At 37.5% G+C, this 72089-nt stretch overlaps 1 pseudogene; it reads right to left on the minus strand.

Annotated features, from left to right (window-relative positions):
• Positions 1–547: 547 nt before the first annotated feature.
• Positions 548–6840, minus strand: LOC123394893 (annotated as a pseudogene).
• Between the last annotated feature and the right edge of the window lie 65249 nt (positions 6841–72089).

Consider the following 72089-nt stretch of genomic DNA (forward strand, 5'->3'; position numbering starts at 1 on the left):
CCCACCTCGTACACCTCCTGTGGCTCGGAGCAAGAGGCCTTCTTCTGCTGGGTGGGGCCAGGGCGTGGGGGAAGGGTGTAGAGCGCAAGCTCGGTGCAGACCCTCTCGGCGGTGGGGGGCGGGGTCGGCCTCACCTGGGTCACGTGGTGCAGCTCACGCAGTACGCGCTGCTGCGAGGCAGAAGCCGATGGGCACCTGGAGCTGGCGCGTGAAGAGAACGTGAAGAGAAGGTGGTCCCGGGGTCCCGGGGTGCCTGGGCCTGTGCGCCCTTAATGCTGTCCTGGTCAGCGCGACCGAGCGCTCGTCAGTGCGGGTGACTTGGCGCGCGGGCCTGTGGTCTCGTCACAGGGCCTCCTCCTTCCTTCACCGAAGAGCTGACGGTGGCCCCCGCGGGGCAGCCGGTGAGTGTCTGGTCTCAGGATGGGAGTGGGGCAAGGGTGGGGGACCAGGCCCACGGCCAGCACCCCTCCTCGGCTGTTGAGCACATGGTTGCCAGGAAACTTCTTCCGGCCTTGGCTCCCGTTTTTGAAGTGTTGCTCTCCATTGTTTAGGGCTTCAGTGGGTTCAGAGAACCACGGCTCCTGTGATCAGGAACAGCTTTCCTTCCAGAATTCTCAGTATGGGTGTGGACTGCGTGGGTGGGCGGGCATCCAGGTAGCCCTCCTGCGCTCCCCCTCCTGGCTCTGGGCTGCCTTGCCCTCTTCGACTTCTAGGAATGTTCTGGAAAGAGGAAAAGGATGACTTGGCCTTGCCAAAGTTGCTTCACAGGTTCTGGGCCTAGGCCTTCTTTCTCTAGCCTTTGCAGGTCTTTGGGGAAATCGACCTCCCGAGGCTCTGGATGCCTGGAAGTTCTCTCATCTTCACCCACCCACCTGAGGGGGTGGGAGGCTGTGGTAATTAGAGTATGAGTTTGTGCTGTCGTTGCTCTTTCTCTCACTGGGATATGAGTCGCCTTGGAGAGGGGTGGGATGTCTCTTTAGAGAGGTATTCTGTTAGTTTTCAGGTACTGAAGAGAAATGGCCCTGTAACGGGTACATTTGGCTGAGGTTTCAGGCTTCTCTGCTGAGGACATTGAGTCATGTTCTAGGGGCTCATCGAAGTCAAACCCAGGTCTGCTGGATCCATTTCGGTTTCCATTCCCATCAAGAGTAGCCATCTGGGACGCCTGGGTGGCTCAGTTGGTTGGACGACTGCCTTCGGCTCAGGTCCTGATCTCGGAGTCCCGGGATCGAGTCTCACATCAGGCTCCCAGCTCCATGGGGAGTCTGCTTCACTCTCTGACCTTCTCCTCGCTCATGCTCTCTCTCACTGTCTCTCTCTCAAATAAATAAATAAAATCTTTAAAAAAAAAAAAAAAAGAGTAGCCATCTTGTCCTAAGCTCCCTGAGGGGCTGTATCCAGTTTATATCAGTTTCTTTGGCCAGTGCAAAGTAGAGCGTGCTCTTAGTACCCATGGAAGGCTGGGGCACCTGGGCAAAATGTGGCTTCAGGGAGGGTACCAGGTAGGTGCCAGTCAAGCTCAGAGTTGCAGAGGCTGCAAGCTGACACTGTGAGCTGGGACAGGGATGCGCCCCCTTCAAGAGGCAAATTGTCAGTGACAGTCTCCAAGGAACTGGGGAACTGCTGGCTCCACGACAGGGGTGGCTCTCCCTTGCCCAGAGGAACAGTATGCCATTTATCCTAAGCCCAACCATTTGCTGATGCTCAGACCTCCCCGCGTTGGAGAAGCAGGGCTGAAGAGTTCACTTCACAGTCCACTGAGATTCCCTTTAGGGGTTCATGCTGTCTTGACATAGCACGTGTCTGGTGTTGTATCCCCTGTAGGAGGCAGCCTTGAACAGAAGTGATACTGAACACTCCTGGCTAGAGATGTGGGGTGGGGGAAGTGGGGAGTGGGGGGATGGGGATGGATGCTTAAAGATGCTGGATAGAACTGGGAGAAGGAGCTATAAAGGGAAGTCTCACTTGTTACAGAGGTGCCTGAGCTGGTCAGTGCTGCTGGTGGACTTGTCAGGGGAAAGAAGATGGCGGGTGGGTGTCCCACCCTATTCCAGGCTCCCCATACTCTCCTGGGAACTGCATTGTCCGTGTCCTACCTCACATTATCACAGTCATAGTTGCAGAGGAGCTGAAATGGTAGCTTTGGGGCCAAGGAGTGCAATGGTGCCCTGAGATGTTTAACATCATGCTGGCATCAGGTTGGTTCTCCCCAGATTTGATTAGAGTGTCGAGTGTGAGGTCAGCCTGCAGGTTCACAGCACTTTTGCTTCAGCAAAAGCTTTGCTCCTCCTGATCATGCTGCTTTCCTGAGCTGGGGTCAGAAATGAGGTGCTTTGGGCTAAAGTAGTCAAAGGTGACAGTGTCTGCAGGCTCAGATCTGCACATGCAGCTCATCACCTCTGGCGTGGCCATGGCCATCCTCAGAGCTGCATGGGGCTCCAGGCCAACTGAGTTCAAACCTTGCTGCTGCTCGGGGGCTTAGCCACACTCAACCATACTGTAGGCCATGCTGTGCCTATAGCAGTTATGATGCGCAGGTCGTGGGGGCAAGGCTTCAGGGGGATGAATCCAGATACAGTCAAATATTAATTATTTGAAATCATTTTTGCAGGTAGATTAGTTTTCTACTAATGAATTTCAAGGATTATAAAGGGGGCATTACAAAATTTGTTATAAAAAGAGGTGTTGAATCATATAGGTTCAAAAACCACTGTTATAAATGTCTACATCTCACCTAAAAAGGTTTGATAGTCTCTAGAATTTAGAATTATAGTGATGGTTTGTGAAGTGTTAATAAGGTATTTAGAATATAGCCATTTAAGGAAAATGTCAGATATCTAGAGGATGTGAGAGGAACTTTACTGAACATATGTTATGCAGCAAGTATTATGCTTATTTATTGACCTTTTTATATCATTTTGAAAAATGGTTATAGTAAACTGTTTAGGTAGATATTTCTCCATTTAAAACTGAGGAAACTCAGAGCATTACAATAAACTGTTTAGATAGATGTTATTTCTCAATTTAAAACTAAGGCATAATAGCTGTCTCCAAACCTGAGAGGGCTAATGTTCAAAAAGAGTAGGTTTTACCTGGGCCATTCCAGAGGCTATAAAGCTTGGAATAGTGAAGAGAAATTAAATAGCAGTAGATTTTGGCTCAGTTTCAAGAACTTTATCAAAACTAGTTCTCCCTCAAGAGAATAGACAGCCTCAGGAGGTACTGACTGGAAAGGGTGTCAGCAAATAGTAAAATTTTGATTATCTTGGGTCACAATTGAAGAAAGATTTTCTTCATTTGTATCAAGAGGTTAACACAGTTTTGTTTTGTTTTAAAAGATTTATTTATTAGAGAGAGAGGCAGGTAGGGACAGAGGGAGAGAGAGAATCTCAGGCAGAGCCCTCAGGTGAGCACAGAGCCCCACATAGGGCTGCTCCCAGGACCCATGAGAACATGACCTGAGCTGAAATCAGTAGTTGGATGCTTAACCAGCTGAGCTATTCAGGCTCCCCCAGATGTTAACTCAGTTTTAACTCAGATTCAGTGACTCTTCTGAATTATTTTGTTCAGCCTTCTACATGGAAGTCCCTTCTGTAACACCCTGACATGTAATCATAAAGCCAGTAGGAGCCTATTATCTTCTGTGTATTCTTGTCTGCTGTTAATTCATAAAAATTTCCAATATTTTATTTATCCTTGATTCCAACCGTAAATTCTTTTTTGGAGCAATGAGGCAGGGAAACATGTTTCCCCAAGAAGTTCATGCCATCAGAAGACAGCATAAAGGATCAGGAGGATTTTTCTTATATTGATATTTTATTTCTATTCATTGGATCTTTAAGTGTATGAAGATGGTGGTCATGTTTTCAGGTTGTCTTTGATGATGAGCTAGTGTTCATTTCATCTCACTTACTATTAGTTGGCCAACCCTTTCTTGAAGATATTTTAGTTTTTAAAAAATTCCTTTTATGGTATGGGCACCAAAACAAACATAAGTATGTATACCATCTTCATGCAAACTTTAAGGAGCTTTTTAGCTCTGATTAGCATCTTGGCTCCTCTTTCAAAAAATCTAGTAAATAAAGGGGTTAAAACTCTAAAGTATAAGAAAAAATCAGTTATAGCAAATCAAGTGTATGTTACATACTGAGGTATAATAAAAAAATCTTCTAATGATTACTTTCATGATGGATTATTATCCAACACAGCTACAAAGGTCTTGGGCAGATGAAGATGATCTTTTTCTCCAAATGGATCAGAACATGAATTTTAAAGGTTCGGGGCTTTTCAACTCCAGGACGGTCACGGGAGTCACACCTTGTAGCTATAGTGGTTATAAAAGAAAGCAAATAAAAGAAAGAAATTTTTGACAAAAGAGTCAGTGGTGGATTGCCACTGAGTTGCCCTGGACTCTGGTCTGTAGATTTGACCTCAGTGTTTTCAGACTTTTTATATTTCACTGCCTTGAACCTTGTTGACATTTGCTTGTTTACCGTGCTTCTTGCCTGCTTCTACATGATAAAGTAAAAAGGAACATAAGTGCCTTTTCAGTTAAATATAGATATAAACTATATAAGGGGCATTTGTGGGAGGATAAGTAGTACAAGTCACTCATTTGGAAAAAAGAATTTTATAATTGTAGGCCAAATATTTAGGTTAAAAAATTACCAGTGTCTTGAGTTTCTAACTTGTTACTGGCACTCTAAAAATCAGTGGAACTTGTCATAATGTTCAGAGATAATGGCTACTCTCTGACAGCAATAGAAAGCAATTATATTTGTATAGCAGTAAATTTTTTAGACTTTAAAGGAATTATTTCAGTATGAATATATTAAAGCCTTAGAGGAGAAGACAATTTGAGATCCCATATAAAGCTGTGATTATTTATTCTCATCATTCTATGGCCAGAAGAATTAAATGGTTTTCCAAGCTCTACACCTCTTTAGTTCATATAGATTGACCTAAAAGTGACAACTTTAAATAACCTGCCTGATTCTCTTTCCACAATTCCATATAATTATGAGATGTTGGAACAGGATTCATATATGTTAATCTGTGCTTTATATACCTAGCAAGATACAACTCAAAGACCGTGTTATGGGTGTGTTGAATGGGATGGATAACAAATGCTTTCCCCTAACCTAAATTTCCCAGTGGGCATCCCTTAACATGAATCTATTCCTTGTCCTTCTACTCCCTGAGTATGGTTACTCTTACAGAAAAAGTATTAAAATGTCAATTGAGAGAAAAATGAGGTCTTTGGAAGAGTTCTTCCCATTGTTATTAGAGCATGGAATTATTAGTAATTTAGCTAATTGGACACAATGAATGCTGAAAAGATATGTGTACCTCTTTTGAAGGGTGAAAGATATTTTTTCTGATAGGCTGATGAGGTCAAGTTTCAGACAGTGCACAAAGTGGGAAAATTTCAAAATTACCGATAGTTAGAAACCATACTGCCTTAGAAAATAAGATATTTTATCCTGCTAGGTATGTATGAGTGACCTGAAGGGGATATAAGGCCCATGGCAAGGCAAAAAAATAAGTATCCCAAAGGCTTCCCTGGGAAATTGAGTTGTGGGTTTGAAGCCATGAAATGGGAGTGCAGCTGATTTAGGCTGTGAAGTATTTACTTAATCCGCAATGTTGCCCAGAGAAGACCTTGGAGTTTCAAAGCCGAATCTATCAAAGAAACCAACACAAAACAGGTAGACTAAACAGCCTCGCACCACCTTGCTTGTATCCATAAATATCAGAGCAAACTTTATCTGAGCCTCGGCCTCCAGCCTACTTGCAAATGATGTCATTATGCAGACCTAGCTTTGGCATGAAGACATAATTAGTATTCAGTCTGACAGAAAACCATTTCATTTAATTTCACTGGCTGAGATCCAACCGGCAGTATATATATGACAGCATACGAAACAGGCACTTTGGGTAAAAGCAAGCTTGGCATTAGTACGCTGAACAGTGACCTGGAATGGGAACAGGGACAGAGCAAGGTTGGAAGGAGCAAAGGAACAGAGGGAGTTGTCATTCCAGTTCAGAAACCCACTGAGTTCATGTTTTCGATGCAAAGAATGAGGGTTATTTAATAAAGATTCATATGCCCTGTTAGTCATCTGTCTATGAACAGATTTATGAACATAGTCATGATTAACTTTTAACCTGAAAAAATTACAGAAATCCTCATAGGGATTTACCTGGAATGAGAATCTGATCCCACATGTTAAATGTCTTTTGCAATAGGAGGATGTATGCTGTCTCTTTAACATACTAGTTCTTTCTCTGTGACCTCTAGCATTTTGACTTATGTGGGAACTGTCTGCGAAAAGTATTTAGCACAGAGATTACAATTAACCAATGATGACATTTAATGCTCCAGATGCATCCCCATGCTTCTCTTTCCTGTTCTGTGTCCTGGGACAGTGACATGTATAGACTCTATCCTTAGTCTTCTCTGTCCTATGGCTTCTATTTGGATTTTATCAGTAGGGGGCACCAACAAGAGATTTGGAGATTGAGAAGAAATTCCTGCAGGTTCCCTGTGGGTAGACTCTGCCCTCTACTGAAGGCTATAATTCCTTTAAGGTGGCCCTCTTCTCAGAGTACTCTCTCTGAGTTCTGTTAATTACTCCTGTCCCTGGTCTTTTTTAAGACTAAGAGTTCTCAATAACCTGTTCTCAATAACCCTGGGGTACTGCATCATTGTATTTTTTCCCCCCTAAACCTTGCCCATGGCTTTGAAAATGGCCTTCATTAAACTCACCTCAAATTGTCTAATTTTGGCTTTTCATCTGTTTCCTGATGACTATTACTGACAGTTACAGGTTCCGACATGCCTGGACAAAAGTCAGAATCATCCAGAGAACGAAAAGGAGAATGTAACCATAGAAGTCTAGGAGACTGTTGCTTCACAGGAATGGAAAGTAGTAGAATTAATTGGTGGGATTTTGAATGGAAAGGAGTCTCTGATGTCTGAGATCACTGTTCATTGTCCTGAAAATCATGGGCAAGGATGTTTCTATAAATTTATCACTAGTAGAAGATGTGCTTTGATTTTTGCTACAAATGTAAGGACAGATTAACGTCAATTTATAGCCTTTTTTATTTATATCTGTAGTTATGGAATTGATGGTCATGAATGAAAATAACAGTTTTTACTTGATCAATGTGAGAATCAAGCTTTCCAAAATAACCTTACTTACATCCTTCTCAGGCCCCACATCCCAGCATTACCATCCATGCCAACACCTTTATGCAGGGTGAATAGTGATTAGTAAATGGGAGTGGCCTTCTGGCTCACTTTTTTGATTTTTTACCCACTCTCATTACTTTACTCTTTATTTCCTCATTTGTAAATAAGTTTTATTTATTGATTGAATAAACTTTTAATTGACTCATGCTTTTTCTTTCTTACTTTAGTTCTTTCATCCTCTTTCTCATAAATATTTTTGATACGAAGTAAAAGAGAGGAGGTGAACAGGGGAGAGAAGAGCAGGCATATATGAATAGAAGGGGGGGCAGTTTATTGTGAGAGGATTGAACAAAGTGAAGCAGGTGCTGAAGGGTGCAGTAAAACGTTTTACTCCTGTATTATCCTTGCTGAGAATGCTTGCCTCTCACCCTGGGTTCAGTTTAGGTAAATAGTAGAGTAAGTTTTTGTTATGGTAACAACAAACAACCAAAGTATACTGCAAATCAAGAGAAAACTTTGGCATTTTCACTTAATAACAGTGGCCACAAGACGGCGGAGAAAATGCATGTTTATATGACCAAAACCTAGCAGAATTCACAACATATTATTTCTTTGAATCAGCAAATATTTTTTGAGTGCTTAGTATGTGTTAGGTACTGTCATATATGCTGGGTACCTTACTGTGGGTGAGGTGAATGCATATCCCTTTTCTTGTGGATCTTACATTCTAGTTGGGGTAGACAGCCAGTAAAATATGAATTAAACTTTTAACATGCTAACTAGTGATTGTTGGAAGAGGTCATCAAGAAAATGTGACCACCAGTGGGCCGTCAGAGGCTCCACATCCCTTCCCATGTCTTTACATGTGTGTCCACCCACTGTGGGGACCATTTTCAAGGACACATGTAGCCTTGAGAGAACAAGTGTTGTGGAGACCATCTGGACTGAGTACCTGATTAGACCTTGTTAAGGCTTCTTTGTAAACTTTTGAGATTCCAATGAGTGGGTGCTGAGATCTGCCTATCTAGTACTCAAGACAAGCCTTGAATATAAGTTATTTTCTTACTCAACCTGCCACTTCCCAGTCTAGGGTGGTTTGCTGCTTTCTTCAGTCTCTCTATGCCCTCTGTGATGGGGACCAGTTTTCAAACCAAAAGTAAGTGCCCAAGAGAAAAATGAAGCAGGGAAGGGATATAGGAAGTACTAGAGACAAGTGTTGCAGTTTTAAACAGGGCAGTCAATGAAGGTCTTATTGAGAAGATGGTATTAAACAAAGACCGGAAGTAGTCGAAGATGCCCATCCATATATGGATATCTGAGGAAGGCATAGAATTGGTAGTAGCTAGTGCAGAATCCTTGAGGCAGAAGCATGTTTGGAATATTGAAAAAAGAGAACAAGAATGTTAATACGGTTAAAGTAGAGGAAGTCAAAGAGGTAGAGGAAAGAGAGAGACAGCTTGTTTAGGTCAGGGGACAGCAAATAAAGAACCAGACAGCAAATATTTTAGGCTTTGCAGGATAAGATCCCTTCACATATGCTCCTCTTTCTGTTTTTCCTCTATTCTCCTCCTCCTTTGCCTTTTTCTTCTTCCTCTTCCACTTATGCTCTTGCTTCTTCTGCTTTCCCCTGAAGAATGTAAAAATCATTCTGTGCTGGGGTCCACGGTCTGGATTTGACTTGCAGACAGGAATTTGACAATCCCTGATATAAATGACTTTAAGGGGGTGGGTGGGTGGGTGGGTGGGTGGAAATCACTTACATTTTATGAGGGTCAGTTTTCCTGCCCTCTAGAAAATAGACCGTAGAGGACAAAGGTAGAACCAGGGAGACTGTCAGCAAATCTTGCCAACAATCCAGCCATAGACGATGATGATGGGACGGACTCTGGGATTGCTGAGGATGTGGTACGTTTGAGTCCACATATCTTTGGAAAGAACTGCTGACAGGATTTAATGGTGGGTTGGATGTGGGTATGGGGGAGAATGTGGATGTGGGTATGAGAGAAGACATGGATGGCTCTAATTTTTTTTTTTTTCCTGAATAGTTAGAACAAGGAGTTACAGTTTACTGAAATGTCAAGTGGGAGGAATCTTGAAAAATGACCCTTGAATTTACCAAAAAGATTAACTTTGAAACTTTTCGTGGTGCTTTGGAAACTCTTCATTCTGTTAGGCTTTTGAGAGGCAAGAGAACTAAAGAATGGAGATACTGAATAGGGACAACATTTGATAAATTTCTTCTTTTAAAAGTATCATATAGAAATGAGATAGTAAACGAAAGGTGATTAGTGGTTAAGTAAGGGGTTTTTTTAAATTATTTTTTGAAGACAGTAGAAATCGCAGTAGGTTTGTGTCCTTCTGGGGTGTTGCTCTAATGAAGGGAAATTGATGATACAGGAGGGGAAGAGGAGAACCCTTGAAGGATGTCTTTGAATAGGTGAGAGAGGATGAGAGCAGGTGGAATGTGAGCCCTCACCTGGGGTTTTAGATGCTGCAACTATTTAACAGGGAGGAAAGCAAGGCACAGATATAGGTGAATGAATAGATGTGGGAAATTGTACTAATCCTCCTTGGTTTCTTCTTCTGTTCTCCTGCTGAAAGAAAAGCACGGTCATCAGCTGAACATAATAAATATTGAGGAGGTGGGGCTAGGGGTTTTAGAAGAGGTTAACTTACAAAACAGTTGTGTGTGAGGAAATGTGGAAGGGTTGCCATGAATGGTCCACGTGAGGTTCATGGATACCTGTTGTAAGTGAGACTAGCCAGCAAGTTTGTATTTTTCTCCAGCCATATTTCACGTGCAGAATAGCAAAAGCACTGGATTTAACAAAGTGAATTGAGGTCAAGAGGGTCAAAAGATTTCAGATAGATGAAAGGGGTCATTTTAATTTGGATCATGATATTTCAACTGGTTAGAGAGGGAAGTAAAACATTGAAGAAAATGAAGGGCAGTGAAAAAAAAGGCAGGATGAATAGATTATAGGTACTGGTGGGGTTGAAAAATTGTGGGAGTTGTGGCACTAGATGGAAGGAGCTAGAAAGATAAGAGATATTGGGTGGAGAGTAGGATACTTGAAAATGAGGTATGAGGAGGTTGTAGTTTTGGGTAATGAAAAAGTATGGGATATGAGCATGAATTGTGGCTCTGGTAGAGTGGGAAATAAACTCCTTTTAGAGAATTAAGGAATTAAGAGTCTGGGTCTTAGAATAATCATCTGTGTGAAAATTTAAACCACTAAGAATCATCTGGTATATATTTGCAGAAAGTGACAGTCGGCTGGAAACTAAAATCTTCAAGGAATAAGCATGAGTGACAGTTTGGTGACATTAAATGGTTATAACAAGGAGTGATGGTGGTTGTATAGCTTGACTACAGGAGATTCAAAGTTTGTTTTGTTTTGCTTTTGTTTTAGAGAAGAAAGAAAGACTATGTTCTGTAAGCAGCAAGGAGTACACAGTCCCAGTGATAGGGAGAGAGTGAAAGACAAAACAGATATTGGTAGCGTTGTCAGGAAAAGTCAGGTTTCAGTAGAGAAGAATATTAGAAGAGAAATGGAGAAAAAGAATATAGGGAATTTTGCTGATGGCTGGCTATGAATTTCAGAGGGAAGCATGGCTGGATTTCAGGGTTGGGTAGAAATGAGAACTGAGGCGTAAAGAATGTCTAGGGAATTTTTTTTTTAAGATTTTATTTATTTATTTGACAGACAGAGATTACAAGTAGGCAGAAAGGCAGGCAGAGAGAGAAGAGGAAGCAGGCTCTCGAGGAGCAGAGAGCCTGATGCGGGGCTCGATCCCAGGACCCTGGGATCATGACCTGAGCTGAAGGCAGAGGCTTTTAACCCACTGAGCCACCCAGGTGCACATCTAGGGAATTAGAGTTGGATGTTGAGGGGTACCTGGGAGTTGTGGGATTCATTTGGTGACTGAAGCAAACAGGTACAAAGCGCACAGTGATCACGGTGGTGTTAGTCTCAAGGCAGTCAGGACTGGGTTATTGGAATGGAGAGGTAGGCATCTTGTCAGAAGCATGAAGACACTGGGCTCCTGTCAGAGGAGTGTGGGGTGGGGTGGAGAGTAGGGGGTGGTGGGCTAGTGTAGATTAGTATGTGTGGGTATATTAAATGACAGTCTAATGAATAAAAGTTATTATTATGGTGCTTATTAAAAATAATTAATTGCCCTCATCCCCATTCTCATCCTCAACTATGAGATATCAACTATTTACTCTCTGCTATGGATTATAATTGGAACTTACATAACCTTTTTATTATTAGCGTCTCACAAACAAATATCCTAGAAAGTAGATACTGTGAGATCAGTTTGTAAGTTTTTAAACTTTAGACAACTGAGACCCAAAGAGTTGAAGTAACTTGTCTGAGGTCTCACAGTGAGTGGCGAAGTAGAGTTCACACCTGGGCCATGTAGCTCCTAAACCACTCTTTTCCTGGTAATACTGTTTTTCCATTAGTACTAATGGAAATACATACCTACTGTTTCTTTTTAATGATCTCACTTGGATTTTTCTCTTCTGTGGCACAGAAATCTGTACATGGGGAGAAGTACAGGCTTATCTATTGATGGATGATTTTCTGAGGTTATATTCTTTAGAGAAAACTAAGTATTAATTGAAAACCTATCTGTTTTATTAGTGATGTCAAATGTAATGATTTCCTTTTGGCTTGGTGTAGTCTGACAGAAGAATATTCCAATTTTAGGCTAATTGATTTTTGCCATAATGCAAACAAATAGAAATTTCCATGATCTTTGCTTAAAATAGAATGTGATTATCCTTGCTCTTATATGCCCTGCCCACTATAATCTTTAAGCCTTCCCTTTCATTTAAATGTCCTCCTGAGTGATTCACTTTTGGACTTCCATGATTAATTCTGGGCTCATTTAATATGTTAGTTGAATTTGATTATCCAAGGGACTGGTGACCTAGAAAGTACAGCATCTGACACCAATAAAAATTGTTTCTCATCACAGTTTAGTAGATAGCTAACCTCCATTGTCTTGGGCCAGAGTGAATATCTGCTTTAAAAACTAGCTTTAACATTCCTTTCCCTCTTTACATGCTTAGAATGGAAGAGTAGCTGCTCAAACTGAGTCGCAAAAAGCTTTTCTGTCAGTATGTGAAAGATTCACAAGTTTAACACAATATTTTTAAAACCTGTATTCTATTTGGATACAATTCTTTTGTTAATCTCTGTTCCTCCTTGCTGATCTTTCCAAATCCTTTTCTCATATTTATGCTAATTCTTCCCTCTTGAGCACCTTACATAAATTAAGTAAATTTTTAAATTAAGAGAAGTAAAAAAATATTGTGCAGATTATCTTTTCTGCTTATCTGACTCAGACATCTGCATGGTGGTAATAGTCTTCTGAAACTAACAAAATCGACTCCAACAAGCCAAACATGAAGTGGGGACAAACATTGATCAAAAACGAAACATTCAAATGACTCTTTTCTGAAGGAGGAATAACTACCTCCTCTAAGGCTATAGCAGAAGAATCTTTTTTGTTTGGGGGTGTGATATTGTGATTTTTAATAAGAAATATGTATGTGGTCTTTGACCACATTCCTGGCCAGTGCTCCTCAAAGGCTTGGAATTTCCTCTGTTAAGAATGATAGGGTGTCTTTTGTTAAGTTAATGAGATGACTTTCAGAAAGCTCAGTGGTAACCAAGGGATGAAGACTGGTTTCCGGGGAACCAACCACATGATTAGAGGACCAGAACTTGGAATTTATTTCCTACACCAACCTCTAGAGGTATGTAGGGATGACAGGGAAGCTGGAAGTTTAATCAGTTGCCAATGGCCAATGGTTTTATCAGTCATGCCTCTAAATGAAGTCCTCATAAAAACTCAAAAGGATTGAGTTTGGAGAGCTTCCCAAGTTGGTGATAATGTGGAAAAGCAGTGAAGAGCCACTTCCAGAAAGCATGGAAGCTCCAAGACCTTTCTCCATACCTTGCTTTATACATCTTTTCTATCTGGAAATTCCTGAGATATATCCTTTATAATAAACCAGTGATCTAGTAAGTAAAACATTTTTCTAAACTCTGTGAGCTGCTTTAGCAGAGTAATTAAACCCTGGGAACCTTTAATTTATAATCAGTGGTTATACCTGGTCAACCTGGATTTGTGACAGCCATCTGAAGTCCAAGGAAGGGATAGTGGAACTTCCTGCCTATAGCCAGGTGGTCAGAAGCACAGGTGTTTTCATTCATTCAACTCATTCATATATTTATCCTATCAACAATAATTGGGTAGCCACTGTGTGTGTCAGACACTATGCTAAGTCTGGAAATATAAAAAAGAATAATTCATGGATCCTATTTTTATTTTCTTACTTATTTGTTTACTCACTGATTTAACAAATATTTACCAAATCAAACTATTTGTCAGGCATTTAGGAATATAACATACATGAGTGAATAAAATAGGAATCCCTGCCCCTACAAAGCTTTTATTTTAGAAGAGGGCCAGTGTTAAACAGGGGTTGCCATATGCAATTTTAGGAATGGTAAAGAATATTAAAGGCAGTAGTCCTGAGAGAGTTGAAATAGATACAACTCAGAAAATGAGTTGATATGTGGAATTGTAGGTAAGTTATATTAATTAGATACAAGAATTCAGTATGTCTGGTTTATTTAATCTTTGCCTCTAATAATATCTTCTCCCTATTTTTGTGTGCTGCTATTTTAATAAAAATATGAGTGTTGTAGTCAGAGTTTGGGGATTCTTTCCTGGCTTCCTATGGAAGAGATACCCTTCTCACCTGCTCTGGGCCTTTATCCATCCTTTTGTGGCATAAACCCAATTTGAGGAGTGCCTGCTATATAGAAAGCACTCACTCAGTGTTAAAGAATAAAAGAAAAAAAAATCTCAGTTCAAAAGAGATGATTAGTCACTTTAAGTATTATCAGTTGGTGGCTAATATAGTAGTATATTTGTAGTAGGAATTTTTCCATAAACATGGCTCTCCTTAATTTCTAACCATAGCTACCTATTTGCAAATAATACCTTTGGATATGAAGAGTAGGGTGAATAAAGGTGAATAGTTCAGAACTAAACATATTCCTCTTAGAAAACCAACTCAGAATAGAATTCCCTGCTGCCGCCTGGGTCAGAGAGGCCACACCATATACAATGTTCTAGAACTATATTTGTTGCTTTGGGCCTGCTAATCATATATCCAACTTTGTCCAATGAGCTAAGGTATTTGTTTTCTTACATTTCAATTTACACTTCGTATCTGTCTTTTAAAAACAATTGTTATTACAATTTTTCTAAAAGTACAAAGAACTCTAATAATAGACCAATGGAATACAAAAAAAATATCCCAACTACTTGCCCAGAAGGAGGGTTGGTCCAAGTTAACATTCTGCATGACAAGAGATAACGAATGCCTGCTGTACTAAGAAGTAGAGTTTACACTAAATCTGACCCAACCTTAAAAAGCCTGTGAGAGAGATGGCTTTGTCAGGACCTCAAGAATGCCAAGTATCTGTAAATAGATATGACCAAGGGTAGATTTTCATAAGTATATCATCCAAATGGTTTTTGTCAACTACTACCTGGACATGATGAAAACAAACATCTACCATAAATGTTAAAAAAAGGTTTTAAAGCTAAGAAAGTTCTTGGTATAATGTGCAAAGCTGCCACCTCAGACAAATAGTTGTCCTCCACCTCAGTTATTTCACTGTGTATACACTCTCAGACAAATATTTACTCTTCCGGATCATGAAGATGAAGGACATAGATTGGAATCGTTAAGATCTGTTTTCTCTCACTGTTATGAACACCTTGTCCCTTCTCTTATTTTTTCTTTCAAGTCTGCAACACATTTTGTGCTTGAATTATTCTGTCCAGTAGGCTTCTGTAACTTGTAACTTAGTTTTGTGTTCTCTCACCAGGCTTTTCAGGGAAGACCTAAAAAGAGTCTTAAGAGGTTGAAGACCAGGGGCACCTGGGTGACTCTAGCTCAGGTCATGATTCCTGGGTCCTGGGATCAGACCCCTTTGGGACTGCTTCACCCTTCTTCCTCTGCCTTTCCCTGACTCATGTTCTCTTTCTCCCTCTCATTTCCTTAAACAAAGAAATATATAGAATCTTTTTTTAAAAAGAAGAGGGTTAACACCATGACACTGAGATGGTGAGATATTACATATCAAACCAAAAGCCATATGCCCAATTCTTGCTCTCTTGTCATTCCCGGACCCTGGAGTTTGCCCTGACATGGAGGAGGTTAGATCTTAGAGGTCCAACAGTACCAAGTCTAGGGCCAGAGAAGAGCAAGTGTCAAATATGGAGTAAATGTGGATCCCTAAACCCCTGCACCACCTTTGTTCTTGGTGGTTGCTGATTTACCATCCATTTTATGTGTGCAGTACTTCATTTATTCATCTAGATGAATGCTAGTTTGAATGCTAGTTCTGTACTCAGTTCTGTTTTTGTGCTAGGACTACAGGGATGAGCAAGATACCCATAATCTTGAAGAATGTTCAACATAGTGAGAACAACAGATACTTCGTCATGCCTTATAGGAAGGGGGCTTACATGCAAATGTGTTGGGGAATTATGTCCTCTGGCCAGCAGTGTGAAAGAACAGAGCGAAGATACATGAGGAGCCATGTTTGCCTAGGAGGTTATATTCCTTCCACATGTGTTCCATGGTGTAGAACATTTCCAGTACAATCCTTTTACTTATTTTTTACCCCGTAGGGCTGTTTCTAAGGTTTGTGTTCCTATATATGTTTTAATTTCAGCCCAGGCTTATATAGTTTCACTCCTCATTCTATTTTCAAACCTCCCCCAATCATGACCTTTAAGCAAAGGGGCATCAGATCTTGAAGGCCCTTCTTTACTGCCATATCCACCAAGGATGTTGTATGTATTAATTATTCCCCTTAGAAACTAACATAGCCCTTTGTTCCCCTTTTATGGCAAATTTTCTTATTCTAGATTGTAAAATAGTTGTTTGTGTGCTGCTCTTGATTTGTTAGTTTTGAGAGCATAACACAGTACTCTTCTTTTTTTTTTTTTTTTTAAAGATTTTATTTATTTACCTGACACAGAGAGATCACAAGTAGGCAGAGAGAGAGGAGGAAGCAGGCTCCCCGCCGAGCAGAGAGCCCAATGCGGGACTTGATCCCAGGACCCCGAGATCATGACCTGAGCCGAAGGCAGCGGCTTAACCCACTGAGCCACCCAGGCGCCCCACAGTACTCTTCTTTAACATTAATTAAAAATCCCATGAACAGAACAACCCTCTGAAGCTGCTTCCCTCTGCTCATCCACACCACATATGCTCTTCCACTTCTGGAAGAAAGGCTAAAACCAGACCAACCTTCAGAACCAGTCTTTGTAAACCACAGAACAGCATTATCTGTGCACTCAATATAGTTGTCAGGTGTCAAACTAGGACTCCTTCTGAAGCTTAGTTGGCCTGTAGGTGGAATTTTTGAATCTCCCAAGTCTTGCAGGGTCACAAGATGGAATAATGAAAGCGACCTAAGAAAGACAGAGAAGAATACACTTGTTAGAGCTAGGGGAAATGTCTTCACTGGGATTCCTGAGGGGTAATGTACTGTAACATGTGTGGTTCATTCACAGGCCAAGATGTGGCTGAAGATTAGGCTTTTCCTGTGCAACTGCAGTAGTGCCTCAGACATTTGGTGGTACCCTTGGGTGGCTATGGAAGCTTTTGCTCCTCCTCCATAATATCCATAACACTTGTCCTTCCTGCATCCATACTTCCTGCATATGGACAATGGACATTTTCTCCATCTTATGTTATATGGTATTCAAAGTGAAAGACAAGTCCTCTAGCGGAAGTCTCTATCTCAGTAAGATTCCTTACCCCAATATTAGCCCCAGTAAGTAGAATTGCTGAGCCCACCATTGGCCTCAGAAATTCAGCCAAAGAGCTATGTATGCATTTGTCAGTATTACCTTTGGCCTGAGTCTAGACAGTGGTAAAGTGTCTATCAAGCTGTTTGGTCTAAGAATCAACCCTAGATTAGTTCTGTGGCCTTACAAAACCTTTAGATTCATCTTTGTCTTAGGAGTATAACCTTTGGCTAATCACTTAATTTCTGAAATGGGATCTATAATATTACTATCTCCTTTGTAGGGGTATTGTGTTAAAGAATGCATGTAAAGTGCTTTGTGCAGTGACTAGCACATACTAAATTGTCATGTGTGTAGGCTATGATAATGATGACCATTATGATGCCATGAACCTATTTGTTGTCAGGCAGATATTACCGGTAACCTCATTTACACTAAATCTGTCTCCTGCCCCTCTTGACAGTATACCAGAATATGTCCCATATTCCTCAAACTAAAATACACCTATTATGCCTAGGCAGTGCCAGGGCTTTTCTGAACTAACTAAAGGTAAGTTACTTGTTTTATAAGGGATGACAACTCTTACCAGTGGCTTTAGGTTGGCCCTAAAACCATCCAGGTTTGACTGTCAAATCTACATGAGAAGCAGGAACATTATTACCATGTTCCAGCCAGTCCTGAGGAAACTGGAAAGTTAATTCCATTTGAGTAATATATATACATATTCCACCCCTCTTTTTGAGACCTTTAAAAATTTAATTATTGCGTTTGAGGTTTGATATCTGGAGAGGGTGTTTATAGTATGAAATTATTCTCTTACTAGCTGAAGGCTTTGGTATCACTCTTATTGAGCAAGGGCGCATAGCTTTGTTTATGGTAACACATGGAAGGTGATTAAGTCAGTGACAGGTGGGGTGAAGAGAAGAGGTGGCATTACATTTCAGCAAATATTTGGAAATCTTTGTAACTTAAGGCAGTACAAATAGAATCAACCAAAAATGGAAAAGTTGTGGTATTTTTGATGAATATTCCAGCAGTGATGTATTATGTTCTTTTGCATTTTTGTTTATTCAGCTTGACGGAGGATATAAGAAGGTGCTTTGGATTAAGCTCTTTAATATCTTACATTTGTATTTTGCCTTTCACCCCAAAGAGCTTAATAAACTATGTTTATACAGCTTTATAAATCTTACACAGAATTGGCCTTTTCTTCACCAGACATGGTAGAAAGCCATCTGTGGTAGACATCTGCCCCACGAAGGAGGTGAGGAATTCAGGCCAAGCTCACCAAGGTAGATTCAGCAGGTACAGGCATGTACCAAAATCCTAACTACTGGGCAAATGCTGGCTTCACTTACGGGTTTGGGGAAAGAAGTCCATTGAGAACATTAATTAATGTACTATTTAATTAATTTATTAATCTACTATTTAGACAGTTGGTGTGAGTTGCCTTGTTCTTGCTAGAGTGTAAGGGGGGTGGTTTCCATGAAGTTTTGGCATTTCCTGTCTTGAACCATTAACTTATTTGTCACCTTGATTAAAAAGTAACAACACATCAGTTATTTGCTTAAGTTTTTTAAAGATGTTTTGTTAGGAAGCCATTTTTCTTATGGTTAGAATGGAGAAAAATGGTACACATATATGTTTGGGTCATCATAAAAATAACAGATATATAAAAGCATTTTAATTTATATTTATATTTATATTTATATATATATTGAAAATGATTTATTTTTAAATATTTTAATATTCTAATATAATTAACATCAAGTGTTATATTAGTTTCAGGTGAACAATATTCAACAATTCTATACATCACTTGGTGCTCATCACACTATGTGTACTCTTAATCCCCTTCATGTGTTTCACCCATCCACCCATGCATCTCCCCTCTGTTTACCGTGTTGTTTTCTGTATCTAAGAGTCTTTTTTTGTTTGTCTCTTTTTTGTTGTTCATTGGTTTAGTTTCTTTCTTTTTTTTTTTAAAGGATTTTTAAAAATTATTTATTTATTTGACAGAGATCACAAGTAGGCAGAGAGGCAGGCAGAGAGAGAGGGGGAAACAGGCTCCCTGCCGAGCAGAGAGCCCAACATGGGGCTCGATCTCAGGACCTTGGGACCATGACCCGAGCCGAAGGCAGAGGCTTTAACCCACTGAGCCACCTCGGCACCCCAGTTTAGTTTCTTAAATTCCACATGTGAGTGATAACAAATGGTATTTATCTTTCTCTGACTGACTGACTTAATGTAGCATCATACCCTCTAGATCCATCCATATTGTTGCAGATGGCAAGACTTCATTCTTTTTTATGGCTGAGTGATACTACAGTTTATATATTTATCACCTCTTATTCATCCATTCATCTGTTGATGGACACTTGGGCTTTCCATAATTAGGCTATTGTACGTAATGCTAATAAATATAGGGATGCATGTATTTTTTTGAATGTGTATTTTCATATTCTTTGGGTAAATGCCCAGTAGTGAAATTGGGTCATGTAGTAATTTTATCTTTAATTTTTTTGAGGAACCTCCATACTGTTTTCCACAGCGCCTACACCAGTTTGCATCCCCACCAACAGTGCATGAGGGTTCCTTTTTCTTCACATCCTTGCCAACACTTGTATTTTTTATTTTAGCCACTCTGACAGTTGTGAGGTGATATCTCGCTGTTTTCGATATGCATTTACCTGATGATGAATGATGTTGAGCATCTTTTCATGTGTCTCTTGGCCATCTGAAGTTTTCTTTGGAGAAGTGTTGGGTCTTCTGCCTATTTTTAACTTGGATTATTTGATTTTTTTAATGTTGAGTTTTGTAAGTTCTTTATATATTTTGTATACTAATCTTTTATTAGGTATGTTATTTGCAAATATCTTCTCCCATTCAGTAGTTTTCTTTTAGTTTTGTTGATTGTTTCCTTTGCTTTGCAGAAGGATTTTTTCATCTAGTCCCAAAGGTTTATGTTTTTGTTTTTGTTTTTTCTTGCCTCAGAAAAATGTTGTTATGGCCAGTGTCAGAGAAATTACTGCCTGTGCTCTTTTCTGGGAATTTTATGGTTTCAGGCTTCACATGTAGGTTTTTAATCCATTTTGAGTTTATTTTTGTGTATGATGTAAGAAAGTGGTCCACCTTTATTATTTTGTGTGTCCCTGTCCAGTTTTCCCAACACCATTTGTTGAAGAGATTATTATTTTCCCATTGCATATTCTTGCCCCATTTATTGAAGATTAATTCACCTTATAATTAAATCAAATATTTCTGGGTTCTTTATTCTGTTCCATGGATCTGTGTGTCTGTTTTTGTACCAGTACTATACTGTTTTGATTACTAGTATAGTATATCTTGAAATCTGGGATTGTGATACTTCTAGTTTTGTCATTTGTCAGGATTGCTTTGGCTATTCTAGGTCTTTCGTGAAATTTTAGGATTATTTCTTCCAGTTCTGTGAAAAATGCTGTTTGTATTTTGATAGGGATTGCATTAAATCTGCAGATTGCTTTGGATAGTATAGACATTTTACCAGTATTTATTCTTTCATTACATGAATGTAGAATATCCTTCTGTTTGTTTGTGTTATCTTCAGTCTCTTTCTGCAGCGTTCTATAGTTTTCAAAGTATAGATCTTTCACCACCTTAGTTAACTTTCCTGGGTATTTTATTATTTTTGGTACAGTTGTACAGTTTTATTATTTTGGTACAGTTGTTTTCTTAATTTCTCTTCCTGTTACTTTACTATTAATTGTGGAAAAGTACCTGCACCCCAGTGTTTATAGCTGCAGTGTCCACAATAGCCAAATTGTGGAAACAGCCCAGATGTCCATCAGTAGATGAATGGATCAAGATGTCACACACACACACACACATACACACACACAGGAATCTTACTCATCCACTAAAAAAAAAAAAAAAAAAAGGAAATCTTACCATTTGTAATAGTGTTGATGGAACTAGAGGGCATTATGCTAAGTGAAATAAGTCAGTCAGAGAAAGACAATTATCAAGATTTCACTCATACGTGGAATTTAAGAAAGCAGAGAATCATAGGGGAAGGGAGGGAAAAATAAAATAAGACCAAATCAGAGAGGGAGACAAACCATAAAAGACTCTTAACTATAGGAAATAAACTGAGGGTAACTAGAGGGGAGGGGGGAACTCTGGGGAATGTGGTAGCTGGGTGATGGGCATTAAGGAGGGCACATGATATAATGAGCAGTGGATGTTATATGCAACTGATGAATAACTGAATTCTACCTCTGAAACTAATGATACACCATATGTTAATTAATTGAATTTAAATAAAATAAAATTTAAAAAATGCAATGGATTTCTGTATATTGATTTTTGAAGATGATTTTAAATGATAAATATCATCTTGATTATAGCCATTAGTGTTAAGTAAATGGAAACTATTATTGGATTTCATATTGGGATTATATTATAAGAGTCATGCACGTATAATAGTTTCAGATGTTCATTCCCGACAACAAAAAAACAACCAAAATATAGCTGGTTAGATGTAATAATGGAAGTAAAATTGTAATCGATAAATAATAAATTTATTATTATGCTCTTTAGACTTTAGGTGGCATTTGATCCTTAATATTCAGTTTGAAGTCTTTCTGTCTTTTTCTCTCTCTCTCACACATATGCATACCCACCCCTAATTGGTGGAATCCTAAGTCAGGATTCAAAAGACCTCTAGGTTAATCTTGATTTTTGTCAGAGATCAATTTTATGGTCTATCTCTCTCTAACCTCAGTTTCTTAGTTTATGTTACTTTCTGTGGAATGCAGTAGTGGAAAAAGGATATATATTATGATAATGCTACATTAAATGTATGAATCTTCTGAGGAATTTGTATGACTTTAAAATCTCACATATCAGGTTAAAAATAACCAAACTCTTCTAGGTCCTGCAAATTCTTTAGCAGTGTAAACTTTATAACTTTGTTAACCTTTTGCTTTACTGTATTACCACTCACTGCATTAAATCAGGATAAGTAGATTCATGAAGTTTTAAAAGATGTCCACTTTCCACTTGGGAACATTAAAATTCTGATCTATTTGGTACAAATCTGTGATATGTTCAGTTGAATTGAAGAAGATGCCAACTTTAATATACTATTTATAAGCATCATAAAATGCTTTATGAATAGCCATATCTTTGAAGGACAAGACTAACACCTACCTTGAATATATGGGTTGAAACTATACACTTTCTTAGTCAATACCTCAAGCTCTTACATATTCAAATTTCTATAAATAACTGGGTTGTATTTGGGCTATACCATATTTGTTTAATTTATAATGATGACTTTCCCTTCATTTTAATTATTTTTTCTTTCAGCAACTAGCAACATGACTAAGCTTTGAAATTTGGAAGTTCATATTTTAAATCAAGGTATTAGAGTAGTATTTATAAAGAAGTGAAAAAGCTAAGTATCGTAGTCTGGAGGAAAAATCCATGTGTACTATTTCATTGTATTGTGACAGGTATAATTTCAGATGACAGGTATGTTTATCTTGTTGTTCCCAAAGGTACAACAATCTCATGCGTTTTACATACTGCTTAGGAACAATCAACTCCACTTCCTTTGTATACTATTATATTTCTCAGAAAAATGCTTGCACAAGAAACTCCCCCACATTAAATTGCTTTGTGTTAGGAAATGGGTTATGCCTATGCACTTAGAAACAATTGATCCTGTAGGCTAGATTTCATGGGAAAATAGAACCCCACCCACCAAAAAAAATATTTTTTATAAAACTGACTGAGCTAATACAATTTCCAATCAGCTGTCCGCATGCTGGTTTTTAAGTGGATGCTATATATTGCAAACAATTCGATTACAAATAAGGTGTTTTACTCTAATATCTACTATAGTTCTTATTGGGAATGCCTGTGCTTATGCAATAATTAGAGTTCACATAGGTAGTTCAACTAAACATTTTAGTGAGTCCTTATTTAGAGAGTCCTATACTGCATACTGTGTAGAAAACAAAGATGGAAAACAGAGACCCTTCTTGTACTGTCTTACCTAACTTATTCTGCATTGTAGTGAATTTAGTTAGTTTAATAAAATCATTTTTTTTCCCCTGGAGGTAAAGGACTGTATCATGATCATTTGCATTTCTCTCTTCACCCAAGTGCCATGTCTTGTGTGCAGTAGGTGCAATAAATTTCTAGAACGTAAAACACTTAAGAGACTGATATAATCAACAAGTAAATTTGCTCTTGATTTTTAGATTATAAAAAGGAAAACAATGATAGGGCATCTACTCTGTCAATTTAATAGGACTATAGAATGGTTTCCAGCATCTATAGAGAAAGTCCAAATATCTTTGGTGCTCAGGACCCTTCCTTGATAATTTGTCACTGCCTGCATTTCTATTCTCATTTCTATGATTTCTTCCAACATATTCCACAGTCTAAGCCATGTTGAAATATGCTTATGTGATCATACATCCTGATTTGCTCAGAATGGACATGGTTTATACCAATTGTCTTGACATAACTATTAGTAACTACACTTTTTGCTTTTATTTGGGTATTGGTTTCTATCAAGTGTGTGGTCACCTTAATTTATATACTTATATAATTGGCCTGATGTTTCATTCTTCCTCATATTTTGGAAAGTTATTTTTAGAGCTTCTGTCTGTCCATGTGTGACAAATATTTGGGAGTTGGCTTGAAGTTTCTGGGAGTTTCAAGTTTCTCAAGAGCTGTTTAAAACCAGAAGAATCACGGAGACCTCGTTGGTTTAGACATTCTATAGAGCAGTTCTGCTGCTTCCATTGGAGCAGTTCCATTACTGTGCTTTTCTTTGAATAATGATAGGAACACCCCGGATCTAACTTAGTTGTTAAATAAGGACTACAGTGACTCCTTCTAATACTGGTCCGCAAGGATCCAGAAGCATGACAGAGTCCTAGTACACCCTATATGATGTGTGTTTAGTAGTCTGAGGATTCTTTACTTACCATATCACTGTTCCCAGAGTAATTTTAGTCTCTTCTGAGAGAGATAAGAACTTCAGACCAGGAAGTTCAAGGGACCACAGAGTATACATTTGGAGAATTCGTACTTTGATAAAGCTTAGGCTAGTTTCTGTCTGCTTCCTCAAAATAAATAAATAAATAAATAAATGCTGACTCCCAACAGGAACAAATCCAGAACATCTGCCTGGTTGAGTTACTTTGATTTGTATGAGTGTAGATGTGCACAGGTTTACTGAGCTGATTGTGGCATTGTGTTCATCCATGGTTTTCCATCTACTTGCCTACCACTCCCTGCCTGCCTTTGGTTTTCAGCTTTCCAGCTGGATAGTAAACATTTATTTTCTCATTTGGCTCAGGACATGCAACTTCTGTCACAGTTAATACAAGGCACTGGCATCTGCTAAAACAGCACTGCTGCTCTGAAAGCCTGTAGTTCAAATGACAGTTCTAATTCTTCTTTTCTGCAGCCTTTATTTTTAGTTATGAGAATGTAAGAGGGGGGAAAGAGTTCACAGTTCTTAAAGATCTAGGAAAATAATTTATTCTGCCTCTGTAGAACCAGAGAGTTGGAGGAGATGTTGGATGGTTTCACAGGAGCCAAGGGCACCTATGTTTACTAGATCTGTCTACTCTTGTCTCAAAAAGCAATGTGAAAAGGACTGAAAAATATTGATGGGATAATTGTAAAGTGAGAATGATCTTCAATGTGTGAGATCACGTAGGAAAAATCATTAGGACTATTTTCATAAATTGTGATCCAAGACATGGGCGACTATGTGTGTGTTGATCATAGACTGTCCCCTAAAAAGTGTTTCTCAAAGCATTTTTCAGGCTCAAGAAGAGTAATTGAATCTTCAAATTAGATAAGGCATGAAAAATAATAAAAAATATTAGCTCCTTTTTCTGCAAACCCATTATATTTCTTTTTTTTTTTAAAGATTTTATTTATTTATTTGACAGAGAGAGATCACAAGTAGGCAGAGAGGCGGGGGGGTGGAGAGGTGCAGGCTCCCTGCTGAGCAGAGAGCCGGATGCAGGACTCGATCTCAGGATCCTGAGATCATAACCTGAGCCTAGGGCGGAGGCTTAACCCACTGAGCCACCCAGGTGCCCAAACCCATGATATTTCTTACCTAAAGGTCTGTTTTTTAGATTTATTTACTGCTCAATAGGAAAAAAAAAAAAAGAAATAGAAAATATTCATAAGGAGGAAATGTAAATAATCTGTGTGATAGAAATGTAAATGATCCTGAATAAAAATTAAGTATTGAATAAATAGACAAAGGTTGAGGAGAAACATGTTTGTTATTCATAAAATTATGAAGTTTATATCTATCAAAGCCCCAAATAACAAAACTAGCTAGGTCTTGTTTTTACAAGTGCTATTTTTGGGATGGAAAAAATTATTCCCAAAAGTATGGGCAGAATTAGGGAACAAATGAATGATGAGGAGGTACCTAGAGTCTAGCAGTACTAGGACAGCATTACTACCCCTGAACGTAAAGGGACAAGGAAAGAAAGTGATGCTACTGGAATCCAAGAAGATCTGTTACCAGGGGAGAGCTTCTAACAGGAGCTGGAGAAGTAATGGGACCCAATCCCTGCTGGAACCACAGTGCCAAGTTAGAGCTGGAGAGGTTATTTTAGTCAGTTCGGGCTGCTGTAACAGAATACCAGAAAGTGAGTGGCATATAAATGACAGAAATTTATTTATGATTGTTCTTGAGGATGAGAAATCTAAGACCAAGGTGCTGGCAGATTTGGTGTCTGGAGAGAATCTGCCTTCTGGTTCATAGAAAGCAGCCTTCTTACTGTGCAATAGAAAAGGTAAGGGAGCTTTCTGAGGTTTCTTTTATAAGGACACTGATTCCATTTATGAAGGTTCCACCCTCATGACCTAATCACTTCCCCCAAAACCCCGACTTCAAATAGTATCACATTAGGGAATTAGGATTTCAACATATAAATTTGGAGGGGACACAAACATTCTGTCTTTAGCAAAAGGGGAACTACCCTAATCCATTATTTTTCTATCCTTAGATGTCTTGCCATATCTCTCCTTAACTGAGTCCAATTAAAAGGTAGAAGACAAGGGATCCCATGTAATTGAATCCTTGGGGATCAGTCCTCTGGGGGTACAGACCACATGTGAGAAAGTTGAAAAATTGTTTTGTGTGTGAAGAAAAGGGAAGTGAGGTAGAGAATTTTCAGCATAAATTTACACAATGTTGTGACTTAGGTATTATTGTAGTTCCCATTCCAAGATGTAGAATTTGAGTCTAGGATTGTTTAAATACTTTGGCCATGGTCACACAGCTCGTGAAACTCAGGCTACTGCTTTGAATTTATTTTTCCTACTCAATAGCCAGTATCAATTATAGTGTTACATTGCCATTCCAGTATTTATTTTTTTTTTTCGGTTGATTGCCACTGCCAAAAACAAATATTTAAATAAAATTTATATATAAAAATCAAAATTTGTATTGTTAAACAAAATTTAAAGCAAGCTATAAGAAAAATAAAAACTAGATTTTGTATGGAGGCAATATAGAGAAAGTCAGTAAATACTGCTTTAATCTTTTCCATTCTTTGCTCCCATTGCATGTTTTATTTCTTACATTTCCAGCAAAAGCTTAGAATTCCTGTCACATCAATCCCAAATTAGCTTTTGCAGGCTAAGGGCCTTAGGCATGAATGTTTCTGCAAATTGGATAGAAAGAGCATTGCAATGGTCCAAAGGCTCCTAAGTCAGCTTGAATTTACAGCATAGTTTGGACAATAGCCTAAACTGACAGTCTGGGAAGTGTGAGTGTGGGGTTGAAACTGCCTCCTATTTTGTATTTTCAACATTAAACAGAAACCAAGACAGAAATGGTTTCAATATTTTATTGTATGTATTATATCTTACTCATTCTAAGCTGACAATATCATGTAAATGAACTGAAGCAAATGAAATTTTCTCAAAGTGAGAAGCAAACCTGAATTATCTTGATTGTAAAATGTAAACTATGATGTGTATGGTTTCTATGGAAAATATTTTCCCATAAAATGTAGGAGTAGTCAGTTCCACCACCATGTAAAAATAAAAATTTGTATTATTTTAACTCTTAATACAATGTGGTATCATGAAAAACCATAATCAAGAGCTGAGTTCATTTCATTTAGTTTTTCTTTTCAATATTAAATATCAAACTGTAGAGGCCTAAAAGGGTAATGGTGCCAATAAGCATCACTGAGTATTGAACAAGGAGTTCATTAGTGCCTAAAGAGAGACAACAGAGGAAAGAGGGGACATCCAAATGGGCAGATTTTCAATAACGTGTTATTTAGTAGAAGGGTTTATAAAAGAAGAGAAGTAGGAAATGTATTATCAAACAAAGGAGAATAAAATAGAGGATATAAACCATCGATGTTTTAAGGAAAGGCAATATGTTTACTAGGAAAAAAACACTTTGAAAAAGATCAGGTACAAGAAATGTGACATCAAAGATGGAGAAATCAGTTGTCAATATAGGAAGAATATGTTCTGGCTAGCAGGACTGGCATGAGCAAATAACATAGTTTTTGGAGACAGCAGCTGATACAGGTTACTTTTAGGAATCCTGTCAGGATATTAGTAAGAAATTAGAACCGTTGGCTTTTGGTTAAGGACAGACAATGAATGGTGGAAGAACATGGAAGATTCCAAGCCAAATCAAGAGAATGGAAAAGGAAAACATGGACTTTCTAGGCACTCAGGATGTAGCTGGAGGGATACAAGTTGAGGTAATCTCTTTCTTGGTGTTTCATTTCCTAGAAATCAACTCAGTCTTGAAAGATCCATGAAATCTACGTGTTAATTTTATAAAATGTATAAATAAGTTGTATGTGACCTCCCAGTCCTTAACGTTTTTAGTGCTACATAGATCCTTACATGAAACAAAAACAGGTATCTAATGTCATCTTATGTATGTATTTGTTGCAATCTATATTTCAAATGCTTTGTTCCCTAAGTACCTTTCCATAGATCTCATTTCTCACTTGAAGATACATTTCTGAAATCTATCAATTTTATATCCATATAAACATATTTTGTTCATTTTATTGCTGTGTTTCTTCTTGGAATATTTGAGTAACTGGAATCTCAGAAGGAAAAACAAGAAAGAATAGGAAGAAAAATTTTAATAAATAATGGCTGAGAATTTTCCCAAATTAATAATATTATTGACCTACTTGAGAACTTAAATCACAGCGCAGAAACCTAACACAAATTCTGGAAAGAGATGGGAGCCTGCATGGAGAAACAGAATCACAGCATGTGCTTATTTGGGGCAAGTACTACTTATTGTCCTTTAGGCTAGGGAAAAGTACAACTACAAACTTGTAAAAGATTGCTGAAAGCTTGGGGCGCCTGGGTGGCTCAGTGGGTTACGCTGCTGCCTTCGGCTCAGGTCATGATCTCAGGGTCCTGGGATCGAGTCCCGCATCGGGCTCTCTGTTCAGCAGGGAGCCTGCTTCCTCCTCTCTCTCTCTGCCTGCCTCTCTGCCTACTTGTGGTCTCTCTCTGTCAAATAAATAAATAAAATCTTAAAAAAAAAAAAAGTTATTTAAAAAAAAAAAAAAAAAAGATTGCTGAAAGCTAGTATGAAAGTGTGAATGCTCTGGGAAAGTGTCTCACACCCCTTTTCAGACTTTTCCTCCAGGAACTACATCAGGTGCTAATAGTGAAGACCAGTAAGATTATTAAGAAACATGTATCCTGTGGTGCTGGTTGGTAGAGAGCAGCTGTAGCCACTACAAAGTCCATCTGGACACATCTCTATCTCCTTTGGAAATTGAAAGAAAGCCTTAATCTGAGAGGGAACGAGAGCAAAAACTCACCAGAGAGAGCTGGGGGGAAACCAACTCCAGCTTGGGCAGAGGAACAGAAGAAAGAAAAAAAAAAAGCAAAACATGTTTTGCCACTGAGAGAAGTCAAATATCTGAGACTAAATAGGAAACTTAAGCAGATCAGATAGAAATTTTAAAAAAGAATCAAATGGAATTACTGGATTTCAGAAACAAAGTAACAGAGATAGTGCTTGAAAAAGTCTCATTAAAAGACTTAACAGAGGTAAAGAAAGAATCAGTGAACTTGAAGATAGGTCAGTAGAAATTTGCCTGTGCTGAAATGTGTGAATATGTGTGCCTGTGTATGTGTGTGTGTGTGAGAGAGAGAGAGACATGAGAGAGAGGCAGAGATGGAGAGGGAGGAGAGGGAAAGAACAGAACATCTGAGAGCTGGGACACTATCAGGCAATCTAATGTGTAATTGAGTCATTGGAATGTTTGAGTAATTGGAATCTCAGAAAGAAAACCAGGAAAGACTAGGAAGAAAAAATATTTTAAGAAATAATGGTTGAGAATTTTCCCAAATTAATGACAGACTGAAACCACAGATTCCGGACACTCACAGAACACCAACCAGGATAAACACTAAAAAAATCCACAATTAGACACATAATATTCAAAGCTGAAAGCTAAAAGAGAAAATCTTGAAGATAGCCATAAAAAAAGACACATGTCTACAGAAGAACAGGGGTTAAGAATTATATAGCAGACTGCTCATCTGGAACCGTATCAGCAAAAGGACAGAGGAGTAACATCCTCAAAGTGCCAAAAGAAAAAAATCTCTCAAGCCAAAGTTCTGTTCTCACTGAAAATATTCTTCAATAGTAAATACTTCTGAAACAAGAAAAATAAAAAACAAAACAAGCAAAAAACCCTAAAGGAATATATTCATAGCATAGTAATGCACAGGAGATATTAAAGAAAATTCTTTAAGCAGGTGGAATATAAGGTAGGTTAGAAACTGGGAACTAAACAAAAAATGAGGAGTACCAAAAATAGGAAAGTAAAGGTAAAATAAAGCCTTTTTTAAAACTAAGACAGTTTAAGATAACAATATTTAAAGCAAAAATAATTATGATGCATTGTATCTTCATAGTTTAAAAAGTGAGATGTATGACAACAATAACATAAAAGATGGGAAGGAGTGATTTGTAAGACACTATTACGAGGCTTTTACAATACATGGAAACCTTATAATATTGAGGGTAGATGCAGATTATTGAAATATTTACATTGTAAAACCCAACACAGTTACTGAAATTGTTAACAAATAAGTTACAAAGAATGAATCAATTGAGTAAATAAAATAAGGTAATTTAAAATGTTCATTGAAATTCAGAGAAGTCAGACAAAGAGGATAAAAGAAGGAATACACAAGTGGAAAAATTAGAAAACAGCTGGGGGAAAATGGTACATTTCATTCTAAGTGAAATCAGTTATTGCTTTAAGTATGATTAATTTAAACTTAGAAATTAAAAAGCCAGAATTTATCAGACTGGATAAAAAAGCAAGATATCTCTATATGCTATCTATAAGAAGACACTCTAAATATAAACAGGTACATGTTGTTATAAAGAAAAGGTTTGAGAAAGATTTAGCACACAAATACCAACCAAAAGAAAGCTGAAGTAGCTTTGTTAATTTCAGTCAAAGTAGAATGAAGAGCAAGGAAAATTGTCAAGTTATGATAAAAAGTGACGCCATGTAATGATGAAGTGATCAGTTCTCCAAGAAGTAGGTCTTTATCAACAGGGCTTCAGATACATGAAGCAAAGCCAGATGGCTCTGGAAGTAGAAATGGACAAATCCACAGTGACAGTTCAAGACTCCAGACTTCTCAGTGATGGATAGAACAAGCAGGCAGAAAATTAGTCAACATATAGATGACCTGACTAATACAGTCAGCTGTCAATCTAATTGATGTTTACAGAACAACCCAGTGAATAACAGCGTACATATTCTTTTCAGGTGCACATGAAATAATCACCAAGTTAGATCATATTTTATATGTTATAAAGCTAATATTAATGAATTCATCACTTAGACCTTTGTGCAGGATCAGATTCCTTCTGAGAATCCTATGGACATGCCTAGTAGACATATTCAACAATAAAAAGGCTTTTAAGAATTTCAAAGGCAGGAAGAAGACTGAAAAAGCTACTCAGTTGCAAATGTGCACCATCTATTGTGGAAAAGAGAATGAGTCAGAGGCCAGAGTTCACTTGTACCATTTTGTATTCCTACCAGCAATGTATTAGAGTTCAGTTTATTCCCAACTTGCATCTTCTCTAGTACTTGGTAATGCCAGTCTTTCGAATTTAAACTATTCTATTGCTATGTAGTGGTATCTTATTATAATTTTAATTTGTAGTTCCGTAATGAGTAATAATATTGAAAATCTTCCCATATACTTACGTGCCATCTTTATATCATTTTTTTTCTGGGTAAAATTTCTGTCCAAATCTTTTGCTTTTTAAAAAATTATTGGGTTGTTTAGTTCTTATATTTAAGTTGTAGGAGTTATAGCATAGGCATAGGCCTCTTATCAGATACATTTTACTTTTTTTTTTTTTTTTAAGTAGGCCCTACATTCATGGTGGAGCCCAACATGAGACTTAAACTCACAACCCTGAGATCAAGACTTCAGCTGAGATCAAGAGACACTTAATTGACTGAACTACCCAGCCACCTCTCATATACATATTCTTTCAAATCTTTTTCCAAAGCGTGTCACATGTTCCCATTTTATGGTAATATAAGTAAAAGTGAATGAATTACAGCAGAGGGGAAAAAACACTAAAATTAATTCCAAATTTTAGTTCTTTGGCAAAGTTAATAAGATAGAAAATTCTGGCAACTATGACCAAAAAATGTCAAAGTATTTAGGGTATTAAATGATTCAGATGATTTTTAAAGTTATAAAACGTAAGCAAAAGTGAAAACTCTGATAAACAGATAACTCAGGCATTAGATGATACAGCTATTAAGATTAGATAGAAATGTTTGAAAAGGACAGTACATATGGTAAGAATTTAAAACATCCTACAAAATTATAACTTAAAAATGCTCTGGGGTGGTTGTTAGATGATTTTTTAAAATGGTCAGAGAAGAGGGGCACCTGGATGTCATAGTCAGTTAAGCATCTTCGTTCAGCTCAGATTTATGATCTCAGGGTCCTGGGATCAAGCTTCTTTTGGCGCCCTGCTCAGTGGGGGTTCTGCTTCTCCCTCTCCCTCTTAGCCCCCCCACCTCCACTAATGCTGTCTCTCTCAAATAAATAAATAAAATCTTAAAAAAAAAATTGTCAGGGAAGAAATTCTCTTTTAAATTCTTCTAAGGAGGAAATAAATAATATACTTACCTGTTTTATTATGTTACAAACATTTTAGTAATCCAAGAAAGCTCTTAAAAATGCAAATACCCAGCAAATACAAGACTAATCAGATGTTCTGTATAGTAAAAAAATACATGTACAAGTATGGTTTATTCTGGGATTGCAAGGATAGTTTAATTTGAGGAAATCCATTTTGTGTACACCATCATGCTCTTAAAGATACTTGCCAGACACTCAACATTTACTTGATAAAATGCCATAATAATAATTGACTAATGTTTTATTAAGGTCCTAGATGTGACATACTGTTCAAATCTCCAACATTAGAGACATTCTCAGGAGAGTTAAGAATTAGACAAGGATATTTGTTATCAGTAAAATAGGCCTAATACAGTTAGCTAAAATATAAATTAAATGTTCATTAAAGAAGAATGACAGTCTAACTGGAAAACTATCATTAAAAGCAACTAAGATCTTAGGGTGCCAAGGTGGTTCATCAATGAGCGTCTGCTTTCAGCTCAGGTCATGATTCCAGTGTCCTGGGATTGAGCCTCATATCAGACTCCCTGCTCAGCGGGAAGCTGGTTTCTCCCTCTCCCACTCCCCCCATTTGTGTTCCCTCTCTCTCTGTGTCTCTCTGTCAAATAAGTAAAATCTTAAAAAAAAAAAAAAAGCAACTGAGAATTATTCAAACTAAAAGAGAGTTCAAATAGGAAAAAAAACAGTTTTTCCATATCAATAATAGTAAGAATTAATACTTAGGAAAATATTCATTATATGTGCTTAAAACTTTGTGTTTTTATAAATAAGTTTGGATATGTCTAAAAATAAAATTGTAATTTTTATTTATATTTTTAAAAAGATGATCTTCTACAAAAATAACAATTTTCCTTGTCCTCACAAATATAACAAAAAGTATGGATTATTTCAAGTAAGTGTGGGAGGGCACCTGGGTAGCTCAGTTGTTAAGCATCTGCCTTCCACTGGGGGGTCATGATCTTGAGGTCCTGAGATTGAGCCCCGCATCAGGCTCCCTGCTCCCTCTCCCACTGTTCCTTCTCTCACTGTCTCTCTCTCTCTCTCTGTCAAATAAATAAATAAATATTTAAAAAAATAAAATAAGTGGGGAAAGATTTTATTTATTTGTCAGTGAGAGAGAGGGCACAAGCAGGAGGAGACGCAAGCAGAAGGAGAAGCAGGCTCCCCACTGAGCAAGGATCCTCATGCCAGACTCAATTCCAAGATACTGGGATCATGTTCTGAGCCAAAGACAGATGCTTAACCAATGAGCCATCCAGGCATCCCTCACATGAACTTTCTGTTGTGTTACTGGTATTCTTACAGTACCAACCTGGTCTCTGAAGGCCACTTAATTTTTAAGTCCTACTTAATAAAGTGATATGTAATAAATAATATTTTGAAAGAAATAAGCTATTGGTTATTATATTACATAAAGGCAGCCCTCACTTTTCATTGTTTGATATGCATTAATTGTTACCCAACAGCACAGTTCAAATTTTAGTTACAACTGTAATGGCATAAAGTACAATCTTCACTGTTAGCTCTCCAGTACACAGATTAACACATCACCACGTAAGTGATCAGTGACCAATGGTGTCCCTTCTTTCAAAGTTTATAGGTAGTTTGTCATTACACATCTGTTCATAGAGATGGAAGTTTTTAGTTGCATTTCATTCTGTCTCCCAGTGATGAACTCAAATGACATTCTACAAAAGTAGATAATCAAAAGATGAATTTGGTCAAGAAAATAAAAAGGTAGCCTAGAGATGATAAGTGATAATGGCAAAAAAAAGAAAGTAATTGTAATGAAAAAGGGTATAAGTATCCCAAAGCAGGTGATACTGGCAAAACATTCACGTTAAAAGGATTCTTTGAGATAGTTCATAATACTGGAAGCACAAAGGAAAAAATGTTGGAAGCTAATCCCAACCTAGGAAGGAGGATGAGTATTGACCACAGTGTAGAAAAGATACTCAGAGTCCTATGTTATACAAGAAGGCTAGGACTATTCAGTCTGCTCTTGATACAATTATTTTTAACAAAGAAATAAAACATTCCAGTCTTAATGTTTCTGATATTTTATATTGTGGTGTGCTTAGCAAGTATTAGCTTTACTATTTTCTCATTCTCTTATATAATTATAGCCAAGAATAAGGGAGTTTTTATATTTTGACAAAAAAACTTTAAAGGTAACAATTGTAATTTTCCCTAAGTATTATTTCCTCTGATTCATCTTGCATGTTTTGTGGTCCTGCAGTACCATGCAAAGCTAGGATTGACAGTCTATATGTTGTAGTTTATATTGTATGTTACCTGCTGTATATTATATATACATTTTCAAAAAGATTTTATTTATTTATTTGTTTATTTATTTGGCAGAGAGAGAGAGTGAGAGAAGGAACACAGGCAGGGGGAATGGGAGAAGGAGAAGCAGGCTTCCCGCGGAGCAGGGAGCCAGAAATGGGGCTTGATCCCAGGACCCTTGGATCATGGCCCCAGCCAAAGGCAGATGCTTAACAACTGGCCACCCAGGCATATTAATGTGATCTCATGGTTCAGAAATGCTCTGATCACGAAAATAGAAACACCAATAAAACAACTATTGATTACCAAATGTTTATGAACATTATTTCAAAAAACTTCACCATAATACATCATTAGAAAGTGAGCAAAAAATTGGAAAAAACTTTCAGATCGTATGTTATGGGTTAATATTATTAGCATAAAATGAACAGTTAGAGATCAATGAAATACATAGAGGAGCTGAGTAGAAAAATGAGCTAAAGCACATCAGTTAGGTATCATAAAAAAACTAAAAGTTAATGATTAGTAAGCTTATGGAAATGTTTTCAATTATCAAGGACACATACTAAAACAGTAATGAAATAGTGGTATGGAGCAGTATTTACCACATCTGCATATGCATCAGAATCACTTATGGAAATCACCTATGAAGTATAATTCAGGCCACATCTTCAGAGGTACTCATAAGCATAGAAATATTAATACCTTGCTTGAAAAACAAGATATTTCCTTACATATTTTACTTTTGAGGAAATCTCTCAGAGTAAGAGACACGCCAAATCATGTGGATGGCAAAGTGATCTGAGATTTAAATCTAGGCTAGATGGCCTACTATACTACTATCTTTACCATTTCAAGTAGCCATCGTATGTTTTGGATGAAGAATTCCATGTCCTGGAATATTGTACTTTTTCTGTAATGATTTTATTCCATCAAAATTGTAGATAGCTCTAACTCTAAGCCCTCTTGTACCTATAATGTACTCAGGATAAAAAGTTGAATATGGACTTAATTTTACACAGCTAATCGGGTTCACATAGCAGAGAGCTCCATGCTACTAAAAAATGTAAAGCATTTCCTAATGGTATAATAAAAAGGCAGAATTAAGATTGAGAGTCATCTTCTAACATGAAGCACACAAATGAAAGAACATGGTAGAGAGTAGAAGGAAGACTTTAATAGATAGCCGATTTTCATACAAACCTGCATAGAAATCTGTATCTTGCCAACCCACTTTTAAAAGAGATGGCATGAATAGAGCTCCACGTGAAACTTGGATGAGGAGAGGGAAAAAATAACCATGACTTGCAAAACCACCCATATACTGCAAGTGTATTTTTCCCCCTAGATCATGTCTTAATCCCACTTTCTTTTGTCTTTTGCCAGTTTGTGAAGCCAGTAATCTGAGACTTAACAACATGCAGGTTGCCTAAAATTAGGAGTTGCATGCCTCTGAGGCATGAAGATGGGAAATGACAAAATTTACAACTAATGGTTTTCTTTCTTACAAGGCAGTCTACACAACTGGATTTAGAATTAAGTGGCAGTAGACTTTCTTTGTCCTATAATTTTTCAAAAGTTAAAAAGAAATCTCATTTTGTGATACTGTCAAAAAACTATCTTACTCTAGTCTCTTCTTTCCTCAGGAAAGCTTGGAATTGCTCCTATTGCCAATAGTCTTTACTACTTTTCAAAGTTGATTTCATGCTCTCCTTTATAGAAATTAAACAGTGTCACTGAGCAATGTGTGACAAATGGATCTGGACTTAACTCTAGTAGTGAATGTTGGAACACAGACCAGGAAAGAACAAAGAACAAAGCCTCGTACCTATTTGTAACTTGTGAGTCAGTTTGAAAGATTTCAGATTAAGGCTTGGAATGTTCTTCATCCTTGTTGATTGGTCCTGTAAACTCTGACCAAGCTTCGGGAATTACTTAATTATATTTATTTTTTAGTCTGTTCTTCCACATCCTAGAGATTATCTTGGATGTTGGATTCAGGCAATTTTTTTTTCTTTCTTTTCTTTTCTTTTTCTTTTTTTTTTTTTTTTTAAGATTTTATTTATTTATTTGACAGAGAGAGATCACAAGTAGGCAGAGAGGCAGGCAGAGAGAGAGGAGGAAGCAGGCTCCCTGCTGAGCAGAGAGCCCAATGTGGGACTCCATCCCAGGACCCTGAGATCATGACCTGATCCTAAGGCAGTGGCTTAACCCACTGAGCCACCCAGGCACCTAATTTTTTTTCTTTATTCATTTTTATGTTAATCTTAATTGATACGGACAGTAGATTTTTCTTTCCATTTTCAATTCTCTAAAAAGACTGGCACTTTTCTATTTTAAAAAATCCCCACCACCCCCAAAGGGGTCAAGGCTCTGGAATTAACCTTCAGAAAGTACAGAGAATACCAGTGCAGAGAGAGATCTGTTGAAATATACCACTGTGATGTTGTCTGCAAAATACATTCTGGAAGAGATGCTCTGTGTCCATAGGGAATGGTATCTTGGACAAATAAATTGCAATAAAATAAAATGAAACAAAATAAAATAAAAATGATGGAAGGGAAATCTGTAGATTAAGACACACATTAACCAATTGTGACATACAGAATTTACTTGGATTCCAGTTCATGCAAACGGTCAAAAAAAGGAATTATTAGAGAATTTTGAACAGTAATTGTACATTTCATGGTACTAAAAGGATATTGTTTATTTCAGGTATTTAGAGAGGATTGTGATTATCTTAAAAACACTTCTATCTTTGAGAGATACTTAATAAATGTTAAGGAAGAAGTATAGGATATCAGTGAGATTTGTATCAAAATATTCAAGGCTGTGTGAGTAAAAGGTAAATTGAAGCAAGGTAGGTGTTGAGTTGATGGAAGTAGAGGCTGGATGATGGAGGAATGGGGATTCAGTGGACTGTTCTTACTACATTTATGTATATTTGAAAATTTACTTATATCTAAAAGAATAAGCAGGAAATAATAACAGCTGCTTGGTTTGTCTTTCCAGTTATTTTGAGTGTTTGGGTTTTCTTTCTCAATCTACTTGTTCTATTTTAAAATGTTTTAAAATAACTAAAAATGTGCTTAATTGTGACTGAGCAAATAATAACTCTGTGCCTTGGTGTCCCTAGTTGTAAATGAAGATATTAATAGGATTTTCTCTAAGTATTGCTATGACTATAAGTGATAAATAACACATAAATTACTTAGAACAGTAAATACTAAATATTATTTTTAATATGGTATTGCATTAGTTTCCTGTTTAATCCTGCACATCTAAGTACAGATACTCATCAGTTTTTATTTGTTCTATTTTGTCTCTTTGACTGACAGATAAAATGAAGTCAGTATTATTTATTATAGTAAAGGGATGCCTAGAAAGTGACAATAAAGCATACATACATACATCTAGTGTATTTATAGAGTTATACAACTATCACTAGAATCTAATTTTGGTACATTTTTATTAGTATAAAAAATGCTGTAAACTTAGTAAGTCACTGCCCATCCCACTTATCCTTGCTCCCCATTCATCAGCTGTTAGCAAACATCTTTTTTGTGTCTATAGATTTGTCTATTCTGGACATTTCCTAGACATGGAAAATAAATAAATTAAAAAATATATATATAGTGATCTTTCTTTCATTTAGTCTAATGAATTTTCTTTCATTTAGCTTAATGCTTCCAAAGTTCATTCATGTTGTAACATACATCATACAACATGCTTCATTCTTTGTATTGCTACATACTATTCCATTGTTTGGATATGCCATATTTTATTTATCTGTTCATCAGTCATTGGCCACATAAGGTGTTTCTACTTTTTGGCTATTATGAGTAATGGTGTTATAAATATTGGTAAACTTTTGTGTAGCTAGAACTGTTATTTCTCTCAGATATGCCTAGGAATGGAATTGTTGGACAAATGATAACTTTATCTTTTTTAGAGATTTTAAATTGTTATTATTTTAAAAAATGCCCACAGAAATGTTTAACAGTTATGTTGTTTCTCTGTGCAGAGGGTCCTGAAGGCTCTTCACACTGCCACTCCAGAAGGCATCTTTCTCTGTTCTTACTTTGTCTCTTTGCATATATGTCATCTGTATCTATGTTGATATTCACATAGTCAATTACTCTAGTATATTTAGTTTTATTCTTAGTAGTTGTTAAGCCTTGCTTATTCATTGATAACAGGGACCAGAATAGCCGTTAAGACTTACAACTTGTTTTACAGTAGGAACTTAATTGTAATGCATAAATAAAATAATTAAAAGTGCTAGGATTTATGTTAAGCCTTTTTAATATGACATTTCATTTATTCCCATAACATATTATGAAGTAGGAATTATGATCTTAATTTTATATAGAAGAAACTTAGGTATGAGAGATTAAATATCCTCTCAAGATTGAAACCAGATCTGTGGGTCTCATGAGTAGATAACCACTCTTCTCTGCTGCCTGAGAAAACATGACCTGATTACAGCCAAGTAGAATGTTTTCTCTGGAGTTGTTCAACAGTTGTCAGCTAAACAGAGATAGTCTCAGTCACGCTGTGATACTCCAGAGAAGATATTTGAAGACTTTGTTTTTGTTTTCTCTCTCCGTGTGTGTGTGTATGTGTGTGTGTGTGTGTGTGTGTGTGTGTGTGTGTACCTGATATTCTCCCCTCCCCCCACCCTTTCTCTTCTTTGCTGGTTTCTCTTTTATTAATCCGAAACATGAATCGCTGAATAGATGAAACATATCAACAAATGCCTATGCAACGATTTAAAAAATTGTATAATCTTGGATTCTTATATAAGGGTCATTCAGTTTGTGTTGACAGTTTAAAGAATTTGACCCTTTTCAACTTGAAAGAAAATTTCTTTGCCACATTTTCATGCTTATGAAGTACTTACATTAAAGGTTGAGATTTTCATACCCATTTGCTCAGTTCACAGACTTAATGCTCCTCTAAGACATGTTTTTAATATCTGTACAAGACTGAGAATAGATGTCCAAATAAGACAGACAAATTATATGAGATATCAAACCTGTCTTAAACCATTCAAATGTAATTTTGGTCAAAGATATTTGAGGCTTATTTATTTTTAAATAAATAAGAGCAAAGATGTTACATACATTCTCCCCTTTTTTGGAAAATGTATGGCAATACACTATTTCCTAGGCTGTCTCTTGGAAGCTAGAAGGAAAAAAAAAGTGACACAAAAGGAGTGGCATATTTATATGCTGTGTCCAAAAGGCAGTTTAAGCAAATATTTTGGATATGGCAACACAGAACACCAAATCTGAATTTTCTGGGTTGCCATTTTAAAAACCATTTCCTTTTTACTTAACATGCTCTGTGTTTCTCACAATCAGCATGAAATCATTCTAAGAAGTATTGTATAAAGGTATTGAACATATTTAAAGATACATCATTGCTTTCTTAGTACGGTCTGAGCAGTGTTAAACTGTGGGTCCTGGCCAAGAAGTGATGGAATGTTAGTTGAATACTGATGAGGAAGGGTAGAGGTAGTTCACTGAATTAATAATCAAGTTGGTTGATAAGTTAACTTTTTCTCATTGGCAAAAAGTTATCATAGAATTGAGTAGAAAATTTATATACATCAAAAAATAAGTGGTATATATTTTCTGTCTTGGATAAATCAAGAAATATGGAACATAAAGAGTGAGAAAATACAAGATTAATTTCTCTTGCATAACAGAGCAGACTAATTAAGCGATTATGAAAACCAGTAAGAAGCCCTGACATTAGTGACTTTCAATTAAGCAAGCTGAAATAAGTGTGATAGAACTTTTAAAACCCAAAGTGTAAGTAACTGACTGGTCAGACATGTGTCTTTCCAAAGTCTATAATGAGAGAAAGTCAAAGTTTCACAAGAAAGAGAAAAGAAGCCAAAATTCAGTTAGGAGATTATTTGTAAGCGGCAGCAAGAGGCTTTAGTATCTCTGAGGTATCAGTTTATACTTACATTTTCTGCTCCTTTCAGTCTTTCTCAAATGACATCTTTGTAAAACCTTCTCTCTTCTTTAAGATTTTATTTTTTGGAGCGCCTGGGTGGCCGCTCTCTCTCTCTCTCTCTCTCGCAAATAAATAAATAAAAAATAAAACACTTAAAAAATATTTTTATTATGTTCAGTTAGCCACTGTGCAGTACATCATTAGTGTTTGGTATAGTGTTCAGTGATTCATTAGTTACATATAACACCCCGTGTTCAACACAACACATGCCCTCCTTCAGACCTATCCCCCTGTTACTGCCTCCCTCAGCCCCCCTCCCCTCTGAAATGCTTAGTTTGTTTTCCAGGGTCCATAGTCTCTCATATTTCTTTCTCTGATTTCTCTCCCTTCAGATTTCCCTCCTTTCCCCTCTGGTCCTCTGTGCTGTTGCTTAAAGCAGAGAAAGAATTATCATATGGTTTCACTAATATGTGGCATATAAGATTTTATTTTTCAAGTAATCTGTATACCCCATGTAGGGTTCAAACTTCAACCCCAAGATAAGAGTTGCACATTCTACCAACTGAGCCAGCCAGGCACCTCTTTGTAAAGTAGTCTTTAAATGTCCAAAATAAATGTTTACCTAGTTAGAAGTTAGATTTTATAGAAAAAGAGCATCAGGAATGGAATTGTTTATTGTTTTTCATGCATCCTGTGGTCCCGCCTAAGGAAAATCTCTATTGTAGGCATTTTCAGATTTAAGTTGACATCTTTCAGAACTGTACTGCCCAACACTTAGGTCAAAAAATGATCAGTAACTATGGAGTCAGTCCTACATTTCCAAACATGTTAAGTGACAGTAAGTATTAAAATCCTCTTTCAAAGATAGCATTTTTTCTTCACTCTTCTTTGGAAGAAAAGAGATCCATAACAAGAGCCAGTTCTTTGAGATACAGTCTCATTTCCAGAAAGGCAGTGTGTGGCAAGTATTAAGCTCATCTGCCTGAAAAGCACAGGCACAGTTGCCTCCCTAGGGTGCATTGTCAGAGTTTTTGATTTTCAAAGAACCAACAGAGCTAAGATATATGCAACCCTTTTCATAACAGCTTGTCTTAGTGCTCCAGTCCTCTGCATAGTCCCTGTCCTGCTAAGCAATTAGAACAGTTGTGAGCTTTTGAAGGTAATGATACAGAGCGTTCTACCTTTATGTCCTGATTGTACAAGGCTCAAAGGGAAATGCTTCTAAAGGGGTGAAAATGCAGGACTCCCCTACAAAGTCATGATGCAGCCCCAAACTCAGCCATCTGCAGTGAAGACAAAGAAAGCAGGGTAGACAGTTCAACAAAATGACATAGTCAATTCAACAGATATTTCCCCTATTTATAATAGCTGGGCTTATTTTCAGCATTGTCATCTGTGCTTTCCATAGATTATTTCACTGACTATAATGAACCAACGAAGATGGTATTTGCTGGCTTTCAAAGAAAGGCAGGCAGGGTTCCTCTCTGTTCCCTTTTTATATTGTCTGTAGTCATTCCCTGAAAATGAATTGGGATCAAGGTCAAGTTACCCTACCTCAAGAAAATATTCAAATTTGGACCTGTCAGATTTCAGGTTTCATACTGGACCTCTCAGTCCTAATGTGTAAGGATCTACATCAGCATAGAACAGTTAACAGCTAGAAGTGCTCTCTATGCATTCTGATTCAGTAACCATGTTTTGGATAGTGGCCTCGGCTGGCTCCATTCCAAGCTTTGAAACACATGGATTTATCTCCCTTTTATCCCCAAATCCATTTATCCCCAAATGAAATGGATTCATCTCCCTTTGTCATTAAGAGGTGTAGTTTTATTATTATTTTTTCCAACATAGAAATGTGGCATTGGAATTTAGACTTTGGGATAGATATAAATTGAACAAGTCTGTTTTTTGTTTGAGGTCAGAAAAGAAAAACACACTTTTTCAGCCTACATCATCAGGGTCTGCCCTGGAATCTGGGCCCAAAACCCCAGCTGGCTCTGTGCAAATTTCAGGACTTTGTGAGGAGAGGTGAGTACGTTAAGGGAGGATTTGGGCTTGTGGTTCTGGTTAAATACCATGATGCCATTTTAATTGCACCACAATTCACATATCCTCAACAGTATTAGTATTACAATTTTACACATGAGGAAACTGAACAGCAGGGAATTTAAATAATTTGCCCAAGCTCACAGAGTGTTTATACATGGCATAGGCAGACCTTGAACCCAGGGTCATCTGACCCTAAAGACTTTAATATTTTTTCTTTTTGCTGAAGTCATGTTTATTGAGGTATAACCGACATACAGTAAAATCCACACCTTTTGGATTTTTTAAAAAATCTTTTTAATGTTTCTTCATTTTTCCATGAGATGAAATTTGTCTAATAAAATTAACCATTTTTTAAAAGGTTTTATTTATTTACTAGAGAGAGAACACCAGCAGGGAAGGAATAGAGGGAGAAGCAGACCCCCAACTGAGTAGCGAGCCTGACTCTGGGCTGGATTCTAGGACCCCCACCCCCAGGATCATTACCTGAGCCGAGGCAGACCCTTAACCGACAAAGCCAAGCAGGTGCCCCAAAAGTAACCATTTTAAAGTGAATAATTTCAGTGGCATTTGATGTATTTACAATGCTGTGTAACCACCACTTCTATCTAGTTCCAAAACACTTTCAGTATTATGAATTTTGTCAGACTCATAGAAAAGAAGGAAATTCTACAATCTGCAACTATGTAGGTGAACCTTGAGGATATTATGCTAAGTAAAATGAGCCATCTCTGTATGGACAAAAGGCAAATATTTTATGATTCCACTTATATGAGATATCTAAAAGAGTCAGCTTCATGGAAGCAGAGGGGAATAGTGGTTGCCAAGAGCTGCAGCTGAAATGGGAGTTACTAATCAATGGGCATAAAGTTTCAGTTAAGCTAGATGAATAAACTCTAGAGATTCACTGTAAAACATTGCACCCACAGTCAAGAATAACTTGTACTCAAAGCCTTTACTCTTAACAGCTACCCTATAGACTAGAACAATTTTTAAAATAATAGTAATACAGACCATGTACAAACACCAAAGTGGATAGGGCGCTGGATAGTATGAGAGGAATTAAGATGAAGCAATTGTTGCTGTGGACTGAGTCTTCATTAAACATCTGATCCATAATGAAGCCCAGACACAAAGAAGCAGGAAAAATTAAGCAAGAAACAGAAAAAAGAAAGGAAAAAGCCAACACAGTTCAGTACAGCCTGCCCTGGGTGGGGGATATTTGCAGCTGGACACATTTATGTTGGTGCCTAGGGAGAGCTCCCAACAGAGTAAACCAGTAGGTGCCCAGAAGGTAACCCTAAATTGGAAGTCACACCTCACTCTCACTATGAGTGGCCCTTCTCTCCCCTTCCACTACTGAGCCCAGCACTTGGACAATTCAGTATTTATTTTCTTTATTTTTCCGACTAAAAAAATGAAAACACATGGCACGTCATGTTCAAATATGTTTTAGAAAACCCTGAAATAGAGTATTAAAATTTAGAAAATTCTGACATTGTTTCTGAAGCATCAGAATTAACCATATCCAGTTCTAAGGAATGGTCCCCAAATCAAGATTCTCTCCTCTTAGTTTGGTTAACACAGTGAGTGCTCTTTCCAAATATTTGGTTTTTAAAGTAAGATGTTACTAAATCAAAACCACAATGAGGTATCACCTCACACCAGTCAGAATGGCTAAAATCAACAAGTCAGGAAATGACAGATGCTGGTGAGGATGCGGAGAAAGGGGAACCCTCCTACACTGTTGGTGGGAATGCAAACTGGTGCAGCCACTCTGGAAAACAGCATGGAGGTTCCTCAAAATGTTGAAAATAGAACTGCCCTATGACCCAGCAATTGCACTACTGGGTATTTACCCTAAAGATACAAACGTAGTGATCCAAAGGGGCACATGCACCCGAATGTTTATAGCAGCAATGTCCACAATAGCCAAACTATGGAAAGAACCTAGATGTCCATCAACAGATGAATGGATCAAGAAGATGTGGTATATATACACAATGGAAAACTATGCAGCCATCAAAAGAAATGAAATCTTGCCATTTGCCACAACATGGATGGAACTAGAGCGTATCATGCTTAGCAAAATAAGTCAAGCAGAGAAAGACAACTATCATATGATCTCCCTGATATGAGGAAGTGGTGATGCAACATGGGGGCTTAAGTGGGTAGGAGAAGAATCAATGAAACAAGATGGAATTGGGAGGGAGACAAACCATAAGTGACTCTTAATCTCACAAAACAAACTGAGGGTTGCTGGGGGGAGGGAGGTTGGGAGAAGGGGGTGGGATTATGGACATTGGGGAGGGTATGTGCTTTGGTGAGTGCTGTGAAGTGTGTAAACCTGGTGATTCACAGACCTGTACCCCTGCGGATAAAAATATATGTTTATAAAAAATAAAAAATAATAAAAAAAAGATGTTACTAAACCAAAAGAGGGAGGACCTAAATGATGGGAATTATGCAGAAATTATAAAGCTATTTAGGATTTTGAAGATATGTAATAGAAGATAATATATTTTTATATTTGATTTATATTTTGATATATTTTGATGTATTTGATATATATTTGATAAAAATTTCCTTGTATCCTTAGCTCTTTGGATAGTATTATCTTAGGATAGACCATGATAGCATAACATTTTTATCTTTAGGTAAATATGTATTATTTACCATTTACCATTATCTATAACGGGCTCTGGCAAACATTTGTTTGAAATTTATAAAACTACAAAACTATTCTAACATTTCTTTGTTATATTTCTCACATAGTGTGAGTTATCTTTGTGCTATGTGAGTTATCTTTGTATTCTAAGCACTAAACATCAGATTTTTTTCTGAGAACAGAGAATAAAATGCTTAAATATTTTCAGAGCTGGAGATTTTTTCCTATGAAGAATTTAGTGGGCATTGTTTTTCATTAAAAAAATAAAGTTTGTTTTAAGAGCCAATTTGCTACTCCAGAGAATTTCCCACAGTGCTTTTGGCCCATACAACAAAATTTTTCTTCTTCAGGATATCTTATTTGTCTTGGTGAGGAACTTGATGATGATGATGAGTTACATTTTGCGAACAATTGAATGGATTTGGCTTTTGGTTTGTCATTGGATTTAAGATGTATATCTGTCTTTGTGGTGGGCAGAGAGTTCTGAACTCAAAATGTGCTGATTTGAGGTGTTGTGTGACTGCTTTATTTAAGAAAGTGTGGAACTCTTATTTGACCTCCTCTAAGACTATATTTGAGATGTTCATAACAGTTCATAGGGAGAGATCAAAGAGAGTTATATGTGTTTTAAACTGGTGGGTTTGAAATTCTTTCTTAGAAAAGAATGCTTCCTTTTTCAGATAAAAACCTATGAAGAACCAAATTATATATGAAGCTTATCAAAAATAATCTATTTTGAGTAAAACGGGGCTGAGGTCCAGATTCCTGCCTACTCAGAGACTGGAGTGGGACTGGAATGTGAAGCAACTCGTGGAGCTCTAAGGCTTGCCTGGAAACAGTTTAAAAACTTCTAGTTTTGACTACATATAAGACTTAATGCAAAGCTGTAGGATTTCAAAAGTGACTTCTTCAAGTGGAGGAAGTAAAATATTCAAGACTGAAAACAGCACAGCATGATTGTCTTTCAGGAAATCGTATTTTGGAAATTTATTTGTAATTCATTATATCTGGCAATGTTAGAATGATATATAGGTTTCTAGCTCAATTCTCCTCTAATACTCAAATATCCATAGAAACAATAATGACAATAATAATAGGAAACTCCTAAATAATGCCTGGGTCAAGGGAAAACATTGTGAAATACAGCAAATTAAATTACAGAATACAATATCTTTAATTAATGCCTCTAATAAAAGAAGACAGGCCTAGCTCCTTAGTTTAGAAAAACAGTGTTAGTGTCACCCTACTTGTAATGAATAACTCATCTTCCTATTTGCATATTATGGATTTTTTAAAAATCAAAATTTGGGTTGGGAAAAAAATTATAAAATTAATAGTGGGTAGCCATTTTGTATTAAAGAAGATTCAGAAGAAAGGAATGCCTTTGAAATAAGTGTGGAAAAATCTTTACATTTGTCCCTTTAAATTTCATTCAGCTAGGAAATATTTTACTCTTGCCACTGAATTAAAATCTGGCAATCTTTCTTCACCCTAGGTAATACAACTTCACAAACACTTGTATAAGGGAGAACCAGTAGTACTGGAAAAGGCTGGGGTTCGCCTTTTTTCCCCCTTTTTTTATTACCTCCTTTTCCACTTGCCACAGTAATGTTGGAAGCAGAAAGTTCATATTTGGTTGATATTATTGTGAAATATGTTGAAGCAGAAAGTTAATGTTTGGCTGATATTATTGTAAAATACCTTCAAAGTCTCCAGGACTGGCAGATTTGTTAAGCTTGTTTTGCTTTCATACAAAATTCCTTTGCTTGATTCTTCTGATTGCAACTCCTGTGAAATAATGTCTTCTGTTTCTCCAGTGGCTGGATCTCCTTGGTCCATGGCCTTTTAGCAACACACTGCAAGGAAATACTCTGTTAATCTGCTTTTATCTCCCAGTGGTTCTTTTGGACAAGGACTGATTGGCTCCAGTCCAGCTATACCTGCTGCCGTGGTTCCCACACGTATTCCTGAGGATTCTCACTGGTTTGTTGGACTGCCACTGGAACTTTGTTTCCAGACACAGCTGCTCAGCTCCTTTAGTCCTCTCTGACAAGTCCTTTATCTGATTAGTTCTCACATTTGAATTGGACACCTATCCAGCATGCTTCCCACATTACATGGGAAATTACCAGTCTCTGAGTGATTATAGTTGAGAGAAAGGTAGGCTCACAACCTTTACTTTTGGGCTGGGTTTGAATCATAGTGCAGCTTGTTTAAAAGTAAATATTTATTACGAAAGCTACTGTCTGCCAAATCTCCCTTGTAATAGGTTAATTTTGAAACCAGTGTTTGACCTTTTTACAAACAATCTTCACATTGTAGTCAAATGATAGAGCTTTGATTCTAATCTAGACATCCTAGCTTAAGAGCCAAGGCTCCGAATCACTAATCTATACTGCTTGAATCATTGTGCGGTGCCGCCTAATAACATTTTTCCTTCTGTGTTTCCTTCTATGCCTTCTAAGTGCCTGATATCTTCAGCTGGACTTCAGACATCTACAAAATGGAGATTATACTTTTGCTCAGCATTCTCTTTTTATTTTCATAGGAAGTATAGAGATAGTGTTCGCGTGCTTTCAGTTAATATGTCAGGCTCTCATGACATGACAGAGCCACCCTGTTCTACAAACACTTAGAAATTCTGGGTAAGACGAAATAGAATTTATTTTAAATTAATATATATGTTCAAAACTTTGGATGGAAAAGTATCAGTTCCATGACATACAGAGAGCACAGGAAGCCACAAAAGTGAGAGACCTGAGGTCCAATCACTCAGTAAAGTATCCAAACCATAAAAACCTTAGTAATTAGGAACAGGCTTCATGCGTCTTCGACCAAGAAAAAGACATTTGGCCCAGAGGCATAGATGAAATTGATCAATCACTGTAAAGCCAGAACTGTTGAAGGACTGCTTTGTCCTAGAAATGGAAAGTAGGTATGTTCTGCCTACCAGCTGAGGGAGTTTTCAATTACAGCTGGGTAGAGAGTGATCTACAAAATGTAAATCCTCAAAGAATCAAAGGAGGAGAACATTGATTTATAAACAACAGAACTAAAATCAAGTCATGTTAGGCATAGCTGAGGGACGTGATACCACATTAAATAAAATATTAAAAGTAAACAGAGGAAACAAACACTATAAAAGGAATTATTGTTAGACTGATGATAGCATTCTGTCAGATTCTTACCTTTGAATTCTGAAAGGAAATAATTTTTGTCCTAGAATTCTATACCCAGCTAAAATATTACTCAGTGATTAAGATAAAATAAAGATAATTTGGACAGTCAAAAACTGAAAGTTTAATATTCTCAGACTCCTGCTAAAGGAATATTACTAAATGATATGCTTACGTAAGAACTGAACTCAAGGGAGTTCTGAAAACAAAGTTGAGGAAAGAAAAAATAAAAAGTATTGTTAGTTCTGTGATTTTGATACTATGTATACAGATAGTCATAAAAGGATATTGGTTATTTTGTTTCTTTACATAAATATTTCATAATATTTATTAACATGGAATTTCCTTTTTTCCCCCCTCAACATTAGTTTTTAATCAGTTTGTCTCTACAAAGCAAGAAAAGAAAAGAAAATCGTATAAAAACATGTAAGGAAGGAATATTAACTCAATGGATAATATGTTTTTGTGATTAAAAACACCTGGAGCAAAATTGATATTTTTAAAACTTCGTAAAATCTGAGTGGTAGGTATAAAAGTGTTGTCATGTTTTCTGTGATTTAATAATTTTAAAATAAAAGCATAAATGAGGACATCTAAATGAATAGAGTAGGGAAAGGGAAAAATGGTAAATCTTTAGTGGAAAAACCTGGCGCACACATTTTGTGAAAGTGATGAATTTTAACATCATCAGTGATACGTTGTGGGTATCATGTTCTCCCTGATTTGATGTGACAGGATCACATGTATCATAGTCTTTCTAAAATGCCATAATGTCCATCTAATCATGAGAATGTGTTAGATAAACCCAGATAGGGAACACTCTATAGGTTACCTGGCTAGAATCAAGTAAAGACTAAGAATTCATATACCAGAGATTGAGGACATAGGACAACTAGAAACCATATAGCACCTTGGATTTGATCTTGCAACAGAAAGAGGGCATTTCACTAAAAAAACTGGTGAAATTCATATAGTCCAGAGTTTATGTAATAGTAGCTTACAAATGTCACTTTTAGTTTTAGCAAATGTAGCAAAATGATTTAAAATGTTAACAATGAGGGAATTGGGTAAGGAATAAACAGAAACTCTCTGTGTTAGGTTTATAACTATTCTATAAATCTGAAATTATTTTTAAAAAAAAGTATGTTCCAAAAAAAATTTTTTTTAAAGTCATTTTAACCTTAGGTAAGCAATATCCCATATTGTAAATTGAATGGATGATATTCTACATTCGAAGCAAACATGATATATTTAAAAATAAAGGAGCATGCTGCCCAGTTTTCCCTGAAAATATGTTAGCTAGTTTGCCTCAAGTATTTAAATAATTAATCCTCAGAAAACTGCAATCAGTTGAATGTTTAGTAGACTTAACACTGAGATTCCATGATTATCTCCATGTGGACATATCTTTTAAATTTGGATTTAGGTAGGCAATTACTTTTTTTTTTCCCCCCAACAAGTTAGAGGCTATTAAACTCTTCCCATTGCCACAGTGCTGGGCAGATCCCAGAGAATATACAGACAAGCAAAGTGCTGGTGAACGCTGATAGTTAACATTAGAGCAGAGCAGCATTGCATTACATCAACAGATGACTTTTCTAGATTAAAGCAGGCAGCTGGCATTTCATAGTATGTTGGGGAGAAACAATCTTCATAGCATTCTTGTAGAAAACTGTATTTAAAATCTAAACTGTGAATAACTGTTGATACAGAGACTAAGAACTCTAATAAAAGGAAATGCTAACTCAGTACAGACTTATCAGCTTTGTAACAACGGGCACAAAGAGGAAAAAAACCAGTGACAAAGCAGAAAACCTTATCGTAGCTACATTGGTAATCTCAGTCGAAGGTTTTTACCAATTTCTTAGAAAAAATTGGATTCAGATTGAGGGTCTGAACTTTAATCTGTGTGTGAATATTTGCATTTAAGGTTACCATGACAAACTTCAGATTGTTCTCATTCACTTGCTTTCTTAACATTCTTAATCAAATAATATCTTCAGGTGTGATTATCAATAGATATCTTGTTTTCTTTGTTTGTTTGTTTGTTTGCTGGCATATCCCAACACCTAGAACAGTATATGGCACAAAATAGTTGTAAATATTTGTTGAATGACTAAATGAATGATGCCCCTTTGGCACCATCAGCCACTCATGTGTTTCAGTGGTGGCAGGGAGTCTCAGGGTCAGCAGGAAAGGAAGGTGTCTATCCAGTTTCTTCTGGTATGGTCAGCAGAGCTCCCATTCTATCTGGGGAAGAGTGACCTAATTAAATCACTGTCGTAGTCAGTTTGGGCTGCTACAGCAAAATACTATACACTGGGTGGCTTAAACAATGAACATTTATTTTCTCACAGTTTTGGAGGCTGGAAGCCCAAGATCAGGTGGCCTACATGGATTGTAGGTTTGGGTGAAGACCCTCTCTGGGGGTACCTGGGTGGCTCCGTGGGTTAAAGCCTCTGCCTTCAGCTCAGGTCATGATCCCAGGGTCCTGGGATTGAGCCCCAAATCAGACTCTCTGCTGGGTAGAGAGCCTGCTTCCTCCTCTCAATCTGCCTGCCTCTTTGCCTTCTTGTGATCTCAGTCTGTCAAATAAATAAATAAAATCTTTAAAAAAAAAAATCCTCTCTGTCTTACACTCCTCATGCTTACATGACCTTTCCTCTGTATGTGCTTATTTTTTTTCTCTTCCTGGGTTTTTTGTTAGTTTTCTTGTAGGAAGTTTATAAAATGTGGAGGATCCTCTTCAATGTGGTCTCTTCTCTACATTTAGTTGTGGACAGTCTGTTCTGTTAGTGTCTGGAGTTGTTTTCTGGGTTGTTTATACTAATGTGGGTATTATCTAGGTGTATTTGTGGGATGAGGTGAGTGTCTTCTCTGCCATCTTCCCCAGAAGTCTTCTCTTTCTCTTATAAGGGCCCCAGTCTTGTCATCAGGGTCCCACCCTCTTGAACTCATCTAAACCTACTTAGCTCCCAGTGGTCCCACTTTCAAATATCATCACACTAAGGGTTTTGTTTTCAACATATAAATTTTGAGGGGACAGAAAGATTCAGTCCACAGTAGTTACTTTCTCTTGCCAGATTAGGGGTCTGGAGATGCAGCATCTAGACCACTTTTGTTTGTTGGGTGAAAAGTTCTAAAATGCAGTTAATACTGTGTTGTTCCTCTGGTCTTGAGGTCCTCAATCAGTTTGCCTTCCTTTTTCCATTTTTCACTATTATCCCTTGATTGCCTCTTGCATTTTTTCCAGGTTTTTGTGTTGTGCTTAGTGAGAAGGAGTAGGGAGAAATGAGTCTGTGCTATCTTGTTCCCACCAGAAATTACATTTAATTTTGAGGTCCATGGAAAGTTCAGCTAAATCCCATCCTCTTATTGTCATGAGCTTCCCACAAATATTTAAAACTGATTTTCGTGCTGTGATCCAGATAGTGCCAGAACCAGGTAGGCTCATCTAGAGAGCCCCTGAGCTGAATATGACCTGCTTATAAAACCTACTTATAAGCTTTCCTTTTAAGCTATTTGATTACTGTGAGAGAGTAGACTTGGTATATCAGAGAACAAAAAGAGGAAAATTGCTTTTAAAGGTCAAGATTGGTCATTTCTCTCTTACCTATAGGTGTAGAAATTGAGTTGCCTTATGAAATTTTCCCTCTCTGTTGTTGGCATGACGGATTCTCTTAATTTTGACTTCTTTAATTTTAGTCAGTGAACTAAGTCATCATTTGTGTATGAAAGTGTTTTAACTGAGCTTATTATGCTTGAAAGGAGTGACGGTAACTATTTTGACTTATTACTTTCTGTCTGGTTAGGATAATCAAACATTCAGCAAGGAAGAATAAAAGCACTGTAGGTGGTACAAATGAGCATGAAAAAGAGCTTCCAAAGACCTCTTCCAAATAGAGAACACTTCCCGCTCCCTCCCTTCCCCTCTTCCCACTCCACCCACATCCTTTCCCTACTTTTAGACTGTTCCTAAACCAGGAAGTAGAAGTTGTGAGTGGGAAGGGGTGGGGAGTGTGTATGTGTAACCAACAAGGGAATTTATTCTCTTGATGAATCATAATGATTGTACTATAATCACACATTCCCACATCCAGTCCTGAATTCTTGTGCCAGCATTCAACTCCCTTTGCAACTGGGCAAGCTGGCTCCTTCTGTTTCCGTCTCTAGCTTTTCAAGCAAAATGATACAATCAGAAAATTTGAGACATAAGGTGACTTTTGGGACCATCAAATTCCAGCCTTTCACTTACAGGAGAGAATCAGAGGGCCTAGAACCTGAGGAGGAGCATTCAAGTTCATGAACTTGTTAGAGGTGGAGTTAGGATTAGATGGCACTCGTGGCTTCCAGGTCCATACTCTTTTTATGATGTCAGGTTGTCTGTCTTATTTCAGTTGTAGCCACTATCTACTATCATGTTTCAATACTTGGTATTTGGTAAGGCCAGAAGTAGATGAGAGACTGTCTCACTGCTGCCTGGGACTATAGAAACCTCAGACAAACAAATAAACAAATGGTTGCAGTAGTGATGATTTGCAATGTGAATTATATACTCTGTGCTTACGATTCATATAACTGGTATTCTCAGTGTTCCTAGATCTATTTCATCTTCACTTTGTCTTTCCTTTGCTTATAAAAGAATAAGAGGCATCATGGGGGGCTATGCAGATACTTTTATCTTAATATTGAAACTCTTTTTACTGGAATAGGACAGAGTGACTCAAGTTGAAGTTCAGGTGTTTAAGGGAATAGAAGGAGCCCAATACCCAGAGCATGAAGGAGGTTCTCCACCCCCTTGGGTGCCCAGTTGGAGTAGAGGCCCTCACATCTAGGAAACAGTAAATTTGTGCATGAATCCTCCAGTGAGCATTTTTTTTATCATCCAGACATGTTTTGTTCGAGGCTTTATATCATAGAACAGAGTAATTTATGCAGATATTATTAGAGGGAATAACAAAAATTTAGAAACTGGTTCCAAAGTCATGATAGGAGAGTCAGGACCTGATACCTGAAGAACTTGGAATTGTACCTCTTAAACACTGATTGGCTACCTAAAGCAATTTCAGTATTGTTAATGGATCAATTATTTGGGGGAAAGAAGATCCTCTATAAGCTAGGGAGAGAGAAAAAATGTACAAAGCCAAATACTTCTCTCCCATTTCTATATGGATATGGATAGAATCCTGTCTGGTTGAATAAAAGAGTGATCGTAGTCAAATGTAGATAAGTTCTTGTCCTATTATATTAGGCAGGATTTGATTTATAGCCAACCATGTGTCCAGTACATGTGGTGAATGAGGGCTTGTGCAGAAATACCGAAAACACTGAAAAGAGTATCAGAGAGCAAGGCAGCTCTATGCACATCAGGAAACTGCAAAGGGAAGTCTGTCCAAATGTGTTGCAAGTGAGCAAGTTCCAATAAAGATAATTTACTCAGGGCCACAAAGAAGAGCTGGGGAAATGGAAAGAAATTAATTTTACGTGCTGTCTGATCATAAAATTAGGGAGGGGTTTGGCAAGCAGTTGAAAACGTTAGTTGGAAAAAGAAAATTCAGTAAGATTATATTAACTCTATGCAAATATCTGGACTATGATCATGTGGCAGTGAGATGGCAATGAGATTAGACAGACTGAGAATGGCACCAGAGGGCAGCACTGGCACCAGTGGTGGGAGTGATAACAAGAGGTATTTCTTTTGAACTTGAGGGGAAAGTTTCCATTAGCTAAAACTGTTCTGATTTATAATGGCCTGCCTTGGAATAGTTTATTCTTAATGTGGGTAGTATTCAAATACAGGCTTAACCACCAATTAACACAACAATGGAAGGGGAATTCAGGAACATAGTAGGTTTATAATGTAAGGTCCTTAATGAAATTCTGTTTACCTAAATCCAACCTACTGTGATTTTATGCTTCTTTTAAAATCTCACAAAACAAACTGAGGGTTGCTGGGGGGGGGGATGGGAGAAGGGGGGTGGGGTTATGGACATTGGGGAGGGTATGTGCTTTGGTGAGTGCTGTGAAGTGTGTAAACCTGGTGATTCACAGACCTGTACCCCTGAGGATAAAAATATATGTTTATAAAAAATTTAAAAAAAAATCAGCAAAACAAGAAAAAAAAATCACTGTGGCTAGTAAGCATTAGAAACAGAACAAGGGCACGGCTAGCCCTTTTGACACCCATTCCAGAAATAGCAGCTCAGTTTTGTTTGGAACTGTGTATGTATACTGAAACCAGTGTTCCTCATCAGCTTGACTTCTTAATGTCTCAGGTTCAATGAATCAGTCTGTATTCCCTAAGTAAGCTATACTGGAGTGTTTGTGTTTACATAAACACTTACACAGTTACATTTATGTACTTATTGATCACAATGGAAAACATAAACAGGATCCTCTGTAATGGTTATAACAACTATCTGTGATATCAGTCGGGTTCCTGGTAGAAAAATTCACCCCAAATACTTCAAATCAAGAGACCTTAGTGAAAGAACTACTCACAGAATTGTGGGCAGTGTTAAGGTAACCAGTAAGATTCTGAGACAACAGTAGCTGGAAGCAACTGTTATTATTAAGGCTGCAGGGGACAGAAAGGAATCAGTATTCCAGGAGCTAGTAAGCTGTCCTCGTGGAGGGTTGCAGCTACTGCCTGGCTGAAGCAGGAAGGGAAGAAACTTGTAGCTCTCTTCTCCTACTCTCTGATCTTCCGATGCCATTTTGTGGTGGATTCCAAACCAAAGTCAGCCAGCAAAGGGAGCCTGGCTCGTGCATGACAGAGAGTGAATCTGAATGGTCAAATGGAGAGTAACCAGAAACCTAAAGTAGACACTGGTTAAGGTCAAGTCCTTAACCATAATCAAATTGGTAAATATTAATTACACATGTACTTTATTCTTACTGTTTTTGTTACTGTTTTAAGATTTTATTTTAAAATTTATTTTTGATCTTGTTTTTATAAGGTCTTCTACAGGTTTTAGATTGTGACTCCTTTTATATCTAACAGACTGCTGACTTTATAGAGACCTAACGTTTATTTTACTTTTCATTTTCTCCTAAATTGTCTTCTCTCTTCTTTTTCCCAAGTGAGATTGTATTTTGCAGTGCTTCTCCTTATATTTGTCACAAAACGCAGTAAAATCTGGTGACATTTCCTTCATCAAAGCCTGAATTGTTTTTGCTACTAATTTAATGATTGACACATACAACTGCTGAACAAATGACACATACAGTGACAATAGACACTATCTGAAGTCTCTTGTGCCAGCTGCTTAAATCAGTGAAGTCATTGCTAGAACACTGGGTAGATGTTAATGGACCTAAGAAAGCCATAATAATTTCAAGAACTGAACATTTCTTTGAAAAATATCAAATGTTACATCTTAAGCCTCTGATGGTTACTTTTGCAAAACTGCATATTTGAAAGAAGCATAAATACATATTCACATCTTTTGAAGTTTCCCTGACACCAATTTCTACACATTCTTTATGTTTTCACCTACAAGTATCTTTGGTTTCTCTCTCTCTCCTTCCCTTTATTCCCTGCCCCCCCTCCCATTTTGCTCTTCTGTCTTCAGTTCTATATTCATCACGTAAATTTACAAGGCTTCTACAACACTGTTAGCACATAAGTGATTTAAAATAAGATGCAGATTGGGGATGAAAAGTAGACTCTATGGAGAAAAAAAAAGTGAAGATCATATATTTACAGATTTCCTCAAAAATCTGAACACATTAAATGTGAAGAGATGGATGAAGACTTTATCTAGTTCCAAAGTACTTAGGCTTAAATCTGGCAAGAACACATATTGAATTACTTTTAAGAAACAGTATCTTCTTCAGTGCTTCAGAGAAACAAATTTGGATTAGTTGTTTGGGGGATGAAAGAATACATAGATATAGATATAAATAGATATAGATCTCAAAACAAAAAATAAAATGACTTGATATCCTTTGGCAAGAGTTTGCAGAAAGAAAAATCTAAAGAATTTAGTGAAGTTTTATGTTAATATGTTACTATCATTTTTTCTTATAATAGTGACATCAGTGCATATAAACTGAGAACATCCACATTATGGAAATGCTGTTAGAACTCACAGAAGGTGTAGCAGGAAAGAATCCTTTGGGAGGGAAAAACACTATATAAATACCTAGAGGAAGGAACCAAGAAATGAAGGTCCTGATTTTCACACATCTAAGTTTCTGTTGGTGGAAGTTATGGCTGGCATGCTACTACTATGATAGTGATGCGCTTAGACCTAATTTCTGTTATTTTATGATGAATGTTATTATGTTTTTCTGAAATTTCATGGCCATTCCATAAGAAGGTTGTATAAAACAGGGTTAGAGAAGAAAATCTCTTATATGTGGGCTCCCACTGGCTTCTATTACATTTTCATTTTCTCTTCAACTCTGTCTCTTCCACTGAAAACAAAACAAACAAAAAATAAGTTCCTCATTTCAAGTTAGGACAAGGCTCTTTCTCAGAGAACATATAATTAGGCCACTAAATTTTCGCCAATTTGGACAAGTCTCTGTTCCCCTGGAAATTTAACACTCATACAAAATTGCTCTATGATGAGAAACACAATGTTTTATTAGTTTTAAGATTGATATTTTACATTTTAACCCTTAAGAAGTGAGGATAAATATAATTGAAGGTATTTAAAAATATCTGTAGGTCATGCATTGATACAGTTACCATTTTCTTTTTTTTTTTTTTTAAGATTTTATTTATTTATTTGACAGAGAGAGATCACAGTAGGAGAGAGGAAGGGAAGAGATCACAGAGAGAGGAAGGGAAGCAGGCCCCCTGCTGAGCAGAGAGCCCGATGTGGGACTCGATCCCAGGACCCTGAGATCATGACCTGAGCCAAAGGCAGCGGCTTAACCCACTGAGCCACCCAGGCGCCCTACAGTTATCATTTTCTCACATGTTCCAACTTGGTTGTTTTTCTGGTGGTATGACTGAGCAACTGTAGTCAACATACCAGCCAATAAATTGATTGTGACACATTGAAGGACAGAATATATGTCTTATCTATTGTCCAAAAATTATCTATTCTGGTAAGAGAAAAAAAAATAGTATTAAAATGTGGGGCCAAGAGCTTGGTAGAAAATTTCAAGAACAATTTGGAGAATTCTATTAAGAAATGTTGCTTTGTTAAGGTTTGGGTAGCACATAGGTTGAAACTGCATGGAAAGATAAAGATACTGATGATACCGATGCCATGATGAAGTTGTAGAGTTTTTGTCTTTCTGCCATAACCAACTGAAAAACTGGAACTATGTTCAGATACTGGACAACTGGAAATACAGGTCTGTGATCCATAAGAGAGGAGAGAAGAAAAGAGGTAGCTCTTTGTTTGGACCAGATTTCAAAGTGGAGTCATTGTTTGGTCATGCGGCAAGGGGTACCCAAGCAGAGCCCTAGGTACCTACGGAGTTGAAAAAACAAAGATCTGATTTTAAGAAAATAAGTCAGTGAGAGTTTCCAAAGTTGATTACTGCAAAACAAGGTGGTTTTGCAGAAGAAAAAAGTTCCAAAAATCTGCACAGGGTCCCCTTGAATCTGTTGCTAAATAATAAGCTGTGTCTGCCTATGGTGAAAGCCTATGAAGCCAGGTGAAGAATGTCCACAAAGCTGAAAACTTAGCAATTCCTGAAGCTTACACAGGGTTGGGACACATTTCAAGTTATCCAGGGTAGAAAATCCCTCTGGAGCACCAGGACATTTAACAGAAATTTTAGAAGTATGTATGGCTAAAAGCCTTAGTAGTAAAAGCCTTAGTAGTATGGCTAAAATGCTATGGATTAAATCCTGCTAGAGAATATTACTGTTATAAATATTGGGGTGCATGTGCCCCTTTGAGAATCATTGTTTTTGTATCCTTTGGATAAATATGTAGTAGTGCAATGGCTGGGTCCTAGGTTAGTTCTATTTTTAACTTTTTGAAGAACCCCCATACTGTTTTCCCAGATGGCCATACCAGTTTGCATTCCTACCAGAAGCGCAAGGGGTTCCCCTTTCTCCACATCTTCACCAACATCCATTGTTTCCTGAGTTGTTAATTTTAGCCATTCTGACCAGTGTCAGGTAGTATCTCATTGCGGTTTTGATCTTTATTTCCCCAATGCTGAGTTATGTTGAGCTTTTTTTCATGTGTTTGTTGGCCACTTATATGTCTTCTCTGGAGAAATACCAGTTCATGTCTTCTGCTCATTTCTTAACTGGATTTTTTGTTTTTCTGGAGTGTCGAGTTCTTTATATCTTTATATATATCTTGGATACTAGCCCTTTATCTGAAATATCATTTGCAAGTATCTTCTCCCATTCTGTAGGTTGCCTTTTAGTTTTGTTGATTGTTTCCTTTGCTGTACAGAAGCTTTTTATCTTGATGAAGTCCAGGTATTTCATTTTTGCTGTTGTTTCCTTTGCCTCTGGACATGTATCTTGTAAGAAGTTGCTGTGGCTGAGGTCAAAGAGGTTGCTGCCCCTAGGATTTTGATGGGTTCCTGTTTCACATTCTTAGGTTTTTTCATCCATTTTGAAAATATTTTTGTGTATGGTTTAAGAAAGTAGTCTAGTTTCATTCTTCTGCATGTTGCTGTACAGGTTTCCCAGCACCATTTTTCGAAGATTCTTTCCTCTTTGTCGAAGATTAGTAGACAATAGAGTTGAGGGTCCGTTTCTGGGTCTCTGTTATGTTCCATGGATCTGTGTGTTTGTTTTTGTGCCAGTAACATACAGTCTTGATGATTACAGCTTTGTAGTACAGCTTGAAGTCTGGAATAGTGATGCCTCCAGCTTTGCATTTCTTTTTCAACACTAGTTTGGCTATTTGGGATCTTTTCTGACTCCATGCAACATTTAAAGCAGCAATGTCCACAAATACCAAAATATGGAAAAAGCCAAGAAGATGTGATATGCATACACACACACACACACACACACATGAATACAATGGAATATTACTTAGCCAAAATGAAATCTTGGCATTTGCAATGAGATGGATGGAACTAGAGTGTATTATGCTAAGCTAAATATGTCAGTGAGAGAAAGACAAATATCATATGAAACAAAACTGATGAATATAGGGGAAGAGAAGGAAAAATAAAATAAGATAAATACAGAGAGGGAGGCAAACTATAAGAGACTCTTAACTATAGGTAAAAACTGAGGGTTGCTGGAGGGGAGATGGTTAAGGGAAGGGATAATTGGGTGATGGAAATTATGGAGGGTGTTATATGCAACTGATGGATCATTGTATGTTAACTAACTTGAATTTAAATAAATAAAAAAATTTTCCACCAAAAAAAAGCTGCTAAAGATCTTTCTAAGCAAACTTCAAAAATATGAAACTAATTTGCAAGTAACATAATTGCCAGACAAAACAAAATCCCATATAGTGTAATGGAAACACTAACATATAGATACTTAACAGCATCACATCTAAAAGTCAGTCATCACATAAAAAATATCACTAGACATATAAATAAACTGGAAAATGTGATCCAGAGCCGGGAGAAAATTCAGTCAAAGAAATAGATCCAGGAAGGAGAGAAATAAAGCATTTAGCAGATTAAAACTTTAGTAATGTTATAAAAATATGATTAAGAATTAAAGGAAGACACAAACATAAGAGAAGTGAAAGATCTAAAAAAGGCAGTTGCTGCTTCTGATAATCAAAGATACAGTATTTAAAAATTCCACTAGATGAGCTTTTTAGCAGATTAGACACTGTAGAAAAAAAATCAATTAGCTTAAAGATAGCAAGAGAACTACCAAAATTAAGCAGTGAGAGGGAAAGAAAATAGAAAAAAAAATCAAATAGACTTAGGGATGTCTCAGAAAATATGGGTCTAACAGTCTAACAAATATGGGAGACTGATGTAAAAATATTTTTTTAATTTTTTAATGTTTTTATAAACATATAATGTATTATTAGCCTCAGGGGTACAGGTCTATGAATCGCCAGGTTTACATACTTCATAGCACTCCCCATATCACATACCCTCCCCAAGTCCGTATCCCCACCACCTTCTCCTACCCCCCTCCCCCTGGTCACCCTCAGTTTGTTTTGTGACAGTAAGTCTCTCTTATGGTTTGTCTCCCTCCCAATTCCATCTTCTTTCATATTTTCTTTTCCTATCCCCCAAACTCCCCACATTGCATCTCCACTTCCTCATATCAGAGAAATCATATGATAGTTGTCTTTCTCTGAATGACTTATTTTACTCAGCATAATACCCTCTAGTTCCATCCACGTCATTGCAAATGGCAAGATTTCATTTCTTTTGATGGCTGCATAGTATTCCATTGTGTACATATACCACATCTTGATCCATTCATCTGTTGATGGACATCTAGGTTCTTTCCATAGTTTGGCTATTGTGGACATTGATCCTATAAACATTCGGGTGCACGTGCCCCTTTGGATCACTACATTTGTATCTTTAGGGTAAATATTCAGTAGTGCAATTGGTGGGTCATAGGGTAGCTCTGTTTTCAACTTTATGAGCAACCTCCATGATGTTTTCCAGAGTGGTTGCACCAGCTTGCATTCCCACCAACAGTGTAGGAGGGTTCCCCTTTCTCTGCATCCTCGCCAGCATCTGTTATTTCCTGACTTGTTAATTTTAGCCATTTTTAGCCATTCTGACTGTTGTGAGGTGGTACCTCATTATGGTTTTGATTTGTATTTCTCTGATGCTGAGTGATGTGAAGCATTTTTTCATGTGTCTGTTGGCCCAATGTAAAATATTTGAAGAATTAATGGCTAAAACTTGTCCAAACTTGATAGAAACTCTAAACACAGAATTCTAAGAACTTCAAAGAAAAAGAATATCAAATAGAATATTCAGATATTCGAACAGAATAGATACAAAATTGCACAATGGTGAAACGAGTAAGAATTCCTGAAGTCAGTGCTGACCAAAAAACTACTAAAGATTGCCAGATAAAAAAGGAAGCAAAGCAAAGAATTACAACAAACTTTCTATCAGAAACTCAAGCCACAAGACAGACAACAGAACATTGTTAAAATGTTGAAAAAAATCTGTTGATAAAAAACTCTATGTCTGGAGAAAGTATTCTTCAAATATAAAGACAAAATGCTTTGTTAGACACATAAAACCTGAAAGAAATTATTGCTGGCAGACATCATGGCCCACAAATCCGTTCAATGATATGAAAACAGTGTTTTGTTTTAAGAAAGAAAATATGTATCCCAAAAATGACATGAAAATTTCATGTTTATTACTGAGGATAAAAAGCTTTAGAATAGGTTTTTAACCAGATAACCTATAACCCTTAGAAGAAGAAGAAGCGTTGTCAGTAGCCAGTATAGAACAAAAGTGTGACTTTTGTTCAAAAAGTTTGTTTTTGTTCAAAAAGTTTTGTTTTTTGAACAAAAGCCAGAAAGAACAAAAATGTGGCAAACTCCCTCTTCCCTCTTGATTTACTGGAGAGACAGACTAAGAGCATGTGACAAACATGCTCAAAGTGTATCTTGATTTCCAAACTCCCCTTAACAATCTCCCTCCTGACCCCCTCTGGGCAAGATGAAAAAAAAATTATATAGGGTGACAGTACACTTGAGTATTTTCTTAGCTGATTCAAGATTCAGGAGTATAATCTGAAAGGTTGATAACTGAAGAGGAAAAATTTGAACAACAAAACGGGTTTTTCTGATAAGTACAAGTTTTCAGTTATTGAAAGGAAACAAAATCCTCATTAGATGGCAGATATTCTTTTATGGCATTATGGAAAAAACATTGATGAAAGTATATAAACTGTCCTTCAGTAACATACTTTTCTTATATCTTCAGTGTCTATGTCATTATATTTCCCTGTGGTTTTATGTCTTCATATTTTGGGGAAAAAAGTATAGCTTTTGGACTTGAAAATCTCTTAAAACTTTAATAGTTTCAACAATCTATTTTTCTAAATTTCCATAAATAGTTACAATAGTTACAAGCCTATTTTGTCCACTCACATAGAGTGGAGAGCTAAGACCACAGCTCCAATGCTGGGAGCAGCATTTATCAGAGTAAAAAATAAAACCCCAGATACCTTGTCTAAATGTGAAACTCAATTTAGCATTTTATAATAACTTGTTTTTGCAAGATTTTTCTGAAGCAGTTAAAAAAAACTATTATAAACTCTAGGTAAAGGCAAATCATTTAATTAAACATGCTGCATCTGCCTAGGTACACACTAGATGGAAAATTAGAAGGCTTTTAAATATTTAAGAGGGAGGAATATAAATTGGCAAGAGAATATTATTAGAGAAGACAGGATGCATAAAGAACAGTCAAACAGAGATTAATTATTTCTCTCCTCCCCCAAAATAGTAGACATAATTACCAAAGTTGATGAAGTTCAAGGCATGAGTATGGCTTCATCTTATCTTTGATTACTTCTTTTTCTCTTCTTTCTTTCGTTGATTTAAAGAATACTTATTGGTGAAATATAAAAGATGGGAGGTCTGATTTCACACACACACACACACACACACACATCATGTGAATACTGACCTGCCCCAGAGAGGCCTTCATACCTGAGTGTGTAGCCAAGAAGCAAAACCAAGCAATGTAAGAATATTTGCTGGAGACTTCTAAAGATGAGGAGTGTGGAATTGCTTCACAGAAGGACATACCAAGACAACTATTTGAGGGACTAAATAGCTTTTTTAGTTCTGTGTATTACTGGTTCTTAAATAGCAGTTTTATCAAATAAGCCAAATTTACATGATCATTTTCTTACTTACCCTCCATGTCACATAGGCAAACACTTAAAAATATTCTGTGAATAAAAAGCTTATCCTGGAAATTTTCTTGATTGGGCACTTAGATAACACTTTCTCATGTGATCTGATTTCACACAGGACTCCACATGTCACCTCAAAGTAATAACATTTCAGCCTCTGACTGATCAGTTATGCATAAGAAACAGAAAGAATCATAAGTTTTATGACTTAGAATATAAAACTGAGGTTGTTCCTTTAAGAGAGAACTTTTTGAATCTATTAAAAGGCCCCAAGAGAAATGGTAACACTCAGAAGTCTGGCTGTGGGGGAAGAAAGCAGAATATTAACTCCTATCGTTCAATTACTATCTATACGCCGGTCTTGCTTAAATATGTATCTCTAACTCAGATCTCTCCCTTGAGATTCAAACCCACATGCCTCAGTGCCTTTTGACATTTCTACCTAGATGTTTCACTGGCAACTAGCATTCCGCTTTGCAAAAACGAAGCTTGTTTCCTCCCCAAGGCCTTCACTTCCTTTCATGTTCTCTCTCTAAAAGGCTCCAAATGTGTAAAAAATCAACCTGACGAAAATCAGGTTGGCCTTGCTGGGACAAGTTGGAATTGGGTGGGGAAAGTGGGAATAATGGAAACTTACATGGTAGCCATTGATCTTTCCATGAAAAAGCACTTGTTTTTTCTTTTAAGAAATTTTGTTCCTGGAGGTATCTGGGTGGCTCAGTCAGTTAAGCGTCTTGACTCAGACCATGATCTCAAGGTCATGAGATTGAGCTCCACGTCTGGCTTTGTGCTGCACATGGAGCCTGCTTGGCTATCTCTCTCTGACCACCTACTCCACCCCTGTGCTTGCCTGTGCTCTTTCTTCCCTCTCTCAAAATTACACCTGGAAAAAAATACACAATAAAATGTTATAAGATGTTTGTAGCTAATTTTAGCTAATATCAAGTATTTTGTCTACCACAATGCTAAAATTCATAAACATTTCCAGTTCTGGGATTTGTGACAATATTTGGAGGTATATTTTAACATGAGATTCAGAATTTAAAGAAGCTGCATGGGAGTGTGGACCACCAAGTCCCTTGATTCTATGCTTAAGATGACACAACCTCTTAGATTCTCCAGTACACAAACCTAAGAGTTTTTCTGAATTATTCCTTCTCTGTCCTTCCTATCTTATAATTAGTCATTAACTGTATTTGATTCTATTTCTCAAGTATTCAAAGTCTAGGGTGGGATTTTGTTCACAGAAAGCTACTGTCCTCTCCCTTCCCCAACTCCTTCCTCCTCCCCTCCCATCTCCCCCACCTCCTCTTTTTTTTTTTTTTTTTTCTGTTGTGAAGTTTCTCAGTCATGTGAGCATAGACAAAAGAAGAAAGAGGCGAATAGGACACAAGGTATCACGTGGCAGTTTATTAGTGATGTTCCCCAAGTGCTTACAGATTTCCACCGTCCAGGCTCTGGGTTGGACTGCATTTTCACTCCATATTCTGCAGTTAAGACTTCCTTTGGACAATGAGATGTGGGGGGAGCTGACATGTATCCTTTCCCATTGGATCCTTTCAGAGCCAGTGAGGGATTCATCATATCCCTCTCTCAGTGCTGCAGTGATCTGGTAAGCACATGTTAACATAAAACTTCACTATCCCTGAGCTGTGAGCAACTGTGGTGGGCACACTCCCCAGCAGCCTACGTTGGATTTAGAGCAGGGGCAAGAACTTAACTTTCAGTGTGTTAAGCTACCATCATTTGGGGTTTGTTGCTGTTGTTTTTTTCTGTAAGATTTTATTTTTATTTATTTGACAGAGATCATAATGAGGCAGAGAGGCAGAAAGGGGATGTGGGGAAGCAGGCTCCCTGCTGAGCAGAGAGCCTGAGGCAGGCTAGATTCCGGGACCCCGAGATCATGACCAGAGCTGAAGGCAGAGGGTCAACCCACTGAGCCACCCAGGCGCCACAAGCGGGGAGGGGGGAGGTTTGTTTATTTTGAGAATATAAATGAGTTTTTCCTGTCTGAGATTAATCATTTAAGTGACTGTTGAACAAGTACATAATATTTGTCTTCTTCCTACCTTCCATGGAGGATTTCTCAGAGGAAAGTAGACTGGAGAATAGTAGCTTAAGTGAAGTCTCTCACTTCTTTACCCATTTAGTATAAAATGCCTGAGACTGCAGAGGAAATGGTTTCCAGCAGCCACCTGACAAAAGAATGACAGGTCTACACCTATGTCCCCAATAATCTTCATCCAAACCATAGAATAGGACTCCTGTGTGAAAATTTCATCAGAGGGTTTGTTGTCACTTCATACCTTTTGCCTTCTCGCACATCTCAATATTGGGGTGTATACATTCAGACATGTCTGTAAGGAAATAGAATCATGACCACATCTCACAAGGCACCCTGAAATCCATCATCTGGGTAAGATTTGCTGGCTTTCCTTTGGAGACCAGGCTCCCATACTTCTCTTATGCAGAGAGAAGATAAAAGATGAAGATACTCATGGCTCTTGTTCATTAGGGCATTAAAACTTGAATCACTAGTAAATACAGTTCCTTTAGTATCTTAAAGTTTGTCCAATAATGTTAGCTATTCCTTTCTCAGGGAGGAGTTAGAAAGTTGTGAGAAGAAATACTGGAAATGTGGGTGGAAAATTTCTTCCTTCTTATAGGAAAGGCAGATTTTTAAAGTGAGGAGGGTAATTCTATCTTTCTCAAGTATCTCTCTAATTTATTGACATTTCTCTACCTTTACTTCTCCTGAAAGGTTCAGGCCATCATTTTTCCTCATTTGGATCTTACCACCAGAACTCTGCAATACCCCCTGATTCCAGTTATAGTTTTCTTCAGTCAGTGTTGTATATTATAACTCAAGTGATGTTTTTCTAGAGATACAAATCAAAACCTTCGGGATCTTGCTTAGAATCCTTCATTGCTTTCTGTTGCTCTAGGGGTAAGGTTTAAGCATCACTGTTATGATCTACAGGAGTCCCCAGGATCTCCTGCTTCTTCCAATCACTTGCCTCATCTTATACTACTGCTCTTAAAATTTATTACAACCACACTAAACTTCTAGTTATTCAAAAGCATTATGTTCCCTCTGGGCAAATTGCATTTATTTATTTATTTATTATTCATTATTGTGTTCTAGAACAACCTTCCTTCTCTTCATTGACTGACTAATGTCTACTAATTCTTCTGGTTTCAAATTTAAATATGTTTCCTTTTGGAAAACCTTGGTTAACTGCTCTATGCAGAAATAATGGCAAAAATGATTCTGGTACTTCTCACATCTGGGAGGTTTTATTTCTTCTGCTGTGACCACTGTCCTATGAAGGCCTAGAAGCAGATGACATAGGCAAGGAGTACTCTAGAATTTAGTGTAAAACTTGAGTTCATCTTTCTGATGGTACAGTGATAGGTTGGCAGATGGTACCTGGGAGTATGGGTCTGTTGAGATGAAGGTCCACTTCAGTTCTGTACATGTAGGCCCTGGCCTCATGGGGCTCATGGAAGGACAGGCCCAGGGCTCCATGTAGAGTATTAGGATGAAGGTCCTGTAATAATAAAAAACCAGATATTTGTCACGTCTTAAAAATGCTTGAATCCCCCAAATCTAATCCTTTCTCTTTAATTATGTTTAACTTATACCTCCAACTTTTCTCTGTCCATGTTCTTCCTTTGATTTACAAATACACTCATGAATCATTTTCTCCAATTTGCTACTGTTTAGGTTGCTGTCTGTGCCATCTGTCTCCTTCCTCTTGTCAACACATCCTCGATAGAATAAACCAGATCAGTTACCCTCAGTCACTCCATGTTCACTTAATTCACAGCCAGGGATGATTTGACCCTGCCTTAGCTTGTGATTCAGACTGGCTCTCGGTGCTCAGGAAACTTGGTGTTGGTGATATGCCTTCTACCACGGCCTTACATGATCTGTCTGTGGTATATGATTGAGTTCATATCTTTCTCCTTGAAATTCCTTTTTTTTTTTTAACTGCTAAGAAAAATACTGTTTGGATTCTACTTCCTTTTAAGCTATTTCTTCTGGGAGAGTAAAGTGCTACTGTTTGAAAAAAAAATTACATTTTTGCTCTAATTTTTTTCATTGCTTCTTAAGTTCTTAAAATAGCCTCATAACTATATTTCCAGCTACAATTCAGTTAAATTTTTTTAATGCTTAGTGTATGATCACTTGTCTAAAATTAATATGAAGATGAATTAGATACACTCCCTGATCAGTGGAAATTCCCTTGGAGAATCTGATTCAGTAGGTCTGAAATGAGATATGAGAATCTGTTTTTTGAACAAGAGTCCCAGGTGACTAGATGGGTTCAAGAAACACTAGTCTGGAATAGTAGTTCTCAAACTTTAGTGTCCCTATTCATCTTTAGGGACTTGTATTAAAATAGCAGATTTCTGGGCTCTATCCTTCCTTCCATAGTCAGATTTAGTAGGATTCAGATTGAGCTCAGATTTTGGAATTTTTTTTAACAAGCCCTCCAAGTTATTCCTGTACAAGTTATTATTTCATGAAGACAGTTCTATAAGAAACTAATGAAACAGCAGGCAGAAAAGAGATGGCAAGAACGTACAGTGAGGATAGACAAATACTTTGTCTCCTTTGATTCTATTGTATTCTCTGCCTTTCCCCATCTGGAAGCTTTTCAGTAAGTTCTTTCAGCAGGACAGAGTTAGTTTATGAGAACCCAAGGCCCTTAGCTGATACCAAGAGCATTAGTATGAAGATTTATCGAATTAGACTGAAAAAGCCTTTTTCTGGGGTGTCTGGGTGGCTCAGTTAAGCCTCTAACTCTTGATTTCAGCTTTAGTCATGATCTCAGGATTTTGAGATCAAGCCTGAGGTTAGAGTCCACACTCAGTGGCATTCTCTCTCCTTCTCCCTCTGTCTAGGCTTGCATGCACGTGCTCACATGCGTGCACTCTCTCTCTCTTTCTCAATTAAATAAATAAATCTTAGGGGGTTAAAAAAAAAAAAAAAGCGCCTTACTCTTAGCCAGGAAGCTCCTACTGTTACATAGTCAATGAAGAACTGCCTCCCTGTTCTGTCTACCTTATAGGTATGTAGAGTAAGGAAAGCAAAGTCCCTCTCCCAGAGCACACTCACTGCCAGTCCAGCTGTGCCTGACTTAAGCACTCCTCCCCGTGGGCTAATGAAGGCAGGGAGGATTTCGTATGCTTGGCTACTTACCTGTCTATAAATCTCCCTAATAAACCTTATCCAAGTGTTTGGATCATAGTGTGTGTTTCTGGGACCCTTGTGTAGCCATTGCTAGCCACAGTGGACATATTGTATGTATTGCCATATGGCTTTAAGGAATGGGCAGAAGAATTCTAATAGGCCATCTTGGTAGTAGAACATCCTCGCAGTGGTGATTATAGATCATCAAGAAGGCCGGTGACCGAGTGATCAGGTCATTGATCAGACTAAGATGATGCACCTGGGTGGCTCCGTGGGTTAAACCTCTGCCTTTGGCTCGGGTCATGATTTCAGATCCTGAGATCGAGCCTCACATTGGGCTCTGCTCAGCAGGGAGTCTGCTTCCTCCTTTCTCTCTGCCTGCCTCTCTGTCTACTTGTGATCTCTGTCAAGTAAATAAATGAAATCTTTTAAAAAATAAAATAAAATGAAATGCCTCATACCTGTGGAGTTGGGCTCTTCATGAGCTGTAATATCTGTAGATTATCCAGCCCCCTGAAACCCACAAGCGAAGGGATCATTTGGAAATTTCAGGAAAATGGATGAGTGTCATGGTAATTCAAAAGGTAAAAGGTAACACAAATAAACAAAGTGCTATAATAAAGTTGCTAGTAGCCAGGGGAAAGAGGCTTGTCTCCGCAAAGCCTGGGAAGATCCAGCAGGACAGTATGCACACAGAGTCAGCCCATATAGCCAAAGACCTGTATTCTCTGGAAGCTGCTCCCATAGGTAAGGAAAGTAGATGGAAACACAGAGCAGGTAAGATTGTGACCTCTATAGAGACCAAACACAGGCATCAGAGAGATTCAGGGACACGTTCAGCAAGAATCAGCGTGGAATGAGGGCCGTGTTCTCAACCAAATCTCCCATTTCCCATTCCCCATTCCCCACCCCCGGGAGTGGCATTATGTAAGGCCTTCTGTATTGGAATTTTTAAAGCTGTTGCTGGTTATTTTATCTAGACTGCCTTACTGTTCTTTTGTTAGACTGTATAATTGATTTGGACTTTCTGAGTTCCTTAAATCCAGCACTAGGGAGAGGACAGGATGGCAGAATGAAATCATTATGACTCCTGCTGATGGGTTCTATTACTGTACACTTGGCTAGGGGCAGTGCTGAGAAATGACTATAATCCTAACATGTGCCACAGTCGTGCAGTCGAAACAATACTGCTTTCCAGGAGTAGAGAAATGAATTGGTCTGTACATAAAAGACTTAATGTAAGCAGGGATGTTATATAACACTATTTCTCAGTTTAACAACCTTATCTGACTAGTTAAAAAAAGTCACTAGTACTTGGTATTTCACTTGGATTGTCAGGTCTGTACAGAAAAGTGTCCACTCTTGTTCCTGCAGTCACATGTATCATAATGGTGACTAAACAGATCACATCTGTTATTGGCACCTGGTTTGCAGCCCTTAGTCCAGCTTTTTTCTCATACTCCTGCACATAGAAGAGCAGGCTAAGTTTCCTTTCCTTTGTGTATCTCGTGTGCAGTGACTGTCCAGAGCCTCACAGCTGGTAATATGGCATCAGTGGATTGGAGAAGCACTAGCTTCTGTGAATTGCTTGATGGAATCCAAACTTTGCATTCTGTTGCCTCTAAAAAATAATTCTTAGTTTGAAATTTTTAAACCTATATGAAAGAAGAATATAATATATTAAAACACCATATCTATGTCCTATAATATCAACATCTACATTCTTCTATCAACATTTATCAACACTCTGATATTCTTGCTTCATTTATACTGCCATGGTTTTTTCCTAACAATATTTTAAACAAATTTCAAGTGAATATTCATAATATTTTTAGAGTGGCCCCACCAAGGAAACTGCTTGCATTTGCATGCCCTTCAAATACAGTCAACTAAGGATAAATGGGTCCTTTATAAGGACAAAAATCCAAGGCCCTCTTGAGAATATGTGGGCATCAGCCCCAAATGATATTGCCTAGTTTGTGAGCGCAAACTACTGGCCGTGCAGCCACCACCTATGACAAAAGTGGCTCAGCGCCTGACTGGCCTCCTTAGGGATTGGTGGCCACATATGCCACACTTGGGAATTTTACTCTAACAAGTCATCATACAAGTGGCCAAGATTAAATGGGATCCCCAAAACAAGAACTCAGAAGTATTTTGCCCATCAGTAAAATAAACCAAGTCTTTTATCTTCACTGTACCTTTCAAAGTACGTGGCATAATCATAGTCTGGGAATCGTCTTGGTGACTGGTGCTCTACTCACGGGGCCTTGGTGTTTGAATTGGAGGATTTTCTCCCCCTGCTGGCCAGTACCTACACTTTGAACGGTCACTGCAAGCCTATCCAGACGTCACAGAAGTCTTCCTGGTGGAGAGTTCCTGACTTAGTGACTTTACATCCCCATTCATCAGTGGGCTATATCTGAACCTAAGTCTGTATGTTGAAAGCTCACAGAGGCTTTATATGAAAATGGGTGTCTATTAAGGTCAAGACTTGATCCTGCTTTTCTTACGTCTGTCATTGTGATAATAGTGTAAAGACTTGCATATTCTCATAGCTATAGGGATGAATTTGTACCTGAATGTGAATGTGGTTATGGCTGAGCAAAATCCTGGACTTGATATGTACAGTTCTCCAGAGTTGGATTGTAATTTCTTTTCTCAGTCTTATCCCTTGAGCTTCTTTTATCCACTGTGTCCTGAAGCCCCTGTGAGATGTTTGCTTTTGCTAATACTAATTCCTCTATATACAATAAATACCTCCCTCTGTTCATTTCTGTACCTCCAAATCTTATTAATTCTTCTAGGACCAGGTAAAATGTTACTCATACTCTCTTTTCTGACCTCTTATATAACTTTACTTTTGTTTCTTTTATGACACATCTTTCATTGTATTATAGTCATTTATGCTCATAACAGACTTTTAATATCTTGTATCAAGAATTGAATTGTAGGATGTCATATTCTGGGAAAGAAACATCAGCATGAACATTCTGCCCCCATGGAGACTAGGCTTTAGTAGGGTGGCTGGACAATTAACTGCTGTTGTAGAGCATGGTTAAGACTCTAACAGGAACATGTGAGGGGTACTGTGGGAGAGCAGGAGGAGGGTAGTTTCCATCGTTGAACTTATCATTAAAGGACTCAGAAAGAAGTGATGCATGAACATAGACTGGAGGGATGTCAGCAGTTTCGACACAGAGGGAGGAAGATATGCCAAGCCAACTGTATTACAGCTCCTCTGTCTGTTGTCAAATGGTGAGTTTCTTGAAGGCAAGAGTGGTTCTGGCTGTAAGGGCTCAGAGTGCTTTTGTGCTTGGCATAAAGGACGTTTAGTAAATAATGTATTGTCTGAAGGAGAATTTTAGAATAAGTGTGGTCAGATAGCATATGGAATTTGGGCAACAGGATGATAGGAGGGTAGTGATGAATACTTTAGACTATTACTTAGATTAGTCCTGCCATTATAGAAATTGGGGTTAAAAACATGGGAACATGGCACTTTTGTGTTTGCATTTAGCATCTCTGAAGACTTATACTACTTTTAACACCACGAAGAGCCCTACTCTTTTATGCAAAGTGGATTTTACCGATCTGTGACCTGTAGTTTGCACATGATGATAATGAGCTTTCTGAGCCTCCACTGTCCTCATTTTCTTTGTTTAGTCAAAAGG

This window comes from Mustela putorius, unplaced genomic scaffold (assembly GCF_011764305.1).
Source record: "Mustela putorius furo isolate JIRA1106 unplaced genomic scaffold, ASM1176430v1.1 tig00003845_pilon_pilon_pilon, whole genome shotgun sequence".
In the NCBI taxonomy this organism is placed as follows: domain Eukaryota; kingdom Metazoa; phylum Chordata; class Mammalia; order Carnivora; family Mustelidae; genus Mustela; species Mustela putorius.